We start from the raw sequence: 72089 nt of genomic DNA, 5'->3' as shown, positions 1-72089 counted from the left end.
TTCCCTTTAACCGCACTCCAAAGAAAATGTTGTAGCTTGGGAGGGCCACGAACACTCCAAATAGAGCGCCACATTGCTGCATTTGCAGCTTGTTCCTGCTGATCCTCGCCCCCTAACTTCGCAAGCCAATAACCCGTAAAACTTGAATATACTAAAAATCAAAAAAAAAATTACAATAAATATAGCATGAAAATAAAACATAACAAGAGGTACAAATTAAACAAAAATATTTACAATCAATCGTTCTTATTTCTTCTCTTCTCGGCATTCCCCCTTTCTTTGATTGTTGTAAATTTACAAAACAAACATAAGATATAAGTGAACATTTATTTGAATAAAAATAATTCCAACATAAAATAAAGTTCTACTACAAAATTCTATGTTCTGTAATTTAAAAGCAAAAGCACAGTTATATGAAAGACAGTGTGGTAAAAATGCAAAAACCCAAGGGAGAAATCAATTAGAGAATGAATTACACATTCATACAGAATTAAAGAGCATGATACTAAAATTCGCATTAACATAACAAAAAGACAATACCTGAAATCATATCTGGTAAAATGAATTATGAAACACAACCATTAAAAAGGCAAAATTAGCTACCTTTGATTCACTTTGCCTCATTCATGCTCGTAGCAAGCTCAACACAGTAGGAATGCACACTCATTGCAACTTTACAAGCAACAAATGGCTCACTATGTCCATCAGATTTTATTTCATCTCCACAAATCTGACATAGTTGTCCACTCAATCAATTCTTTCACATATTTCACCTATTTTTACACCAAAATTACATGGGACAAAATATTAACTCGTAGTTCTAGATACCCACCAAAATCAAGTAAAAACCAAGTTAGATATAATATAATTCTCTTCGATTAATAATATCGCCACTTTCGTTCTCAAAAAGAAAAAAAAATGATTTATCTAGCCAATATGCAGATTGCAGAAATCATAGAAACTAATGAACACAGCACACACATCAAAGTCACCACAAACATGAAAAGCATTTTAACCTCCAGTAGAAATTATTGTGCATAACAACATATGGAATCAGCAAGTAAAAACATATATACCCTTAGGTACAACGTGATTTCTGTTCCACGCTTCAAGATCTTTTCCGGGTCAGTTTCTTCCCTGATTACATATGAGCTACTATCAGCTGCTGCTTCCTAGATATACTGCTTGTCAGACCTTGGGCTCTTTGTAGACACAACAACCTGATGAGAGGAGCAAATTCTAGTTTAAAAATATGTCTCGTTCATTAACTCCATAATCAAAGTAACAACAAAATAAAGTTTGCACAATCTCAGTACCCTGTCTGCAACCAGAAAGGCAGAATAAAATCCAACACCAAACTGTCCAATTAAACCATTGTCAGCACCAAGGTCTTGGTTTTCCTGCACATAAATAGAAAACTTTAGGAGATAAAGCTTATGAAAAGTACAGTAAATTATTAATAATTTCATGCACAGATTACTTTAATCAAAACATTCAACTATATCACAAAAAAAGGTTTCGAGTACCTTCAATGCTTTAAAAAACTTGGAAGTGCCACTCTGTGCAATAGTAACCAAACAATCAACAAGCTCCTCTTTTGTCATTCCAATACCAGTATCAATTAACCTAACCTACAAAATTACCGATCGAAAATTACAATCAAGAACTTAAATTAACTGCAAATGCAGTCAAATTAGATTTAATTATATTCCGAATTCTAGCAACTCCAATTACTCTATAATCAAATCAAGTTCGTGTATGGTTTAAGAAACTGCTAATATCATCATTACACCAACATTGATAAGGATCGGACAAACTCATTTCAATTGTGACAAACAACAACCAGCCGTCCATTAATAGCCATTTTTGTTTGGCCTTAGAAAATTCGAGAAATAAATCAAACAAGGGCTCTAAATTTGACCTAGGTTAGATCAATTTTGTACGAAATAAATTAGAGTTTTTGAAATTTTAAGTGTAATTTGATTGTAATTACTGCAATTTTGCATTCACAAAAGCCGATTGAATTATTTTCCTAAAATTAGAACTTTAATCCACCTAAAAACATAATAAAATTAATGTAACTTGATGAATGTTGTGATTGATTTATCATTAATTCATTATTGCAATTCAATTCAATAAATACTTCAAATAGATCTGCATGCAATTTTCTAATCAAATTGGTACAGTAGAAGGAGAAGAAAATTCAAAAGCCTACCTCGATATTGCAATGGTGGCGCGGTGACGTGCGCGGAGGTGTAGTCATGGTGGTGGGAGCGGAGGTGTAGTGTTGGCGAGGCGGTGCACTGTTGGGCGCGTCAACGCGGAGGTAGCAGGCTTGATGGATTTGAGAAGACGATAATTGCAGTTCATTTTCGGAGTGAAAAAAAAAGTAAAATGAAAACTTGATTGGAAATAAAAGATGTAAAATTGATATAAGCGTATATGAAGAATTTCAGTGGTCGTTGATTAAATTTTAGGTTAAAGTTCTAATTCTCTAAAAAATGATCATAAAATAATATATATATATATATATATATATATATATATATATATATATATATATATATATATATATATATATATATATATATTTCAGAGAAACATCAATATATATTTAACAACTTAAAATGATAAAATATGAATTTGTTATATTTATAATATAAAGTAAATAAATAAATAAACTACAATCAATGTTAATATTATAGATAGTGGGAAAAAAGTCTAATGTGTCAGTTATAATAGGAAGAATGGAGTAAAAATTAGGGTCGAACTCCGTATTTAAAAATGAGAATTATAGTTTATAGGGAATTATATATCAATTAACTTTTTTACATTTTGTAGGTGTTATGCATGAGTGTGTTATGACTTTAGTTGTCAGATAAATGGTTTGTTTATAGGTTTAGCAAAGTTTTAAAACTTGTTATAATAAGAAAATATTGCATCTAATAATACAACCTTTAACCGGTTCTTTTTTAATAATACAACCTTTCGATTATACATTAAAATTATAACCTTTGACCACCATTTATTTTTAACAGGCAAAAAGACTTGTAACCTACTAAATAGGTTAACATGACATGAAAAAAAAAATCAGAATTTAAAATTTTTATTAAAACTGATTTAACATTTAGTTTCCAAAAAAAAAAAATTGTTATAAATAATATTATTGTAATTAAAAAAACCACCCAACCTCCTCCCCACACCACCCAGCCACCACTCTCTCTCCCCCACCCCCATCCACCATCTATGTGCCAAAGCCCTCGTCGGCGAAACCCCATCGGCCAACGCGCGAACCCTAAGCCAGCGATCCCCACCCAAAACCTCCACTGGGCCACAAACTCCCTTCTCTTGCACGAACCCAGCCCCCCATCCCCTGCTCCGGCATCGGCACCACCACCATCCCCACCCCCTCAAGCAAGCGCCACGCCTTCCCTTCCCAATTCCGTCACCTCATTTCCCCTTTAAGCACCATACACGAAACCCCAAATCCGACTCACACCCCCTGAAACCCTATAAATCCGACCCAAACTCCTTGAAACCCCCAAATATACCTTCCACCACCCTCGAAACCCACAGCTGCTAGGGTTTTGGGAGTGGGGGAGGGGCGGTTTGGAGGTTTTAGCGCGATAGGTCAGGTTTTTGGTGGAGAAAGGGAGGAGGGGATTGTTCATGGTGGGTAAAAGGGTTATGGGTTTCTGTTTGGGTGAATGGTGCGATGGGGTAAGGGGGCGGTGGATAGTGCGACGATGGGTGAGATGGGCGCCGATCGGCCGCTCTGGGATGGGGAAGGGGCAGCGTGCAGGGGAGGAGATGAAGGAGTGGTGGTGGAAGGGTGGTGGGGGAGAGAGTGGCAGTGTATTGGGTTTTATTTATTTTTTTACAATAATAATAAAAGAAATTTTATTATTTAAAGTCTTTTAATAATAAAAAACATTAAATAAAATTCAAAAATCAAATTAAATTGACAAAGCTAATAAAAAAAATGATATGTGTCACGGTAACCTGTGAAAACAGGTTACCAACCGGTTATGTCTTGTTTAATATAGAGACCCCCTAAAGGTTGTAATTAATATTCTTGTATAATCCAAAGGTTGTATTATTAAAAAAAAAAAACCGGCCAAAGGTTGTATTCTTAATTGCAATTTTTCCTTAAAATAATTCAGAGATTTCGCGTTTAGGAGTTATGTAAAAAAATATTATAGCAAATGAATTATATATAGCATGTATAATTTTTTTTAAAATTAAGTATGATATACCTAAAATATGAAGGATTTATTTTTTCCTCGTGTGCAATTACTAGATATATAAATGGATCAAATTATGGAGATAATTAAGTTCAGACATTTGGGTCATCGTTTTATCATATCTAGAGGTACTACTGATCTTTGGACTAGTAAAAAAGGCCAAAGCCCAATTGGACGGATCCTATAAGGTCACACAAAGGGCCTAGATCGAGCATGAGAGGTCGAAGCCCATAATGGGCCTTATCCCCTAGTATGGCCGACCATATGGAGAAGGTTGGAGATTATTGGGCTTCCTAACCTAGTCTAATTATAATATGATTATAAATAGACTTGGTGCTTAGGGTTTGTTAGTAAACAATGATGTGATCACTTTGATCAAACCCTAAAAAGCAAACACGAGACCAAACCCTCTCAAATTTCCCTCTCTCTCACGACACTCTCTCCTCCCTTGGCTCCAGTGTGGTGGTTCGTGTTGGTCGGCTTAGTCCATTAAAGGTGGTGATTGCGGTTTTCCTCAATTACTCGACCAATCTAGTATTGGTGGACGGCTCATTCGAATCTCGTAGACTAAGTAGAAGAGCAACGTTTGGGGCTCTATTCTCTCCTTGATTTGCTTGTCAAATTGCTACTTGGAATTCACGCTTCAAATGTATGATTATGTGTCTTGTGTGTTATGCATGCGATCTTGGGATTAGGTGCTTGATTGAATATAATTCATGATTTTCCACATTATAGTACCTATAAACTCCTACAAAATCATGTTGTAGAAAATTCGTAAAGTCATTATAATTGTATCACTATTTACATTTATTTGTTTAGAGAAAACACACAATCTAAATATTATGCTATTTAATTACGATTCCCAACATGTCTAATTATTTATATATAAGCTAGAAAGCACATTATTATCAAGTTTGATCTTATTGGTCAAAGTTCTCCAAATTTATATATATATATATATATATATATATATATATATATATATACACATCATTTACTAATCCTTAATATAAACTTGAACTAAATATATTAGATATGGATGGAGAAGGCCAGGGTGAGATCCATGAATAAACTTGAAAAGGCCATATCCCACAAGTATAGTTTAAATTTGAATTTATCAGGATAAATAATTGGTTGAATTGAGTTTGATAATATTAGTGAGGTTGACAACAGAGCACAATTAGCTTCAACATCATAAGGACTGGTGTTAGTAGCCATATGACTAAAATTAGGTTGAAAGAATAACTTGCTCTAGTGTGCTAATAAGGAAACCTAAAATATAATGTACGGAGTACAAAATAACAAAACATACTCTCCTTGAATTAAGCAATCTAAAGTGGTTAACAATAATATGAGTATCTAGACAACATCCCTGCCCAACATTGGTCTAGGCATGCCTTTTCCACTAACTGCAAATCCAACATGCTTCTTAACAATATGTGTGAAACCTTCACTACCTGTATTAGAGAAGCTAGGGATAAACCAATCCTAACCCAAATGGAGTGTTTAAGGAGATATGCAATGAAAAGGCATAATGACAAGTGGGAGGGTGTGAAAAAGGTACAAGGAAGGGTGATGCCTTATGTGAGTAAGTTGTTTGAGAGGATGGAGAGGGTGGCTAGGCACTGCATAGTGCAGGTATCAAGGGATGATACCTATAAGGTTAACCTAAATGCAGACCAAGTGACAGTTTACCTTCAAAATAAAACTTGCACATGCTACCACTGGCAATTAATTGGCCTCCCTTGTGTGCATGGGTTTGCTTGCATACTAGATAAGAGAAGTGACCCAGAACAGTATGTGGACAACTGTTACACAAGGGAGAGATATATTAAGTCATATGATTTTCCTGTATAACATATGCCATGTCCCAATCACTAAGATAAGGTTCAGCTAAGGGAGCCACTACCTCCACCAGTGAGAGTGATGCGTGGTAGACCAAAGTCCAAAAAGAGGAAGAAGGAAAGGGGTGAAGATGTACCTAAGGCAGCAGAGGGTAGTACACAAAAAAGGCAAAAGAGGTGCCAAAAGTGTGCTCAGTTTGGTCACTATGCCAAAAACATGCTCCAATGTGCCTGCAAAAATGACACAGTCTTCTTCCCATCCTAATACAAAAGGCAAGGCTGTTGTAAACACAACATGGAAAGTAGAACAAAGGAGAATAAAAGCAGCAAGGGCTTTAAACAAGGTCAGTTCTGAACATATTCCATGTTCATATGTAGCAGACACATGCTTTGGTTCTTTTTGTAATTGTTGTGTATTTATTTATGTGTGCTGACTACTCCTAGTGAATCAGCAGGTCCTAATAGCATTGAAAATAAAAAATTTCCACAAGAGGAGGCTAAGAAGAAAGTTGTAGCTGCAGCATCAAAAGCATCATCATCACAAGGAGCAGCAACAGCATCTCATGGGCCAGCAGGACCATCTCAAGGAGCATCAAGGCCTTCGCAGGAAGTCGTAGCATCATTGCAAGGACTAAATACAAGGTCAAGGAAGTCTGCAGGAGCAGAACCGTACTTGTGCAGCCAGGCATCAACACACTACAGCAAAAAAAAAACATAGGAACCATGACAAGCAAGAAAAAATTAGTGTTCACTTTGAAATTTGATGGGTGTGTTCATTTGACAGCAAATAATATGTATTTAGTGTGTTGAACATATATATTCAATAGTTAGTTTTTGTGCTCAGTCACCTTTTGTTGAACATATATGTATGTGTATATATTACATATCAATGTAATTCAGTAGACAAATCAACCATATATTTCAAATGGAAGAATGTTTGAAATTCATGATCTCATTGATTGTGAGCAAGTTCACTTGAAAGAAACAGCAATTAAAAACATTACATTACCATACTTGAGCAGGATGTCCTGGATTCCCTCAAACTCCCCTAAACCAGTTTAATTATTACACTAATTCCTAAAATCATAACAAATACACTAAATGTAACTAATACAACCAAGTGAACTCTGTCAGGAGTGCCATTGTTGCATGTCATCTTCTTCCTGTCACCAGACAAGGCCTTGCATTTAGTCTTCAATGTGTCAAATTCATTAAGAAAACACCTCCTTTGCCCAACTAGATCATCAACCTCCCTTTGCCAAGAATTCATCTCAGCTTTCATCAACTTCTTGTTAAGCAGCAACTGGTTGATAACATCCCTTTGCCAATCAGTTTGTTCAAAGTCAACCCATTCAAAACATTTTCATCCCCTTAGCTCAGTGTTTGGATCCCAAAATTTGCAAGCCTTGAACTTGCGCCCTGGATTGTCCCTTGTCCAAGAGTTCAGTCTTGCAAAAGGCAATCCACAGTTACACTTCTTCAGTTTAGAGGGAGATTAAGTATTCCAGGAGATTTTAACTCCTGCAGATAGCAAACAAAAAAAAAGGGGCATTAGGCACAACAACTATAACAGAAACACCTGGTACGCACATCAATCTCACACACACCTTGTCAAGCTGGTGGTTGAGCACCATTATAAGGATAACTAGGGGGTGGCCAATTCCCATTTTGTTTATGCCTATACTCCCACATACAGTCTGCCAAGAACCCAGGTCATCAATGGTGCCAACATGAATGGTGTAGATGTCCTTATTAAGTAGCCTTCTAATCATTTTGAACACATCACCATCATCTTCTAAATCCATATATTTCCCTTTATAAATATACTGAAATTTGGGAAATAAGATATCTATAGATCCTTCTACGTACTGATCATCCATTTCACGCAGACGGTCTTCAAACTCTAGACATTTATCCATCAAGTTGTCTTTACCTATTTCTACTTCAATGTCAATAACTACCCTCAAGTACTTAAATATAAAAACCACCCTATTCTCAGCCATTCTGCAAATAAAATTGAAACAAACATGCAACAAAAAAGCCCAATTTCAGATAAAATACTAACATGCAACATTAATTTGAAAAAACAACATTTCCCTAAACTATTCAAATCAAGAACCCTAATTTTTCCAAATCATAAAATTATAACAACACAATTCAATTAAACCCAAAATTGGCAATAAAAATCACAATTTAATAACATATGAACCACAACTATAACATAATTCAACTTCAAATTTAGCATTCATATACAAAATTAGTGAAAGCTGACCTCTTTTTTTCGCCTCCGACAGTGCTTCAGAAACGCGTCTACAATCTTCGCACGACCTTCGCAATTCAACAATGAACTAAAACCCTAATTTTAATTCAAATCCTTTCCAAGAATTTCACTTTTTTATTTCAAATTTTAAACACAATCAAATGGGAAAAAAGAGGAACAAAATCCTTATTTAAAAGGGGGGAATTAACAAACTAGTCGTTTATGTGGGACCCACTAACGGAAAATTGGACTGAATGTTGACAGAGGTACTGAAAGCTACAGTTATGAGTTTTGGGAGGTACCAATTTAAAAATAAAATTTAAATGGGTACAAAATTTCAATTAGCCCCATATTTGAGGTACCAAAATCCAAATTTTCCTAGTTTTTATGTAATTAAATATCAATAAAAATTATAATCTTTTTAATAATAAAACCTTAGCTTACATCAAAAAATATATATATATTTCAGAGAAACATCAATATATATTTAACAACTTAAAATGATAAAATATGAATTTGTTACATTTATAATATAAAGTAAATAAATAAAAAAACTACAATCAATGTTAATATTATAGATAGTGGAAAAAAAGTCTAATGTGTCAGTTATAATAGGAAGAATGAAGTAAAAATTAGTGTCGAACTCCGTATTTAAAAATGAGAATTATAGTTTATAGGGAATTATATATCAATTAACTTTTTTACATTTTGTAGATGTTATGCATGAGTGTGTTATGACTTTAGTTGTCAGATAAATGGTTTGTTTATAGGTTTAGAAAATTTTTTAAAACTTGTTATAATAAGGAAATATTGCATCTAATAATACAACCTTTAACCGGTTCTTTTTTAATAATGCAACCTTTCGATTATACATTAAAATTATAACCTTTGACCACCATTTATTTTTAACAGGCAAAAAGACTTGTAACCTACTAAATAGGTTAACATGACATGAAAAAACATCAGAATTTAAAATTTTTATTAAAACTGATTTAACATTTAGTTTCCAAAAAAAGAAATTGTTATAACATTTAATTTTTGATAAAATAATTTTATTGTAATTAAAAAAACCACCCACCCTCCTCCCCACACCACCTAACCACCACTCTCTCTCCCCCACCCTCATCCACCAGCCACCATCTATGTGCAAAAACCCTCGTCGGCGAAACCCCATCGGCCAACGCGCGAACCCTAAGCCGGCGACCCCCCACCCGAAACCTCCACTGGCCCACAAACTCCCTTCTCTTGCACGAACCCAGCCCCCATCCCCTACTCCGGCATCGGCACCACCACCATCCCCACCCCCTCAGGCGGGTGCCATGCCTTCCCTTCCCAATTTCGTCACCTTATTTCCCCTTTAAGCACCATACACGAAACCCCAAATCCGACCACACCCCCTGAAACCCTAAAAATCCGACCCAAACCCCTTGAAACCCCCAAATCTCCCTTCCACCACCCTCGAAACCCACAGCTGCTAGGGTTTTGGGGGTGGGGGAGGGGCGGTTTGGGGGTTTTAGCGCGATAGGTTAGGTTTTGGTGGAGAAAGGGAGGAGGGGAATGTTCATGGTGGGGAAAAGGGTTATGGGTTTCTGTTTGGGTAGATGGTGCGACGGGGTAAGGGGGACGGTGGATAGTCCGATGATGGGTGAGCTAGGCGCCGATCGGCCGCTCTGGGATGGGGAGGGGGCAGCGTGCAAGGGAGGAGATGAAGGAGTGGTGGTGGCAGGGTGGTGGGGGAGAGAGTGTCAGTGTATTGGGTTTTATTTATTTTTTTACAATCATAATAAAAGCAATTTTATTATTTAAAGTCTTTTAATAATTAAAAACATTGAATAAAATTCAAAAATCAAATTAAATTGACAAAACTAATAAAAAAAAATTATATGTGTCACGGTAACCTGTATAAACAGGTTACCAACCGGTTATATCTTGTTTAAAATAGAGACCCCCTAAGGTTGTAATTAATATTCTGGTATAATCCAAAGGTTGTATTATTAAAAAAAAAAAAAAAAAAAAAAAAAAAAAAAAAAAAAAAAAAAAACGGCCAAAGGTTGTATTCTTTATTGCAATTTTTCCTTAAAATAATTCAGAGATTTCGCGTTTAGGAGTTATGTAACAAAATATTATAGCAAATGAATTATATATAGCATGTATAATTTTTTTAAAAAATTAAGTATGATATACCTAAAATATGACGGATTTATTTCTTCGTCGTGTGCAATTACTAGATATATAAATGGATCAAATTATGGAGATAATTAAGTTCAGACATTTGGGTCATCGTTTTATCATATCTAGAGGTATTAACAATCTTTGGACTAGTAAAATAGGCCAAAGTCCAATTGGACGGATCCTATAAGGTCACACAAAGGGCCTAGATCAAGCACGAGAGGTCGAAGCCCATAATGGGCCTCATCCCCTAGTATGGCTGACCATATGGAGAAGGTTGGAGGTTTTTGGGCTTCCTAACCTAGTCTAATTATAATATGATTATAAATAGACTTGGTTCTTAGGGTTTGTTAGTAAACAATTCTGTGATCAGTTTGATCAAACCCTAAAAAGCAAACACGAGACCAAACCTTCTCAAATTTCCCTCTCTCTCACGACACTCTCTCCTCCCTTGGCTCCAGTGTGGTGGGTCGTGGTGGTCAGCTTAGTCCATTAAAGGTGGTGATTGCGGTTTTCCTCAATTACTCGACCAATCTAGTATTGGTGGACGGCTCATTCAAATCTCGTGGACTAAGTAGAGGAGCAACGTTTGGGGCTCTATTCTCTCCTTGATTTGCCTGTCAAATTGCTACTTGGAATTCACGCTTCAAATGTATGATTATGTGTCTTGTGTGGTATGCATGCGATCTTGAGATTAGGTGCTTGATTGAATATGATTCATGATTTTCTGCATTATAGTACCTATAAACTCCTACAAAATCATGTTGTAGAAAATTAGTAAAGTCATTATAATTGTATCACTATTTACATTTATTTGTTTAGAGAAAACACACAATCTAAATATTATGCTATTTAATTACGTTTCACAACATGTCTAATTGTTTATATATAAGTTAGAAAGCACATTATTATCAAGTTTGATCTTATTGGTCAAAGTAGTAAATTGGAGATCGTTTAAATGTAACACTTAACAAAGTGGAGTTAGTACTCCATATTATATTTTTTAAATAAAATATATAATTTATACACATTAGTGTGTGTGTATATATATATATATATATATATATACATCATTTACTAATCCTTAATATAAACTCGACTTAAATATATTAGATATGGATGGAGGAGGCCAGGGTGAGATCCATGAATAAACTTGAAATGGCCATATCCCACAAGTATAGTTTGAATTTGAATTTATCAGGATAAATAATTGGTTGAATTGAGTTTGATAATATTAAAGAGGTTGACAACAGAGCACAATTAGCTTCAACATCATTAGGACTGGTGTTAGTAGCCATAGGAATAAAATTAGGTTGAAAGAATAACTTGCTCTAGTGTGCTAATAAGGAAACCTAAAATATAATGTACGGAGTACAAAATAACAAAACATACTCTCCTTGAATTAAGCAATCTAAAGTCAAATGATATGAACAAAATATATGTTGAAAACCCATGAATAATATTAATTGAGAAACAATATTAATAAAGTCAAGATATTATCTCAGAGTATCTTAATAATAGGATATTTGACAATTATACATTTTACCAAAAAAAAATAATTAAAAAACCTAAAACAGTGACAGCTAGTGTACCCTGTTTTAGGGTCTGTTCACATTTACTTAATTTCAGTTCAGTTCAGCTCCAATTAGTTCAGTTAAGTTCAGCTCCAATCAGTTAAGTTCAGCTCTTAATTTCCCTCTCTCATAAAATATTCATTTCAACTTAGTTCAGTTCAGTTCAGTTCAATTTAGCCCCAATCAGTTCATTTTAGCTCAGTTCAGTAAATGTAATAAAGTATATATAGATACCCCGTAAAATTTAATTTGTATATATAGATACCCCGTAAAATTTAATTTGTTATATGGGACTTAATCTAGTTCATTTATAGAATTAGGATTGAACTTTTGGTGGTATATATATATATATATATATATATATATATATATATATATATATATATATATATATATATATATATATATATATATATCTAATTTATGAAATAAAGCACCATACTTGTTGTTGTTGTTAGTTTAAAAATTAGATATACTCCAATTAAAATATATATATATAAAAATATTCTCCTTTATTGAAATCTTACCATTTCTACAATAAAAATAATAGTTAATCAAATATATATCTAGCACTTTAGAAATTATTCCATATCAAATTAATAATGATGTAGCTAGTTTATTCAATAACACATGTTATTTATGATTAAAATATAGATATACTCTAATTATAAGAAAATATATATAGATATATTCCTTTTTTAAAATCTTATGGCATTTACAATAATAGAAATAATTATTAATCAAATATATATCTAGCACATTAGAAATTAATAATTATGTAACGAGTTTGTTCAAATCGAACGAGAACATACAAGAAGAGTGGCTAGAGGGCCTTGCAAATGTAACACAAACACCCTGTACTATTAGAATAAGCTCTTAACAATTGATGGAAGGTGGATATTGAAGAAATAATCTTTCCAATTAACGCTCCAGGGATCAAAGTTGAAAGCATCTTCATCTAAACCATTTTCACGGGCAGAAATTCGCAACTTTTCTGTATTTATATCTGCAAAACTGCAAACCATAAAACTCTCATTTAGTTGTTTAGGACATTTATAATCATTTTTCTTAAAAAAAAAACAAGAAAGGATATCTAATAGAACAAAGGAAAACATTTTCCTCTAGTTTTTAAAATCTTGGTCTATTTTTTTCCCTTACTCTTTATGTGGTTAAAAATTACTCCATACGTTGATACGTAACAGATAATATATCCAGAGGAATTGTTGAACTTACATGCCCTTGAAGAATACGTAAGGTTTGTATAATTCCACGAGCCTTGTGATAATTTTCAGTTTTTTCTCGAAGTTAAGCAAATTACATTGGAAGGTACTACCACCCATTTGACGCCAAGGAAAAACTAAAGCCTATAAAAACATATCAAACACTTTGTTAAACGTAAAATAAGAGCAGCATATACAAAGCAAGAGAAGTTAAATAAAGGCAAAATTGGTATAAACCACCTTTTTTGTCCAACTTAAAAAAAAAAAAAAAAAAAAAAAAAAAAAAAAAAAAACTTTTTATGTTTTTTTTTTAATTTTTTTATTTACTAAACCACCTTTTTAAGTATCTAAATTCTTGATTGCACCACCCCTATTTCAAATTTTGATGAAAAATTTAACTGATATGTCAAAGGGGTCCACAACTTGTGCCTTTCACACCTAAATCATGTACTTTTTCACCCCAAAAACATTTGACTCTTCCCTCTATATAAATGCATGACTAAATTGAGTAAAGTTCTAAAAAACCAAACCTAATTTTGCTACAAAAATTAAGGGTCTGTTCATATTTACTTATTTGCATTTCAGTTCAATTCTGTTCAGCTCCAATCAGTTCATTTCAGTTCAGTTCAGTTTACTTCAGCTCTTAATTTCCCTCTCTCATAAAATATTCATTTCATCTTAGTTCAGTTCAGTTCAGCTCCAATCAGTTCAGTTCAGTTCAGTTCAGTTAAGCTCCAATCAGTTCAGTTCAGTTTAGTTCAGCTCAGTTTATTAAATATGAACAGGCCCTAAATTGTAGTATTTGCTTATTCTCAAACCCTAAATTGAGGTAATAGAAGTGATGGTTGAGATGCAAGGGAAGGTTTGCTATGGTTGATGATTTGGAAGTGGATGGTTGAGATGCAATCTGTTAGATTTGAAATAGGGGTGGTGCAATAAAAAATTTAGGCTAAAAAAAAAAAACCAAAAAAAAAAAAGGTACTTAAAAGATGGTTTACTAAATAAAAAAACATAAAAGGTGGTTTTTTCAAAAAAGTTGGACAAATTTAGGAAATACTATATCAATGCTTATCTACAACTTTTAGCATTATCAACTATGGAGTATATTGTGTTATACCACCTCCGCTAATTAATAGTTACAACAAAGAAATTTTTTATAACTCACAAATAATACCTTTTATTGCAATTACGTACAAATTAACGGAGGTAGTATAATACAGAGTATGTAATTAACCTTCGAATAAATCAGAAATAAATAACTAACCATTTGTACAAAAAGGTGCAATATCCAGAAAATGATTTCAAATATCATCACGTTGCTCAGTACCAAACTTCTTCTAATGTTGACAAGGTTACCTTCGAGGTTAGTCCATGGATTTTTAGTGAAGTAATGAAAATGAATATCATGTACTTCATTAAAAGATATTGGATTCCTGCATGAGCTTCCGACTTGATATACAATCAATTTTGATTGATTTATGTGAGTCTTCATTGCCACAATAATCGAGTTTACAGAGAGAGTGAAGGATAGCTCAAGTGGTTAGAGCTCCCTTCCCGATTTCAGGAGATCTGGGATCGATTCTCACCCCTGCCCTTGTGGCTCTCTAAACAACAAAAAAAAAAAAAAAAAAAAAAAAAAAATCGAGTTTACAAACATATCCGCCGGTATCTGCATATATAATCAGGCCAGAGTAAATTATGCTATGTGAAACATAGCAATTGAAGTGACCTTTTGTAGACCACATATTGCAGGATGACTTGGTAAATTTGGTTCAAAAGTATTACTGATTTACTTACTTTATCCAAAATAATTGACATGTTTGATATGATCCTAGATTTTATTTATTTTATTTTATGGGATTTTGTTTTATATATTAAAAACAAATTTTACCATAAAATATTAGATATGTATTAATAAAACTTTTCATAATATCATATTTTTTTTGTTTAAATTTTTACTCATATATTCAAAATGTTAAATATGATGTTCTAAACTTTTCCTCATGTGTTCCAAATTAAATCAAATGCTCTACAGAAAACATTAGGAAACCTTCCTCACGAGGAGAATTTCTAATGCATAAGTTTTTTAGTTATATCTTCTAGATTTGAAAGCATATGTTCCAATCTTTACTTGTATGTTTTTTATTTTTTACTCACGTATTTTGTGAAAAACTACCTTAAAAAGTTTGTTTGTTTTTTTTTTTTTTCAAAAAACTACCTAATAAAAAAATGTTGTAAGAAACTACCTTATAAAAAGAGTAAATGTTCTAATAAGATACTACCCTTGGTCAAAAAGTCATCGTTGACTTTTATATTCCGCCGTTGACCATGTCATGTGCCAATTAAGAAAGAAGGGAAAGGGTGAATAATAAGTCACGTGATGTGGTCAACGCCGGAAAATGAAAATCCGGTGACTTTCCGACTAATGGTAATCTCTTACAACATTTACCCTTTTATAAGGTAGTTTCTTACAATATTTTTTGATTTGGTAGTTTCTCAACTACCTAGTTTCTTACAATATTTTTTTGATTTGGTAGTTTTTTACAAAATGTCTTTTTCTATATTATGTACTAGGTGTTCTAAATTTTTTATTCACATGTTAAAAATTTTAAATCAGATATTCTAAATTTTACTCATATGTTTTATTTTTAATAAAAAAATTTATACTCACATGTTCTAATTTTTAAATCTGATGTTCTAAATTATTATTATTACTCACACAATTATTCTAAATTATTACTCAAATGTTCTAAATTTTAATTTGAATCACATATTTGGAGAATATTAGAAGACTAACCAAGTCCATGATTGAGCTTCCATTTCCGGAGAACAAACCAAAATATCCTTTTCCATACATTACGGCAATACTATCAATAGTCCTGTCAGGCCATTATATGAATTAATTAGCTGGAATGGTAAGTTCATCTATCTCCAACATCAATCGATCAAAATTAAAATTTAATACTTTCTCCGTTTCTTAATTATTGAACGTGCATGTATTGCTTTTAATATTATATATTCGCACATGCTAATAAAATGTTAGTAAGAAGAAAATTAATACAGGTTGATAAGCACTTGTACCAAAAATCTAATACATACCTACAACCTTCAACCCAGCCGGGAAACGGTTCTTTCAATGTACTACACACAATGGTAGGCCTCATGATTAGCACAGGTAAATTGCCTCTATGCTTTCCGACAAGCATCTCTCCCATTGCTTTAGTAAATACGTAAGCATTTGGCCACCCATACATCTTTGCCCTATTAATTATGTACTAGTGCTTCAACATTAGGCTAAAGTAAATATAATAATCAATAAAAAAATTCAGTAAAAATAAAATTCAGTAAATATTATTTCATTTCAATAAAAAAAATTAATATCAATTAAGTAAAAATAACTTCTGTTCATTTAAAATCAGTAATTTTAAAAAATAATATAATAGAAAATCAGTAAATAATTTTATTTCAGAAAAATATAATTTCAGTTCTGTAAAATCAATTTCATATTAGTCAAAATAATTTAATTTCAATAAAAGTAAATTCTATTTAGTAAAAATAAATTTCAGTTTAACATAAATAGGGAGAAATGAATATGGCCTAAAGTTTCATTTTTGAGTTCTTAATCAACCAAATGTATGGATTACGTATCTCAATTAGTAAACCAAATACTATATATGGAAACTTGGGTAGGTATTAGTAAATTAAAGTACATAAACAAAAAAAGGGTAATTTGGTTTTTTATACGAAAATCCAAAGGAAATAATTAATAATAAACGAATATTTAAAATAAAAAATTATTTATTTAGCTATATTTGATGTTGTTTTCTTCACGTAAAATAATAATTAGTAAAAATAAATTTTGTTTAGTAAAAATAAGTCCATTTTAACAAAATTAATTTCAGTTCAGTAAAACTATTTTTTAATCAGTAAAAATCAATAATTTTAAAAAACAAATTTGATGAATATCATTGAATAATTTATGTTTAATATTTCAATTCTTCAAAATAAAGCAAAGAGAATATGATCATACATCTAAATTTTAAATACAAGTAAAAAATTTGACATATACTTTGTATGTTTTAACAAATTAAATTTATAAATTTAAATAGTTCATACCTTTGACTACCCAAATCTTTCATAGTTTGTCTGATAACCTTTTCAGGAACATTATTGGCTTTAAGATTGCTTAAAGTTTTCGCAACAATCTTCTTCTCATTATCAATGTCCAAACCAACCACACCATTCAAAGCTTCACCCATGACATGTGCTTTTTCCAATATTATACCTGTTTTCTCTCCACATACATATGCTGAGATATAAAATTATTTAGTTTATTTTCATAATCATTACTTGTTGAACATTATTTATTATATACTTCCTCGGAATCTTTTTAGTTGACTCATTTCTTTAGTCACGTTTGTCAATACACTTATTCAATCATTAATATCATTAATTATCGATAAGCAAAAATTATGAAAAGTTGATATTTTGAAAGTATATAACACGACGAATCTAACAAGATCCTACATGACTATATTTTTTATTACGTATAAAGCACAAAATACGGTCAAAGAGAGGTGCATGAATAGTGTTAAAGTCAAAACGTGTCAACTAAAAAAAACGGAGAAAGTATATAATAAACGAACCCCAAAACTCCAACCATCAAGCCATACTTTTAAATTGGTTATATTTAACATGGTATCAAAGCAAGAGTAGTATAGATTTCACAAGTTTAAATCTCATTCACCTTCCAAGCATGAAAAAATACTTACTACATGCATACATTAAACTCAAAGGGATTCTCGTATGAAGAGCATGGTCAAATTACTCCAATATAAATAAATTCAAGAGTATTAGATTGGACTTTTGATTGAGTTAGCTGGTCTTTTACATATATTTTAAAAATAGAAGTTTAATTTCTTACCTGTTGATACATGGATAAACAGCTTTATTTTAGCACATGCTTTTGCAAAGTTGAGAACATGCTTAGGACCAAGTGTATTCACGCCCAATGCAACGTCGTACCTACACTCATCAATCAATAGTATTATTAAAAGAGGAAGTATAAATGGAGGGCTGTGAAATGTCTGAGTTAAGCATAAAGGAAGGACTTAACATTTGACATTTTTCACCTTTAAGGACCTGACACTTATTTTTTCACCTTTAAGGACCTGTGGTTAGTTTTCCGGCAAGTTAACCCACCTGGGCTCCGGCCAAAAAGTTAAGTCCTTCTAATACAAAAGTTAAGTCCTCAAAGCATTTAATACATTTCAAACATTCCAACTGCCAAAATATCAAAATATTCGAACTTTTAAAAAAAAAAAAAAAATTCGAAGTATTTACTAAATATTCCAACTGTCAAAATAAAAGGTTTGCTGAGAATTCCAAAAATAGTCGTTACACAAACTTAACAGTATAAAAGATAGCTCCTTCTTCCATCATGTGTAGTAACCTGAAAAAAAAAAAAAAAAAAAAAAAAAAAAACAAAAATCACAATGAGTTAGATGTTGTTTATAACGACAATTGAAGTGAATGAATTGAATGAAACATACCTCATTAATCTATTGTTAAATCTATCAGATTTGACTGAGGAGTTGATAGTGCTTGATTTTGGTTGATGTACTATAATTTTGAAATAATATATAATGTTAGTATGTATAAACAAGTGCACATGAGCAATTTTGTTAAATAAAAATATGAGTAAGTGTATACTTACCACTGCCTGCCTGGTGTAACCATTAGGATACGTGTAAACTCCCACACCTCTGTTGTGTATAGGGAGATTTACTTGACTATTGCTGCCTGATACAATGTTTCCCTTCCCTTTCCCCTTTCCTTTAGTTGCTGGTGTCTGCTTCAACTTCTTTGGGGCCTGATGTTGCCCTGATTCAGTAGAGTCACCCACCTGTGATGATTTAGCTGGCTTTGATGACTGAGGCACAGGATTATCTATCAATGGCAATGGACATTTTCTTTTGTTATGCCCAGCTTCTCCACAGTTAGTGCATTTGTGTAACTCTCCCTTCTCTGACCGCTTACAGCCTTCTACCTCACCCAAAGATGGATTTCTCTTTATAGTTGGCCTGTTTTGGAGTTTCTTGACCATCGGGGCTTGTATTGGAGCATAAGGGGACTCAGGCCACTCTTGGGGTCCATTTAAAGGCTCAAGTGGGAACTCATAAGCCTTTAAGTATTTCTCCTTAGTGAACCAAGTTGATACATAATGTTCCGGGTGCTCAACGCCTTTCCAAATTGCTGCAACAGCATGATTACATGGCACTCCACTAAGCTTCCATGCATTGCAACTACAAGTTTTGTCTAGTAGGCTCACAACATATCTAGTTTGTGTTGCCCCTTCCCTAACCCCATATGTGAAATGGCCATCCCAAAATGCAACCCAACCTCGTGTATCTATCTTTGACTTATCTAATTTCTTTTTTATTCTAGGACAGATTTGAATGTCCTTGTTACCAATGAAGTCCCTTTTCTTGTGAAGCCTCTCCATTAGGCTTTCTCTAATATCTTCCAGCATGGTTATGATGGGCTTGTGTCTGCTAGAAAGTATGTAAGCATTGAAAACTTCATTCATGTTATTATCAATGCTCTCACACTGTGATGTTGACACTAGTAGAAAAAAAGCATTAGGCACCCCCCATATGGCACCGGTTCAGGCTAAACCGGTGCCCAAAACCGGTTTGGAAATGGGCGGGATTTTACCAAAAGAGAAAAGGCACCGGTTTGGCCTGAACCGGTGCCAAAAATTAAAAAGGCACCGGTTTGAACCGGTGTTATTTGAACCGGTGCCAAATTCAAAATAAAAAAAACCCGCGGCTTTCGTCCTTTCTTCTTCCTCTCTTTCTCTTTCATTCCCGTCATTCGTTCTATCCCTTAGCTTCACCAGAGCGAACTGAAGTGCGTGCCTCCCCCTTTTCCCTCCACCACAGCCGCCACCTTCACCGGCCACCAGAGGTGTCGAAAACCACCGCCCCTCTCTGTCATTCCTCCCCTGCCCTTCTGTTTTCCCTTTCTTTCTCTTTCAATCCCTTAATTGCATTGTTCGAAACTCAACACCCATTGCTGCTTGTTCCACCACCGCGCACCGCCTCCACCACTCCACCGCAGCGCTGCCTCCACCATTGCGCACCACCGTTGCTTCCTCCACTACTAGGGTCGTCCTCCTAGCTGCTGCGTGCCCTCCTTGTCTCCTCCTAGCTGCTGCCCTCCTTCTCTCCTTTTATTCAAGGTTTCTTTTTAATTTTTTTTTTTTACATTATTTTCCAATTATATAATTATATATATATTAATTTGTTTTGCATTTTGAACCATTGTTAGTAAATTAAAATTTAGGTTTGAATATAATTTTTCTCAATTTTAGGTTTGAATATAATTGGGAAATTGTGAAAATATTAGAGATTAGTTACTTTGTTACTCAATTAGTTGGATTTTATTATGTTTTAATGGTTAATTTAATGTGTTTTGGTGGATAATTTTGAAATAATTATAGAATATATATTAACCTTGGTACTTAAATAGGTGAAATTTGGTATTTTACTTTTAATGGTTAATTTGAAGTTGTTTTGATGGATTATTTTGAATAAGTTAGTTAGAGATTATTTAACTTTGTTATTAAATTAGTTGAATTTTGGAATGTTTAAACGGTTAACATTAAGTTATTTTGATGGGTATATTTGAATTAATTTGAGATTAGTAACCTTGCTTGTTACTAAAGTAGATGAATTTTGGAATGGGTGAATGGTTACTTTTAAGTTGTTTTGATGGGTAATTTTGAAAAAATTAGAGATTAGTAACCTTGTTAGTTTAGCAATTGTTAGTTCAATGAATGATGTGTTTTAGCTTATAAATAAATGAGTGAATTGACATGTTAGTTTAGCAATTGTTAGTTCAATGAATGATGTGTTTTTTTTAACAGATTTGTGAATTGAAGCAAGAGTTTAATTAGCTTGAGGACTACATATTGAGCTCAAGTGGGTAGTTGCTATATTGGTATGACTACTAAACTTTACTTAGATATATTTCTTTCTATTCATCCATTTAATAAAAGTTTATTCATGAAATTGCAACTTGTGTATTGTTTAATTGCAAATAAATACAACAATATATAGAATACTTGAATTGCATCATCATATGCCTAGATACCCGTTCAAGGCTTTCTCATTAGGAGAAAGTCTTGAATAGTCCCCGGTTGGGACTGTTCTTGAATGTGTACTCTCACTTAGGTGGTGAATGTATGTTTTCTTTTCGATTTTAAGGAACATCTCGGCTTACCATTTCCTCACTATGTTCTCCGGGTACATATGTGGGTAATTAATTATCTACATCGTGTACTTGGAGAACTAGGGGGAAATGCTGCCGGATTTTCCTTAAAATTGGAAAGTTGACATACATTCACTAGTGAGAGTAGACATTCAAGGATGGGTTAGGTTGGAGTGATAAGGACCCTTTGGAAACATGCATTTTTTCACTATATGAATGGTATATTCACGTTTTGTACTTGAATTTGATTTACATAAAATATGTAGCACTTACACATTATAATTATATGGTGCTATATATATATGTTTAGAGACAATTTACTAAATGGAGAAGGATTGTGGTTGGATGTATGGTAGACGCGATACATTGGAATTTTGGAATGGGGTTCAAGAGTTTTGCGAGAGGGCTTTAGCTTATCAACGCACACTGGGAGGCAAAGGCCTTTATTGTCCTTGTGTTGATTGTAATTGTGTGAATGTGGTCGATAGTGTTGAAATCATTACAGATCATGTATTATGTCGTGGGTTTAGGCAATTTTACCATGTGTGGATTTGGCACGGAGAAAGTGGAGAGTACAATGGGGATCTTGATCGGAATGATGTGCGTGTTAGAAGCACTGAGATTCATGTGGACGAGGAATACGAGAATGATGAGTATATTGTTGATAATGGTGAGGATGGAGCCGATGAAGATCAGGCGGATGAGGTCGAGGATGAACAAGTGGATGAGATGTTGCAAGGTGTTGAAGGTGAAGTGTTTGAATTATTATCGGAGGCTTCCAAAAAGCCTTTGTATCCCGGGTGCAAAAAATACTCCAAACTATCGGCCGTGCTAACACTTTTCAACATTAAGTCGAAGCATGGGTGGACGGACATCAGTTTTACTTCTTTGTTGACCGCATTAAGTGATATGTTGCCTGATGGGAATGAAATTCCTAAGTCTTATTATTACGCAAAGAAGCTCATGTGTCCCTTTGGTTTGGAGTAGAAGAAGATACATGCATGTCCTAATGACTGTATTTTGTATCGAAATGAGTATGAAAAACTGCAGGAGTGTCCACGATGCAAGCGGTCGCGGTACAAGCGCATGAGTTGCAATCCTGGCACGGAGGGACCTCCTGCTAAGGTGTTGTGGTATCTTCCCATTATTCCAAGGTTTAAGCGTCTGTTCTCAATACCAAAAGACGCTAAAAACTTGAGGTGGCATGCAGAGGGAAGAAAGAAAAACAGAATGCTGAAGCATCCAGCTGACTCTCCACAGTGGAAGAACATTGATTTGAAGTTTGAGGAATTTGGTTATGAAGTCAGAAATTTAAGGCTTGGGTTGTGCACGGACGGGATGAATCCATTTGGCACTCTTAGTACCCAACACAGCACATGGCCGGTACTTTTAGTGATTTATAATTTGCCTCCTTGGCTGTGCATGAAACGTAAGTATGTAATGCTTTCACTGCTAATAACTGGTCCTAAGCAACCTGGAAACGACATAGATGTTTACCTTGCGCCGCTTATTGACGACTTGAGAAAGATGTGGGACGAAGGGGTTTCCGTTTTTGATGCTCATCAGAACGAGATGTTCACATTGCGTGCAACCCTTATGTGGACCATGAATGACTTCCCTGCATATGGCAACTTGTGTGGGTACAAGGTCAAAGGGAAAAAAGCATGCCCCATATGTATTGATGACACATCAAGCGTATACCTGACTCATTCTCACAAAGATGTGTACCTACGGACTCGAAGGTTCCTTAGGCGTGATCACCCGTACCGTAGGCAGAAAAAGGTTTTCGATGGAACCGTGGAAGAGGATACTGCGCCTAGACCATTGACTGGTGCTGAGATTAGTGCTCGGGTGAAAGGGATACAAACGGTGTTTGGAAAATCAGAAAAAACTATGGTCTCAGCTGCTCTGTTTAAGAAAGAATCAATCTTTTGGAAGCTGTCGTACTGGAGAGAACATGACGTTAGGCATTGTCTTGATGTGATGCATATAGAGAAGAATGTGTGTGATGCTCTTTTTGGGACGCTTATGAATATCCCAGGCAAAACAAAGGACGGAAAGGGTGCACGGTTAGATTTGCAAGAGATGGGGATTCGTCCAGAATTGTGGCCTCAAGAAAAGGTCAGAAAGGGAAAGGAGCCGAGAATAGAAGATGAAAGTGTTTCGAAAAAAGGGAAGGAGAAGAGAAAGGGAAAGGGAAAGGCCAAAGATGCGTCAAAGAAGAAAGTTAAGGGTAAAGGGAAGGATGAAAAGAATTATTTACCCCCGGCTTGCTATACATTGTCAAGGGTAGAGAAACGTATGTTTTGTGCATGTTTGTACGGCATTAAGGTTCCATCAGGGTACTCATCTAACATGAAAAGATTTGTAACCTTAAATGGAGAATTGAAGCTGACAAGTATGAAATCCCATGATTGTCACATTATGATGCAAGTATTCCTACCGATTGCAATCCGTGGTATTCTACCAAAACACGTGAGGGAAGCGATTACAAGCCTTTGTTCGTTTTTCAATACAATTTGTAGCAAAGTTCTTGATCCTTGTACACTAGATGCTTTGCAAGCTGATGTGGTTGTGACTTTGTGCAAATTTGAGATGTATTTCCCACCCTCATTTTTTGACATAATGGTTCATCTGGTTCTTCATTTGGTGCGTGAGATTAAGTTGTGCGGTCCAGTGTTCATGAGGTGGTGCTACCCTTTTGAAAGACACATGGGTACATTACAAGATAAAGTACGGAATCGAGCTCAACCTGAAGGAAGTATAATGCAAGGGACAGTGGGTGAGGAAATAGGTAACTTTGTGGCGGACTACATAGCCCTTGCTCAACCTATTGGTCTTTCTACTTCTCGACATGAAGGTAGACTTGATGGTCATGGCACAATTGGGTCGAAACGAATGTCACCAGACCGAGATCAGTTCTTACAAGCACACCTTTATGTGTTGCACCATGTTTCAGATGTGCACCCATATTTAGACGAGCACATGGCTTGTTTGCGTGCCGAATTTCCATCCAAAGGTGAAAGGGCACTTATGCAGTTGCATAATAAGAAATTTGTTGATTGGTTTCGTGAACGAGTAATGAGTGGATTGAATGATACTAATGTGACCGATACAATACGGTGGCTTGCGTACGGTCCTAGGGATGATGTCCGTTCATTTGAGGGATATGACATCAATGGGTACACTTTTTGGACCGAGGCTCGTGATTTGAAATCTTCCTCCACCCAAAACAGTGGTGTAACTCTTGTGGCATCGTCAAGGGAGTTTGCAAGTTCTAAGGATAAATCACCTGTCGATGCAGAGTTATCATACTATGGTCGAATTCAAGAAATATGGGAGCTTGATTATTGTGACTTCACGGTTGCTCTTTTCAAGTGTAAGTGGGTTGATAATATCAGGCGAAACGTCAAACATGAGGACTTTACTCTTGTAGATCTTGGCCACTTGAATGATAGTGCGGAACCATTTATCCTTGCATCTCAAGCTAAGCAAGTGTTCTACGTAACTGACCCAATGGATTCAAAATGGTCTATAGTGCTAGCTGGCAAAAGAAGAATCCTAGGCATTGGAGATGTTGAGGATGAGGAAGAATATGATGCGTTTGATGATTCAGCACCTTTCACTGTTCCTAGACCTGGAGTACTAAATGACATAGACAACGAAGCAGGTTATATGCGATCAGACCACAACGAAGGAATTTCAGAATGAGGTAGTTTGATTAAAAGTTAGTAATGGTTTCATTGCAAATATAGTTTAGTTATCATGTATATAGGAGCATAAGTAGGCGAAAATGATATATTTGTAGTTTGAAATTGCCTAAGTGTACTCATTATCATGCATATACAAGGTTATAGGACCATAAGTAGGTGAAACTGGCATAAATAGCTTCTACTTAACCCAACTCCTTTGTTTTGTGTATGAACAAACATTTATTCATTCTAAAAACCTATTTTCCATATGTAGATTGAAATTGGCATTTTGTACTCATTATCATGCATATACAAGGTTATAGGACCATAATAAGTAGGTGAAAATGGCTAAAATAGCTTCTACATAACCATAATAACAATCATGCATATACTTTACTATACACTAATATTGTTTTATGATTGCTTTGACAGGTGCTTATATCTCATGGTGGACGATCATGATCCTCGTTTGGTAGAGGACATTGACGATGATGAGTATGAGGACGAGTACGAGGATGACGACTCCGATGATAGTGATGCTCCTTATGATGTGAATAAGGAGGATGACTTGGGTGAGCCAGAGGATCAGGCTCAAGATGAGTTCGAGCGTAGGCTTGACGATTTTGAAATGTCAGCTGAACGTGCACCGGCCATTGAAAATACAGCACGTGAGATTGTTGGTGAGAACCCGACTCCTGAAAGTCAAGGCCAAGGACAAGATGAAAACAACACAGGTGGTGGAGGGGGGGAAAAGGCACCGACTGAAAGAAAAACAAGGGGTCCGACGAGAAGCTTTAAGAAACCGGACGGTCCCATGGTCTTAGAGTATGACAACAAAGGCCAACCCGGGCCCAAATGGCGTCGACAATATGCTAATCAAGTTGGCTTATGTTCGCGGAAAATCCCCATTACACTTGTAATGCGGCAAGTACCTCCGGGTTTGATTCAAGCATTTTGGGATGATACAAGGGTAAGTGTGTTTTTGGCACATTTAGACAATTTAAGATACCTTAACCTTATGATTGTTTTTAAATAGAAACTAATAATCGGTTTTAATTTGTGCTTGCAGAGGCAGTTTTCTATTCCTAATGATCCCGAGAAGAAAAGGGTGTTTGTCTCTTTATTAGGGGAAAGATTCAGAGGCTTTAAGACCAAGTTGACTAATCGGTGGATCCATAAGAAGAAGAAGGTGCAAACAAAGAAGAAGAATGCCAAAGAGGATAACCGTCTCCCGTGGCAAATATGGCCGACCATGTCAAAAGATGATTGGGAAGAGTTCGTTAGAATGAAGAGTCAAAAGAGAGCCATTGTAAGTTTGTGTAAATCTGATGTCAATTGAATAATAGCTTGACACTTTTTGTATTAATGAGACTAACATTTTTTGTTTTGTAGAAACTTCGAGAGCAAAATCAAGCGAATGCAGAAAAGAAGGAATACGTCCATCGTATGGGTCCTAAGACTTTTGCTGAAAAGAGACCTGAGTGGGCCGCTTCGTGTTTATACCCTAAAGCGCTTCTAATGGCATCGAAGGAACCCTCTAGTTCCACGATCACTACCTTGGTGAGTCGTGCCGGTGATTTCTTTTGTTCTCTCCATTCGTTTGATAAGAAAACCGGAAAATGGTTCATCAAGGGTCCGGAAGCCAAAAAACTGGCGGATAAGCTAGTAAGTTACCTATGAATTGTTGAAATTAAGTCACTTTTGCATCTAATCACTGTACAAACCATTAACTGTTTTACTGACCTCATTTTTCCTTATGCTATAGCTTGAGCACACTCAAGAGATGGTGGAGGGCAAATTTGAACCAAGTGTGGAGAATGACCCTTTCACCATGGCTTTGGGAAGGCCATACCATCCAGGACGAGTAGTAGGTTCGGGAGGGTCATTGCTTGGATGGAATAAGGTGATGGGTCCCGAATACACAAAATCGGGTACATCTCGAGCCAGTGTTAACTCACCGGGGGAGTTGGATGCCAAGGTGGCATCAATTAAGGAACAAGTACGCAACGAGTTAGTTGGTGAATTGAATGCTTGGGCGAAGCTGATGAACTTACCGACTTTGCCGTTTCTCACTCGTACCCCGGTCGACTCATGTTCTGAACCAAAAGGACAAGGAGAAGGTGATAGACATGGAGGAGATGAGATACGTGGTGAAGATGTGCCACCTCAGGTAAAATAAATTGGGTTATTAAAAGTTTTAAAATACCGAGTTAATTGAGATTTTAGGTGCAATGATTGATGTACTGTTGCAGGTTCCTACTCCTACACATGCGGACTCGAGGGAGCTTGAAAATCCAACACCGCATGAATTTCCAGAGTTACAGGTGATTTATAACCCTCTACCTTAATGAATTTTGTTATATCTATGCAGTTGTAAAAGTCCTATTTAACTATCTTCTTTTTATATATATACTTGTGTAGGAAGACACCCGGTGTGCACTTCTAGCCCCGGGGCATGCAAATAGTACCGTGTTGAGTTTGGTGGCGTATGGTAGTGCCCAACCGACGACGGGTGCTACGGCGGGGCCACATCATTACTCGGTTGGGATCGATTCAGTGGTTGCGGGGTTCGAAGACATCCCACTACCCGTACTGATAGAGGAGGTTGAGATAACAACGCTTTGGCAAGCTGTAGGTAGCTTCGTTGATTGGCCACGTGCATGGGTGAAGTTGATTAATAAGAAGGTAAATTAGCTACTCACTTGACTATTTTCTTCATTTCTCAACTTTTAAACTCCTTGCCTGTCGAGGCTGCAGCAGCCCAGGCAGGCTGCTGCCGAGGCTGCAGCAGTCTAGCAGCCACCTGCCGTGGCTGCTACAGCCTTGGCAGCCACCTATCGGGGATGCTGTGGCCTCGGCACGGGCTGCCTTCGCTGTTCTGGAAGCGGGGGCGCCTCCCTCGGGTGTCCCAGTGCGGCTGCCGTTGCATTTTTAAAAAAAAAAAATTTAAGCAATTTTCATCAATTCATCAAAAAGTAGCCATTTTGAGCCGAAATGGCTAGTTACTTGCCTATTTTCTTCATTTCTCAACTTATAAACTCCTTGCATCTCAAAACAACTCATAATCACATATTTATAAGTGTTTGTCATTTGAAATTACATAAAAATCGCCAAGTTCTAAGTTTTTGGGTCCAATTCATCAAAAAAAGCCATTTTGACCCGAAATGGCTACTCACTTGGCTATTTTCTTCATTTCTCAACTTATAAACTCCTTGCATCTCAAAACAACTCATAATCACATATTTATAAGTGTTTGTCATTTGAAATTACATAAAAATCGCCAAGTTCTAAGTTTTTGGGTCCAATTCATCAAAAAAAGCCATTTTGACCCGAAATGGCTACTCACTTGCCTATTTTCTTCATTTCTCAACTTATAAACTCCTTGCATCTCAAAACAACTCATAATCACATATTTATAAGTGTTTGTCATTTGAAATTACATAAAAATTGCCAAGTTCTAAGTTTTTGGGTCCAATTCGTCAAAAATAGCCATTTTGACCCGAAATGGCTACTCACTTGGCTATTTTCTTCATTTCTCAACTTATAAACTCCTTGAATCTCAAAAAACCTCATAATCACATATTTATAAGTGTTTGTCATTTGAAATTACATAAAAATCGCCAAGTTCTAAGTTTTTGGGTCCAATTCATCAAAAAAAGCCATTTTGACCCGAAATGGCTACTCACTTGGCTATTTTCTTTATTTCTCAACTTATAAACTCCTTGCATCTCAAAAAAACTCATAATAACATATTTATAAGTGTTTGTCATTTGCAATTACATAAAAATCGCCAAGTTCTAAGTTTTTGGGTCCAATTCATCAAAAAAAGCCATTTTGACCCGAAATGGCTACTCACTTGGCTATTTTCTTTATTTCTCAACTTATAAACTCCTTGCATATCAAAACAACTCATAATCACATATTTATAAGTGTTTTTCATTTGAAATTACATAAAAATTGCCAAGTTCTAAGTTTTTGGGTCTAATTCATCAAAAAAAGCCATTTTGACCCGAAATGGCTACTCACTTGGCTATTTTCTTTATTTCTCAACTTATAAACTCCTTGCATCTCAAAACACCTCATAATCACATATTTATAAGTGTTTGTCATTTGAAATTACATAAAAATCGCCAAGTTCTAAGTTTTTGGGTCCAATTCATCAAAAAAAGCCATTTTGACCCGAAATGGCTACTCACTTGGCTATTTTCTTTATTTCTCAACTTATAAACTCCTTGCATCTCAAAAAAACTCATAATCACATATTTATAAGTGTTTGTCATTTGAAATTACATAAAAATCGCCAAGTTCTAAGTTTTTGGGTCCAATTCATCAAAAAAAGCCATTTTGACCCGAAATGGCTACTCACTTGGCTATTTTCTTTATTTCTCAACTTATAAAATCCTTGCATATCAAAACAACTCATAATCACATATTTATAAGTGTTTGTCATTTGAAATTACATAAAAATCGCCAAGTTCTAAGTTTTTGTGTCCAATTCATCAAAAAAAGCCATTTTGACCCGAAATGGCTACTCACTTGGCTATTTTCTTTATTTCTCAACTTATAAACTCCTTGCATCTCAAAACACCTCATAATCACATATTTATAAGTGTTTGTCATTTGAAATTACATAAAAATCGCCAAGTTCTAAGTTTTTGGGTCCAATTCATCAAAAAAAGCCATTTTGACCCGAAATGGCTACTCACTTGGCTATTTTCTTTATTTCTCAACTTATAAACTCCTTGCATCTCAAAAAAACTCATAATCACATATTTATAAGTGTTTGTCATTTGAAATTACATAAAAATCGCCAAGTTCTAAGTTTTTGGGTCCAATTCATCAAAAAAAGCCATTTCGACCCGAAATGGCTACTCACTTGGCTATTTTCTTTATTTCTCAACTTATAAACTCCTTGCATCTCAAAACAACTCATAATCACATATTTATAAGTGTTTTTCATTTGAAATTACATAAAAATCTCCAAGTTCTAAGTTTTTGGGTCTAATTCATCAAAAAAAGCCATTTTGACCCGAAATGGCTACTCACTTGGCTATTTTCTTCATTTCTCAACTTATAAACTCCTTGCATCTCAAAACAACTCATAATCACATATTTATAAGTGTTTGTCATTTGAAATTACATAAAAATCGCCAAGTTCTAAGTTTTTGGGTCCAATTCATCAAAAAAAGCCATTTTGACCCGAAATGGCTACTCACTTGGCTATTTTCTTCATTTCTCAACTTATAAACTCCTTGCATCTCAAAACAACTCATAATCACATATTTATAAGTGTTTGTCATTTGAAATTACATAAAAAATCGCCAAGTTCTAAGTTTTTGGGTCCAATTCATCAAAAAAAGCCATTTCGACCCGAAATGGCTACTCACTTGGCTATTATAAGTGATTGTGAGTTGAAACTTATTATTTCTCAAACTATTTCAAATTTACAATGGAAGCAAAACTTCAAAGAGAAAGAGGGTGGAGAAGCCTAAAAGAATTGATCAACCTAAGAAGAAGCTTAGTGAACAACAGTCCAAGAGTGAACAAGCGTCGAAGTTGCACTCTTCGAAAGGTTCACCCATGCCACCTACTCCAATTGTTGAAGACATTGTTCTTCAATCGCTCTCTACTGACATGACCTTTCTTCACAACCGTGCTTGTCATTTGGTCGATCCCATGGAAGTTGCACTTCCTAAGGCAATGTTCCACTATGATGAGGATGCAATTGCATGGATCAGCAAAGAAGATGTGAAGGAATTTCTACGTGGTGCAAAGCTTAACATTTCCCTCATTCAAACATTCATGAGGTACTTCAATGCCCACATAAAGTTCATACTTTTTTCAAGTTATTCAAATTGATGGTGATTATCCTACATCTGATAAATTAATCAATGTTCATGCACGCAGAGCACTACAAGAGCACTTAACTGACACTGATTCTCCTTGTAAAGTTGGGTGGTTATGCCCCGAGCAGTTATCCACTACTAAAATCATAGGCAACCCCCATGACGTGTTGTACTATGTTGAACAGAGTATAGGGGAATCAACGCGTGCGGGAGACAAGTTCATATTCGCCCCATGTTATAGAGAGTATGACTAACCATGTCAAATTCAATCGATTTGGCCTCATTATATGTTGACTCCTAAATATTAATTACCTTGTCTATTGTGAACTTATGTAGGGAGCATTGGAGCCTCATGGTGATTTGTAATTCCACTAACACAATTTATCACCTTGATTCAGCTCGATCATCGGAGAAGTGGCTCGTGAAGTCTATATTGCAAAAGTAAATATATATAGCAACCTATAGTGATGATTATTGCTAATAATAACTAATTTAGTAATCATACGACTAATCAAATTTGATTGTATTTTTTTATACTACAGTGTTATGAAGAAGCTACATTGTCGTGCTCCAAAGGGTCCAACATGGAAGACACCGTTGGTAATTTACATGATATTATTGTGATTATCTTGAAAATCTATGGTAGTAAATATTTGCTCATTTCCTTTGCATGTTTCACTGATGTGATTTGTTTGTCATATGCTAGTGCGCACAACAAGAGAATGGACTTGATTGTGCTTTGTATGTGATGAGATTCATGCTTGACATTGTGACTCATTGTACGGACACTCAACAGCTTGATGAGGTAAGTCCTAAAACTTCTTGAAATGCTATATTGATGTGATTTCACGCCTTAGACACTTAATATTACCCAACAATGGCATGTTATGAGAAACAAAAAAGCTATTTCACAAGAAAGGTAGAAAATGGGCTGAATAGAAGTCATATGGGCCATGTTAGGGCCATTTTGTGTTAATATGCTCTTTTGATGTGATTTCTTTCCTTATACACATATAACTAGATAATATTGACATGTTATGAGATAAATAAAGTTCATTTAATAAGAAATGTAGGAAATGGGCAAAGTAAGGTCATATAGGCCATATTCGGGCCATTTTGAGTAAAAAGCGTCGTAAACCTTAATAAAATGCTCTCCTATACAATTTTAGGGCTTACACACATACAACTACCCAACATTGACATGTTATGAGAAAGAAATAGTTCATTTGATAAGTAATGTAGAAAATGGGCTACATAGAAGTCATATAAGCCCTATTTGGGCCATGTTGAGTAAAATGCGTTGTTAAACTTCTTGAAATGCTATATTGATGTGATTTATAGCCTTAGACACCTAATATTATCCAACAATGACATGTTATGAGAAACAAAAAGGCTATTTCATAAGAAAGGTAGAAAATGGGTTGAATAGAAGTCATATGGGCCATATTAGGGCCATTTTGTGTTAATATGCTCTTTTAATGTGATTTCTTTCCTTATACACCTATAACTAGATAATATTGACATGGTATGAGATAAATAAAGTTCATTTAATAAAAAATGTAGGAAATGGGCAAAGTAAGGTCATATAGGCCATATTCGGGCCATTTTGGGTAAAAACCGTCATAAACCTTAATAAAATGCTCTCCTATACAATTTTAGGGCTTACACACATACAACTATCCAATATTGAAATGTTATGAGAAAGAAATAGTTCATTTGATAAGTAATGTAGTAAATGGGCTATATAGAAGTCGTATAGGTAATATTTGATAAAATACATATTTTTTGCCTAATTAATTATTTTTAAAATAATGTTTTTGTATTTCAAGTTTTGCAAGGTCCAAAAGGATGGTCCGTTGACAATCAAGGAGCTTAATGAAGTTCGTGACATGTTGGCGTCTTTCATCACCTTCAACATGTAAATGGCATGCATTGTAGTTGTAAATTATTTATGTTAACTTTTGAACTATATATAACTTATTATTCATTATATATGTGTACTTACTATTATTTGTATATGTAAGCAACTTTTTTTTTTTTTGTATTGCGTTTGGGAATATTTATATCTATATATATATATATATATATATATATATATATATATATATATATATATATATATATATATATATATATATATATATATATATATATATATATATATATATATATATATAATTGAATTCTTGTATTTAATATTATTTTTGTATATAATAATTAATAATATTATTATTAGTTATTATAATAATAAAATTATTAATTATTATATTTAATATAATTGCTGGAATTACAGGGTATTATTATTGCAGGTTTTTTTTTTTTAAATATTATTGCACGATTGAAAAAAAAAAAGTTATACAAAAGGCACCGGTTAGGCAGGAACCGGTGCCTAAACTATCCACCACCCAAAAAAAAAATGGCGGGAGAGCAGTATTAGGCACCGGTTAACCGGTGCCTATTGTACCCTATGGCACCGGTTAACCGGTGCCTATTAAACCCTATGGCACCGGTTTTGAACCGGTGCCAAATAGGGGGTTTTTGGCACCCCTCAAATAGGCAGCGGTTCAAACCGGTGCCTTAGACCGGGTTTGAACCGCTGCCTAATGCGTTTTTTCTACTAGTGTGAAGTCAAAAAAGCCCTCACCCACTTCTTATAATTTCTCTTCATCAAGTCTTCACCTGCTTTAACTGGCATTAAGGAGAAGAGCTGCATGTTTCTAGTAAAATCATTCTCTATTGTGCTTTTAGCCACTTTCCAAAACCCTCTCTTGTATTGCAAACTACCTCCAAATTTCTGCCTAAAATTACAATAGACATGTCGAGCACAAACCCTTGTGTCTGCACTAGGCCATATGTCACCAACAGCCTTGAGCAACCCTTTTTGTTGGTCACTCATGATGGTATAACCAGCACCATCAGCTGTACCTAAGTCATCAGCAAGTAAACACAAAAACCATGTCCATGTCTTTGTGTTTTCAATTTCAACACAAGCCAAGGCAATTGGGAACATTTGGTTGTTCCCATCTCTGCCAACAGCAACAAGAAGCTGACCCCCATAAGGACCTTTTAAAAAACAGCCATCTAATCCAAAAAAGGGCCTACAACCAGCTAGGAACCCCTTTTTCAAAGCAGAAAAACATATGTAGACTCTTTCAAAAACATTGTTATTCAACTGGAACTTCACTGTGTTATCAGGATTAGACCTAAGAATTTCTTGAGCATATCTGTGAAGGAGTAAGTACTGTTCTTTATATTCACCTAATATCAACCTCTGAGCCATTCTTCTTGCTTTCAAAGCCATCCAAAGTGAAATCTTGATCCCCCACTCAGACCATATAGTGTCAACAATTTCTTGACAGTTCAAGTATGGATTAATTTTGAACTTACCATGGTATTTACTAGCAATCCATGTAGCCCTTATTCTTTTCACTCTTGCTACTCTCCCACAGTTGTGTTGCGGGATATGAGTCTTCACACTTAATGTCCCATTGCCACTCATTGATGCCCATAAGTACCAAGGACATCCCCTTTCCCTTGCCTTGCATTTTGCCCCTATCCTTGTTTTGTCATTTTTTATATACTCTATATCTCTACCTATGCTTACAGAGTAAGTGGTAATAGCTTCTCTCAATTCCACAATATCCTTGAACTTTTGTCCTAAATAGAAAGGGGACTCTATTTCTGAGTGTGTTGGAAAGGGTAAATGGCTAGTTTGTTTGCTGACTCTTTTCTTTTTCTTACCAGGTTGTGGCAATAGAAAACCACACTCATCATCATCATCATCATCAGAGTTTGACAAAGATTCATACTCCGATGAAGCATCACCATCATCAACATGATCAGCATCTTGACCCTTACGGTCTCCTAACCTACCAGCAATTCTATTCAAAGAATCTAGCTCATTCAGAAACTCAAGCTCAACCTTACTTGCTTCTTTAAGTCTCTCTCTAGCATCTATCACCTCTACATCCTCCTCATCACTACCCTTCTCATCATAATCAATATCATCCCCCAAATTGAATAAATTGGTTGTCTCAGTTTCATGTTCAATATAGTCAGCAGGTTGGTGTTCTATGTGCACTGGTTTTGTGGTAAAAAATGGTTGTACAAGTGTATGGGTTTGATTAATAGTCCCACCAGCTCTAAAACTAGGTGTAGCATTACCACAGACCCTATGCCTTTCATCATCATGCTCAGTAAACACATAAATTATCTTGAACTCACTTAGAAGACTCTTGAACTTAGCAAAAGTACAGTCTTCATATGCCAAGAATCTCACTCCTGTTTGAAGATTCTTCAAAGGGTCACAATTATGGAGCTTTATCACATTATCATAGCCTAGTGAATCAATCAATGATTTAAAGTAGGTGGCATTAAAATCAAGCGGAATATCATTGATTAATTTTACTTGACCACCAATGTAACAAAGATTAGGATTGTATTCCCACTTGCCCCCATGATGCAGCACAATACAAGGTTGGATATCCATATTTTCTACACAACAACACAAAATATTGACCAAATATCAAACAAAAATGAGCAAAAATAAAATAAAAAGATCATTCATTGCATTAATAATTTCAAGTTCAGATCATTACAAAAGCATTGTCATTGTTATGACATTGTCTAACAACATCCTAATCACAATGTCAACCATTGACAACTAATTATCCCTTAATCATTTTTGCTCTAACCCAATTGAGGGATACATTAAATACATACAAACTTCCCTTGCATAAAAATTTTCCAAAATGATTCAAATGCATGTATATCCTTGTAGATTGCTATCATAACAAGCCCTGAAAGTGATAGACAATAGTAGTAGACTAGTAGCATACATGCAACAGAAGATAACAAAGCATTACTACTCTAAACCAATCGAAGTTTGTGGCAAAAAAGCATTATTGGATTTTAGATAATATATTTTATTAAAGTTGTTTCTTTAAGTGTTTTTGCCCTGCTCAATTGCTGCTCTTTATTTTAATTATGTTTGAGCCAAAATACCAAATTCCAAACACCGTATATACTACCCTGTTTTTCAAAAGTTTACTGCTAACATAGATTAGGGTATGGGTTCGTCAATTCCTTCCAAGTCGTCATACACAGACAATTCAAATCACAACATCTAGACAACAACCAACAATTTCATAAACAACAATATCAAATTTAGCAAACATAATCACTTGATCAAAATCATTCTCGTCAAAACCCTAAACCCTAACAAACCCACGAATTTCTTTTGCATTATTCACAAAATAAATACACGAATATATGAAAAACGGGCGTACCTTGCAACTTTACCCAAAATCGGGTCGAAATTCCGTGAATTTACCCAAAATCGCCTTCGTCAATCCCCTAGCCAAACTGTAGCACCGCTTCAAGAACAGGGAAAAAGTTTGCGCCAAAATGCTTTTTATTGGAGATAATAAAATAATAAGTGAGAAAGTTCAATCAGGAAAAAAAAAACATTTAACCAAAGATTAACTCACCTTGGGTTAGTTGTTTTAAATTATCACCGGAAAGTTAATGTTAAGTCCTTAAAGGTGAAAAAAAAAAGTCACTAATATGCTTAACTCGAAATGTCTCATAAATATTAAAAAAATAAAAAGGTACAAGAGAGAATGAAGGAAAGAGATGGGAAGAGTGAAAAAGGGAATGTGGGCTCCACTAATACTTTTCAGACATATGTTCACGTGTAAAACAAACAAAAATTTATAGAGACCACTACCACTGAATCTATATTTTGTTCCACTTAAACTTCAATTGAATTTTTTTAGTACCACTGAAACTATATTTTATACCACTAAAAGTGTATTTTGTTTCACTGAAACTCCAGTGGTACTATTTAATAGCTCAATGAGACATTTCTAAAATGACGTCTGAAATGCCTACATTGCCTTTGCGAGATATAGTTTAATTGTCTCACAACTCTCCGTTTGGAAGCCCTCTTATTAAAACTCAAGGGAAGGATTATCATTCCGCCATATGTCACTCCTTTTGCCACGTGTCATCTTACTTTAATTGACAAAGCGCCATATAAGGGATTATATGTTAATGTGATAATCATAGTAATACTCCCATGAGCTATTACTTGATTCATTTATTATTCATATTCACACAGTGAATAAAAATTAACAACACTCAATAATTGTTTCAAGCAAAATAATATTGTTTTTTCCGTGATTTACGCTTAATAATTCAATGGTCTTAATAAATTGCCCAAAATTTATTTATAATTTACATTGTCCATAATAACATAATGGAAAAGCTAATTAATTTTCCTCATACTAATTAAGTTTGTAACTGAAAAAATAAAAGCTGACATTATATCATTATTTCACCTTCATATGTAGTATTATTATTCTTGGTTCTTTGTAGTTTTAACGTCAATGGCATCACCAATTCTAACTCATACTAATTAAGTTTGTAACTGAAAAATTATAATCTGACATTATATCATTATTTTACCTTCATAGGTAGTATTATTATTATATATTCTCGGTTCTTTGTAGTTTTAACGTCAATGGTATCACCAATTCTAACCTCATTAAATTATTTTATTTTCCCCTCAAATAAATGTTTAGAAAGTTATAACTCTTTCATATATCCTTACTAATCACCCCTCTATATTCCAATTTAGAATAGAATACGTTAGCTTCTATTATTAAAGCTCAGAGAGATCATCAAGAATGGTTGATCTACTTTATAGTATTTTGTGTGGGTGTTGTTATGGAGAGGAAGATTGGATATACATTACTTAAAGGATGGACGAAACAACCATGCAAAAGTGAAAAGGTAAACAACAATAATCATCAATATTATATCCAAATCTTAACTGATTTCTTTAATAGGTTGTTGATATCTTATGTACGTTCAACATAAATCAAGTACCTATAATGTCACTTCAACATGTACATGATTCATGTCCACAAAAAATAAGAAAAAAAAAAGGGACATGATGACAAGTAAGTATAGTTCGTTATGTTGTAGCATATGATGAAGTTATTAACCTGTTTGAAATAAAGAGAGAGGATATGTGGAAGAAGAAGAAGAAGTGAGCATTATTTACAAATTAAGTTAGTGGAATTGAAAAAAAATAGTATTAGCTGTAGTATGTACATCAAATTATATATTAAGACTTTAGGGAAGATTAATGATGAACGTTAGTGTTTTTAATTAAGTAGAAAATTATTAAAATTTATGGATCTAATACAAATACTATATCATCTTATTCCTATACATGTAGAAGACTCCACTATTTAACAATTTGCTTAACTCATTTTTTATTACTTCAAACATGTAATGACCCGGGGCAACGCCTGGGCCAACAACTAGTTTAATGAAAGAATACGTCATTAGCATTTACGATTGAGAAATTCTTTGCCTCTTATATCTCGAGTTAAAATGACTCTAACAATAGTATTCTTTGGTATTAGATTGTAGTCTCTGCATCCCTTAATACAAAGTCTCTTTCTAATAATCTAGCATTTATTACTCACATAATAAAGAGAAAGAGACTTTTGAATTAGGGACGGAGGAACTATTTAAATGATAATTTTACTAATGACAATGAATTATATTGTACTAACGACAAAACCTTTTTCTTTGTCGAAAAAAAAAAAACAAAACCTTTTGCGTATGTTTAGGCCTGTCCATGAGGGTAGGCCATAAGTGCAACGGGCTAGAGCCCATCATCGGTTGAAGAGGCCAAAAAACCTCACAACCAATTGCTAAAAGGAGCACGTAATTATTTAATGAAAAATGGTATACATAGCCCTTAGAGCTACGTATAAACATTAAATACAGACTAGGAAATAATATAAATTAAGAAAATTATAAAAAAAAAAAAAAAAAAAAACACTAATTACAATGATTTATGCGTATTTTTGTCATGAATTTTTAATTTTATACAACTTTCAAGAATGTAATTAATGATTATATATAACCCTTAGGGGTACATATAACATTACTCTTATCTAATTTTTGTTTGCTTTCTATTCTTTCTATTTAATAGGCTTTTCATTCCCAAAATTCAGCTAATAAAAGCATTAAGAATTAAAGCTAATAGCAAATTCCAATGCAAGATAGAATAAATTCCAATAAATGATAATAAATGAAATTCTCTATAAATGTCTATAAAATTTTTTAAACATAAAAAAAACTCTCTCCTTCTTCCTCTCACCAAAACCCTAACCTCTATTGTTGAATTTTAAAGGGGCTTTCATCGTTTTTAATCGATGAAAAGCCCCAATCCTTGTTTTTCTTAAGTTTTTTTTTTTTTTTTTTTTTTTTTTTTTTTTTTTTTTTAGGTTTTTTTTTAGGTTTACAATAATGTTTCCTCCTTTTGGGAAAAATTTTTGTCCCTCAAAAGTAAGGGTTTTGATCTCCTTCGAAAGACAAGGGTTTTTCGACCTCTTTCGAAAGATAAGGTTTATCTCCTCTTTTCGAGGGAGAAATTTCTTAGTTTTGAATCCATGATATTAGATCTAATGGATTGTCGTGAAATTATTTCGTTGGTGAAAAAATTATCAAGTTTTCGAATACAGACAAATGAATTAGAAGGAAAACATCCTCACGGCTACAAAAGATTGTTAGATTGTCTCTCCAACAATGTTGTATTTTCCAGTGTTATAAACGGGAGATGTTTCATAGTGCAAGATCTACTCGACGATCGTAGTTTTTATGAAGGAAAATTTTATTTGATTCAATATCCTATGTACTTCCTCTGTTTTCTTTTAAATGAAACACACCCTTTTGGCAAGCTTTTTTAGGAGATAATTAGACTAGGTAAACGAGCTACTTTATCATAACAATTTCAGGACCAAGATTATAGAAGGGTTAGGTACTACATGTATAAGTTTTCTAGATTAATTTATCCGTTTACATTAATTAAATGACATGGTGTTGGTTTTAATATTAAATTCTACATTAATTTTTAAAGTGATTAGACTAGGTAAACGAGCTACTTTATCAATATAATTTCAGGACAAAAATTATAGAAGGGTTAGATACTACAATATATTAATTTTCTAGATTAATTTATCTGTTTACATTAATTAAATGACATGATGTTGATTTTAATATTAAATTCTACACTAAAGATATGATAATTTAATTTTATCTAGATTAATATTAATTTATCCGTAAATTCTACATTAATTTTTAGAGATTAACTACCTAGTCAACTAAAGATATGGTGTTGGTTTTAATATCAAAAACGGACGATCCTAATTGAAACTTTGTAATTGCTACAATTTGTAATATTCATTGTAGTACAACCATCCATTAACTAAAATCTGTTGTAGACTTATAGCATAATATCTTTAAATTACATAAAATTAAATAGGAAAATTTGTCAAAAATAACACCACCTTTGGCCGGTCTTTCCGTAATAGCACCACCTTTTGATTATTCCAGAATAACACCACCTTTCACATGTATTTGCCAAAAATGAAACAAAACCGGTTGATAACCTATTTTACAGGTTACCTGTGACACGTGTCACAATGTCATTGGTCAATTTTTTTATATAATTTTTTTTTAAAAAAAACCTAATTAATTAAATAACAAAGTTAAAATAATAATAAAAAATAAAAAAAAAACAAAACAAAACAAAACCACCACCTAGCCCCCGCTGCCCAGCCCCCACCCCCTACCCACCCTCGTCGCCGCCCTTCCCCTTCCCCATCCTTGCCGCCGCCCTTCCCCCTCCCCATCCTCGCCGCCGATCGACCTCCCCGGCCTTCCCCCTCCCTCCACCCATTCCCCGTCCTTAAACAACCCACCACCGCTTTCCCGTCATCGTTTCTAGCCCCCTTCCCTTCCCAATTTTCGATGCCCCTACCCATCCCTTCTCCATTTTTGATACCCCCTCCCTTTCCCTTCCCAATTTCCGGCCCCTACCACCTATCTCCTTCCCCGAAACCATAAACAGTCGAAAATGTTGGTTTTGTAAAGGGGAAGGGCTTGAAATTGGGGACGATGAAGGGAGGGGGGATTGAATCTGCTACGGGGAGGAGAGGTGGGGGCTGAAATCGCGAACGAGGAAGGGAGGAGCTCGAAATCGGAAACGGGGAAGCTGGATGGGGCTGGTGGGGGTGGTGGATGTCGGTGGGCAGAGGGCTGGGAATGTGGGAAGGGGTTTAATTTTTTTTTTTTAATTTTTTTGTTTTTTTTAAGTTTTTTCAAAATTAAAAATAAAAATAAATAAGTTAACCAATCAAACTAGAACACGTGTCCCAGGGTTACCTGTAAAATAGGTTACCGGTTTTTTGTTTCATTTTTGGCAAATACATGTGAAAGGTGGTGTTATTCTGGAATAATCAAAAGGTGGTGCTATTACGGGAAGACCGGCCAAAGGTGGTGTTATTTTTGACAAATTTTCCAATTAAATAACTAGTAGATTATATTTTTTAAAATTGTACTTCCATAAATAGTTCCTTATTTAGTGGGCATATTTGAGATTTTTTTTCCACAAGAATTAAGAAAGTTGTAGATTCATTAACAATAACGACTAAGAGTACAAATATGCATGAAGAATTAGAAAGAGATAGAGAGAAAAGATAGTTGGTAATTATTGAAGAGGTGGTGAGAAAAAATGTTGGGAAATAATGTCAAAAGTGTATAAAAATAAAAGAAAAATGATGACAACTCATAAAAAAGAGTGCAATTTTATCTAAAAGTAGACTCTTTAAATAGAAATAGGCCTTTAATTATGACTACCCAAAAATTAAATACAGCTATACATCCCAATAAATGAGACGGAGGGAATACTGATTAATAACCACGCAAGACAAAATTAAATTATTATATCCATAATTATAACATTTATTAATTCTCTTAAATTTCATTTCATTTTGTTTTCATTACTATGATTCTTATCACATAAGAATGATAAGATTGTGTTTTTTTTAATAACATGCCAAATGTGATCTTTAACATCAACCCTTTGTAATTTGAATGTACGCATAAACTTAGGCCCTGTTCTATTCACTTTTTAAAAAAAAAAATATTAAGTAAAAATAATTTCAGTTCGGTAAAATTCAGTTTTCTTAAAGAAGAATTATAATAGAAAATCAGTAAAAATAATTTCAGTTCAGTAAAATTAATATAACTTCAATAAAAATAATTTAAGTTCAGCAAAAATAATTTCAGTTCAGTAAAAATAATTTCAGTTCAGTAAAAATAATTTCAGTTCAGCAAAATTAAGGTGAAGAGAACAGGGCCTTATAAGGATGTATATTTCTTACAGTATTTCTTAGGAAAATTTACAAATTGCAGTCATTTAAAAAAAAATTGCAAATCGCAGTTCAAAAGTTCTTATAAATTATAAATTGTAAACTAATTTAATTTTTTATCGGTTTACGTGTCGAAAAATATTTGGTTAAGGTTTTAGGGGGCCATTTTAAGCCTAAAGGTACCGAATTGAGCTCAAAATTAGCAAAAAAAAAAAAAAAAAAAAAAAAAAAAAAAAAAAACCCGTAAATACCTCATTTTTACAACAAAAAATAGTTGTCCACAAATCGATATATTTTTGTTCGCAAAACTAGGTTGCGGCTACATTAATAACTATATCTATGTCGTTATTAGTATTGCAGATTTCAAACCATGTTTTGATATGTACACATCTTAATTAAGTCATTTTTTGTGATAAACAAGTACATGTTGATGTTGGACTGACACAACCTTAAGCAACATTTGGCTCATTAATCATTATCTTTGATTTTACTAGATCCAATCTAACAGAAATTAAATTTCGGCCAATGTGCTCATAAATGGGTGTAGAATGGACACCGCCCTTAAAGATGACTATCGTAAATTTCAAATTTGTACTCGTAATATTTCCTAGTTCAATTTCACATTATTAGATATTTAACACATGTGGAGTATCGATTCCCAAAATGTTTCTTAATTATAATTGAAAAAATTAGTATTGCAGAAATAACCGTTACCTTTCGTCAAATCTTGTGGTTGCGGCTACGTTAATAACTATATCTATATCGTTGGACATTTCATTTAGCTGATCATCAGAAAGTCCCAAGTTCTCGTCAGAAGTATCACCGGCAACCGCACGTATTTTTTCCGACACGATTGAGTCAAAACTCGATCCCCATTTTTCTCTAAGTACGTTGAACAACTCCTTTCCTAGCACCTGGATCCACAATAAGTACATTATCAGCTATGTTACATAACCTTTGTACGTGATCGGTAAATGAATACCTGATAAGATAGAATATATCTTATAATAGGATAAGATAGTATATATTGTGATAAGAAAGAATATATTGTGAGTAATCTTGTGAATATTATCTTGTGAGGAGTATTGTTCCCCAAGGTATAATCTCTGTATAAATATATCATATGAATGAATGAGAAGATCAAGAATTTGAGCTCAATTTGACATGGTATCATGAGCCAAAGTTGAAACCTTATAATTTTTTTTCCGAGAGATTTATTCAGTAAAACATGGGTGAGAAAACTCCGATTGATTTAGTTTATTACCTAGGGTCGAGTGATAGTCCCGGTAATGTGATCACGCCTATTCAATTGCGTGGTGAAAATTATGATGAATGGTCACAGGCTATTCGAAGGGCTTTGATGGCCAAGAGAAAATTTGGTTTTGTAGATGGAACTATCGCCAAACCAAATAAACCCGATACTAAGGTTGATGATTGGATTGCTTTGCAATCTATGCTAGTGTCGTGGATCACGAATACCCTTGATACAAAGGTGCGTTCGACGATTGGTGACTATGATGATGCTAGTATTTTGTGGACAAATCTGAAGAATCGATTTTGCGTGGTGAGTGGTACCCGTGTGTGCCAATTAAAGACCACATTGGGTGAATGCAAGCAAGGTGTCAATGAGTCTGTGGCTGATTATTTCGGCCGTCTTTCGAAGGTGTGGAAGGAGCTTCTCACATTCATACGTGCGCCTAAGTGTGGGTGTGGGAAGTGTACTTGCAATATAGTTGCTCAAGTTGAGGAAATTCGGGAAGAAGACTACCTTCATTATTTTTTGATCGGGTTGGATGATCATTATGCATCCATTCGAACTCATCTTCTTGCTCAAACACCTTTGCCGTCGGTAGACATTGCCTATCAAAATATTGTGATGACTGAGCGGCTTCGTGATGGTGCTACGCTCAAGGACAATAAAGACACAGTGAGTGCTTTTCGATTGGATGCCCGATCGAAACATAAATCAGGGGATAAAAGTGACAAATTTTGTAATCATTGTAATCGGGAGGGCCATGATGAAGAGGGCTGTTTTCAATTACATGGTTATCCCGAATGGTGGGGAGATAGAGGTCGTGGCGGACGAGGTCGTGGCCGAGGTGGAGGGCGTAGCAGTGGAGGTCGTGGGTCACGCACAGCTAGCAGTGGCACGGTGGCTGCTCCTTCTTCCTCTTCTTCGCAGAACGTGCGTGCAAATAAGGTGGCTGGTGGTTCGAATAACACGCAACACTCAAAGATGTCCTCTGATGATGCAGCGAGCCTAGTTGGGGTAAATGCTACCCAAATTCAGCAAATATTGGATATTTTAAATCCAAAAACTAGGCAGTTACATGGTAAGGAAAATACTATCCCTTGGATTGTTGATACGGGAGCATCCAATCATGTGACGTGTGATTTGTCGATACTCAAAGATATGAAGCGAGTACAAACCTGTCCCGTTGGATTGCCTGATGGAAAATCGGCAAATGCAGACCAATTGGGAACGGTGATATTGCCCGGGGGCTTAAAGCTTGATAATGTTCTTTATGTTCCTCAATTAACTTGCAATTTAATTTCTGTAACTCAATTGAGTGATGAATCTAAGTGTGTGATGCAATTTACTAACAAAATATGTGTTATACAGAACCATCAGACGAGGAGGGTGATTGGTGTGGCTGAACGTGAAGATGGACTGTATCTTTTATGTGGTGTTCCTCAAGTGAAGGTTCTTGCGGTCGATGGAGAATCTTTGTTCGATTTATGGCATCAACGGATGGGTCACCCCTCAGAGACGGTATTGAAGATGCTTCCAATTGTGAGTAGTTCTTCTAGGAAACATAATAATAAAGCATGTGATGTTTGTCCTCGTGCTAAACAAACTGGATGTAGTTTTCCAATTAGTGATAATAATGCAAGTCGTATTTTTGAACTTATTCATATAGACTTGTGGGGGTCGTATAAAACTCCTTCCTCGTGTGGTGCACATTATTTTTTAACAATAGTTGATGATTTCTCTAGAGATGTTTTGATTTATTTATTGAAAAATAAAACCGATGTTGAACGGATGTTCTTGAATTTTATTGCTATGGTTAAACGACAATTTAATCAAGAAGTAAAAACTGTTAGGAGTGATAATGGTACGGAGTTTAACTCTTTGCGTGATTATTTTTGTACCCAAGGCATAATATTTGAGACATCGTGTGTGGGAACCCCACAACAAAATGGGAGAGTTGAGAGAAAACATCAACATATTTTAAATGTTGCGAGGGCTTTGAGATTTCAGGGAAATTTGCCATTAAAATTTTGGGGAGAGTGTGTTTTGTCGGCATGTCATTTGATTAATAGAACCCCGACACCATTGCTTGGTAATAAAACCCCGTTTGAAATTTTGTTCAATAAACCACCATCTTATGATTATCTCCGTATGTTTGGATGTTTGTGTTATGCACATAATCAAAAGAGCAAGGGTGATAAATTTTCGAGTCGGAGTAGAAAGTGTGTTTTTTTAGGGTATCCATTAGGGAAAAAAGGGTGGAGAGTGATTGATTTAGACACCGAAGAAATTTTTGTGTCGCGTGATGTGCGGTTTTTTGAGACTATATTCCCATTTAATACCCCTGTGAGTGAGAGTACTTCGAAGGCAGGTCCCTCACATATGGTGGAAGCTTATGGCAGTGATGATGATGAGTGGTTGTTTGGAGACATGGGTGTGCGTGGGAGAGAAGAGCCACGGACAGCAGACTCCACAGCCAGGTCGTGGCATGAAGGGCCAGACCGCAGCCCGCCTGTGGAGGGGACTACTCCTAGTCCAGCTGCTATTGTCCAGCTCAATGGTGAGCCAGCAGGTGCTGGACTGGACAGCACACAGTGCCGAGGAGAATTACAGTAGCCTAGTGTGTGTGATGGGGCTGTTTGTGTACAGGAGCAGCACCAAAATTGTGAAGAGGAGGTGGCTACTAACATGCGTGAGCAGGGCAGTGGGGTTGAGGAGTTGGGTAAAGGGAAGCGACCAAAAATACCATCGATAAAATTGCGTGATTATGTGACTCATACAATCCGGAAAAACAGTTCATCCAACACGGTCACATCTCCATCATCTTCCTCAGGTACTCCTTATCCCCTCACATATTTGTTGATTGCTCACGTTTTTCTGAAAAGCATAAAAAGTACATTGCAGCTATAAAAGCAGTTCATGAGCCTAAAACATTTAAACAGGCTATGAAGCATGCAGGGTGGAGAGATGCAATGGCTGCTGAGATTAGAGCTCTAGAAGAGCAGGGCACATGGGCTCTTGAGAAACTGCCGCCTGGGAAGAAAGCTCTAGGTAGCAAGTGGGTGTATACTGAGAAGCGAGATGAACATGGCAACCTACAGCGATTGAAGGCGAGATTAGTAATCTTGGGTAATCACCAAGTTGAAGGCATAGATTACAATGAGACGTTTGCACCAGTAGCGAAGATGGCAACGGTTAGAACAATTCTGGCAGTTGCAGCTGTGAAGAATTGGGAAATACATCAGATGGATGTGCACAATGCGTTTTTACATGGAGACTTAGAGGAGGAAATTTACATGAAAAATCCTTCTAGTTTCAATAAAAACAATTCTGACTATGTGTGCAGGATGAAGAAATCGCTGTATGGTCTGAAGCAGGCTCCGAGATGTTGGTTTGCTAAATTGACTGCAGCTTTGAAGAAGTATGGATTTAAACAGTCCTATGGAGATTATTCTTTGTTCACATTGAACAAAGATAAATTGCAGTTGAATGTGTTGATCTATGTTGATGATTTTATTGTTGCAGGAAATGATAAAAATGCTGTGTTGAAATTCAAGGAATATTTAGGAAATTGTTTTAAGATGAAAGATTTGGGAGTGTTGAAATACTTCCTAGGCCTTGAGGTGGCTCAAAGCAAACAGGGCTTCTATATTTTTCAGAGGAAATATTCCCTTGACATTATTTCTGAGACTGGATTATTGGGTGCTAAGCCTGCAGATTTTCCGATGGAACAGAATCACAAGTTAGCTCTCGCAGAAGGAAGATTGTTGGAAGATGTCGAGAAGTATAGGAGGCTTGTTGGCCGCCTAATCTATTTAACTGTGACTAGACCAGATCTTGTGTATTATGTTCATATATTATCTCAGTTTATGCAGAGTCCGAGAGAAGAACATTGGGAGGCTGCCCTTCGTGTGGTTAGATATTTGAAGAAGAATCCGGGCCAAGGAATACTTCTTAGGTCGGATAGTGCTTTGCGGCTTGAAGGATGGTGTGATTCTGATTGGGCGAGTTGCCCTTTAACTCGACGGTCGTTGACTGGTTGGTTTGTGTTGCTAGGTTTTTCCCCGGTGTCATGGAAAACTAAGAAGCAACCTACGGTGTCAAAATCCTCCTCGGAGGCGGAGTACAGGTCTATGGCAGCAGTGATGTGTGAATTAAAATGGTTAAAACAAATTTTACGAGATTTGGGTGTGCGACATTCGCAAGGTATGAATTTGTTCTGTGACAGTCAATCGACTTTGTACATTGCTCAAAATCCGGTGTTTCATGAGAGAACCAAACATATTGAGGTTGATATGCATTTTGTGCGGGATGCGATTAAAGATGGTCTGATATGTCCTTCGTATGATCCGACTAAGATGCAATTGGCGGACATATTTACGAAGGCGTTGGGGAAGGCTCAGTTTAAGTTTCTACTTGGCAAGTTGGGCATTCGGGATCTCCATGCTCCAACTTGAGGGGGGATGATAAGATAGAATATATCTTATAATAGGATAAGATAGTATATATTGTGATAAGAAAGAATATATTGTGAGTAATCTTGTGAATGTTATCTTGTGAGGAGTATTGTTCCCCAAGGTATAATCTCTGTATAAATATATCATATGAATGAATGAGAAGATCAAGAATTTGAGCTCAATTTGACAATACCTCATACACTACAAGAAAAAGGTGAATTAGCAACGGAATTTTGCGACTACCATAATAATTAGTTGCAAAAATAATTTTAGCGACTGAAAAAGACGAGTAGTCGCAAATTTTGCAACCGAATTTGCAGTAGTTGCTATGCGGTCGTTAATTAGCGACTGATTTTTGCGACTACTATAATAATCAGTTGCAAAAAATATTTTTGCGACAGAAAAAGATGAGTAGTCACAAAATTTGCAACCGAATTTATAATAGTTGCTATGCGGTCGCTAATCTGCGACGCTCTTGTAATAATTTGCAACTAACACGGTAGTCGCTACTATTATTTTTAATATTTATTAAAAAGAAATAAAAAAAAAACCCTTAGTATAATAAAAAAATAAAAAAAAACCCCTTATACCTAAAAAAAACGAAAAAAAGGTTATTGCCGCCAAAAAAACAAGAATTATCAATCAGTCTTATACTCTTATTCCCCGTCAAAAACAAGAATTATCATACTCTTCCTAAAAAAAAAATAAAAAAAAATAAAAAAAATCCTTAATCATTTAACTCATGAAACAAAACAAAAAAAAGAAAAAAAAAAAGAATTAATCACTCGATACTCGCAGAAGGGTTAATTTTAGAGAATCAACCCTCAGCCCCTCACCGTCGTTCTTCATCTTCCTTAGCTCCGCTGCGCCACCACGTCTCTTCCCAGGTAAGTTTAAATGCCTTCCACCCTTTCGCTTATTGTAATTTGTCGACTATGAATTTTAGGGTTATCATTGATTTTTTTTTGGTCCAATTATTGATTTTAATTTGGTTTCCATGGTCTAATTGAAGTCAATTAATTAAAAATCAATCAAAATTGATTGAGTATGCAAAAATCCCTAATGATTTTCAATGTAAAAATCCCATTTCTAGTTATTTCGACCCCTTTTTTTAACTATTATTTGTAAAATATATACAAGTATCACTAGTAGAAAAAATGTTATTTGTAATGCCCTATTAGTAACTGGCGTATGTTATGCTAGTTACGAAAGCATCAATAGTAACCGACTAAGATAATGTCAGTTACAAATTTCATGACATTAGTAACTAGCGTAGTAAATGTCAGTTACTAATATGTGGTTTATCATTGTTTGAAGTTTTATGAGTAACTAACTAAATAAATGTTGTTACAAATATTTAGTCAAATAAACTTTGACTAAAAAGTTTGTAACTAGCTTACAAACGCCAGTTACAAATATTAAGTCAAAGAAACTTTGACCAAAGCGTTTGCAACTAGCTTACAAACGTTAGTTACAAAAATCTCTTTGTTCAGAGACGCGTGAACATACCCAAAAAATCTCTATTGTTCAGAGACGAGTGAACATCACAACAGCAAGATGACGTTCCCTAGCTTGTGGAAAGTTGTCACAACCGCAAATGCAACACAAATCGGTTACCTCTAGAGTTTTTTTTAGATATTAGTATTACTTTAACCTCAAATTAATCTATTCATAAAGAGAAATATATACCACGCTTATATATATATATATATATATATATATATATATATATATATATATATATTTTCTTTCACTTTCACCTCATTTACTCTGAAAGAACCGTCAATCTTTGCACCGCCGAAACCACCACCGCACCCACTGACGTACGCCCGTATTCATCGGCACACCAGCACACCGCCGCACCAACCGGAGCACCACTGCACTACTGTACCGTTGCGCCACCACTGACTAACTAGGTGAGTTTCAAATTATTCCTTTTTTCTAGGAATTTGATATCGAGTTTGTTAATATAATTGCAGTATATATTTATTATTCGAATTAAACAAAAAATTGTAGTTATAATTCAATCATATATTCATCGAATTTCAGTATTTTGATTCGAAATTTAGGTAGATTAAAAGAAACTTCAAAGTTATAATTTTAGGGCAAATTATTCAATCGATTTTTTTAGGCTATTAATTCTATTGAATTTCAGCAATTCAATCAAATTACACTTGATTTATTTGAATTACATTTATTTCATTGTCAATCAAAATGATTTTCACCAAATTAATCTTATTGTGTTATTGGATGTTTTTGGTATAAGCCTAGAGGCTGCTACTGGAGGCTGCTAATGTATTGAGTATCATTCTGTTTTTGGTGTACGTCTCTAAGTATTGAAATATGACTGTATTTTAATTACATGTCTTCTTTCTCGTTTCGCAAAAATTTGCCATGTTCCTCATATGGACAATCTGGTAAACATATACAAATATATGGACCCTCGAGCAAAGATGCAGGTAGCGAAGCATCAGGGGTTGTATGAGGGTTCTTTTTTCATATTATTGTATCGTTGATGTGTAATTATTTTTTTGGTTGACGATATATGCTCATAAAATTGTTCTTAAAATGAAATAGTGTGGAGTTTATTTTATTTTGGACGCTTGCCATTTTGGCATATACAATGTAGGACAAAAAACTAAGACTGCCTGGTGAGGAGCATTGGAATTAAGGTTTACTAGATTTATTGTTTAGTCATATGTTTGGAATCTTTGGTTGAATACTTGGTGGCAACTTCCCATTTTTATAAGATTCTTGCCGAAAAGAAAAGAATTTACTGGGAATCTTTTTCCTACCTTCTTCTATTGTCTTTACTTTTATGTATCCTTTTGTATGTACTGAGTTTTACCTTATTTAAGTCACGTTTCTCTTGTTCAGAACTACTCTTATGTTTAATTAGTTCTTTTTTTTACTTGCATGGCTTAATTGAATTATTGATCCCTTAATTGAGCTGCTCATAAACTTTGTGCGAGTGGCATCATTATCCGATGGTTTTTGTGTCATATAAAGTTATATTTTTTTCTCGTAGTAGTGTTAAATTGATAATATGATGTAGAATTTAAGGCATGAATTGAATAAGTAGTCACTTGATTCTAAATTGACTCCCTAACTTAATTACTTGCCTTATTGAGTAACTTTGTGTTATGCTCTTGTTTTTTTTTTTATCACTTGTTTAACTGTTTTGCTAGTTAATAAGCCCATGATTTTATCATTAGTATAAATAAATGTCTAATTTCATTCAAGGGATAGAGAATTGATACAATAATAAAATAAAAAAATTGTTAGTGAATTATATTCAAGTGTTTGGAGTTGGCATTCAAACCTTTAATGTTTTATTCAAGATTGAATTAGGATAATTTCTTGATTGCTTAGATTAGAAGTAATGTGTGGAACTTAAAATCCAGATCCAATCACATCATCAAGTGTGAGAGTTTGATTAATTTTCTATCAGGAGTGATATCATAATGCTAGTCATCGTATGGTAGTCTTTTGGGAGTATTATATCTATCTTTTGAATGTCGTTCTTTCAATTATTTCATTACTATAATTTGTAAATTCTCATTTTCAGGATGTGAAATGTCAAATTGATCTCAAGAGGCTAATTGATCTTGATCGAGCTGGTGCATGACTTCTAGTAAGTTTCTGATCAGATTTTGCGTGTACTTGAAAATAAATTAATTTACTTTTGTGTATGTTATTTGGTCGGTTAGTGATTAAATAATTGTTGATATTTATCAAGTTTATGTTGATTTATTATTTTGTTTATATGCGTTATTTTCTATGTTTGTAACTTGCATTATTGTTGAATGATTTTTTATATTATTGGGATTGATATAGACCCACTTAAACTTGCAATTTGTGGCTACAATTTCTAGTTATTGTGTTGGTTGATTTCCTTATAGTTTATCATGGCCTGAGTATTAGATTCTTATAATCAAATTGTTTAGGTATTTGTATTCTTAGCTTTAGCTCATGATTTAACAGTCATTACATACAAAAGTTTACTAATGATATGGCAATCAAGAAGTTGGTCATAAAACTTTTATGTTCAGGGTATTCTTTTAATTGTTTTTAGTAAGTACTAATGAAATAAATAGGCAAATAATTTATAAGCCCTTTTGAAAAATTATCCATCTTGTAACATGAAATAAAATCTGCTTTGATACATATTATAGATAGAATCGTTGAGTAATATAAAGTTTATAAACCTTTGCCCCGTGAAGTCAAAGCTCTATGAGGGTTTAAAGCAGCGCATAAGGATTTAAATATTAAAGAGAAGGATTCATGAGATGATACAGTATAAACCTTCAAAAGTTTTAACCTTGTGAATTACCATGAAATTCAAATCTTATATCCTTGGAAATACTTTAAGAGTCGTAAAATCTGAGTTGACAGTAGTTGAAATCTCCCATAAAACTATAGAAGCACAAATACAAAACCTCACTATGCACTCAACCAAAGGAAGATGTAATTAAAACACAATGCAGTCAACAAAAAGATGAATATTGGTTCCTAATAGCTCAAAAGTATTTATTAATCTCAATGAAATTCCCCCTAAGGATTGCAAATCAAAAAAGGTGAGTGAATAACATGAAAGTGGAAATTTTTTTAGCCTAATAGCAAACTAGGTAGCAAATTGTGAGCACATACCCAATCTCATATTAATGAATAAGGTTACAAGGTTAGTACTGTAATTGGAGCCAAGAGGCAGAAGGTTTTGTCCTTGGGTTACTCAATTTGTTGGGACTTTTATTTGAATCTGACATCAACCATAAGAATAATAAAAGACAGTTAACAATTTGGTAATAATTCGGACATCAGATTAAAATTTGCAAAACGGAATGCAGGTGAAGAGCTTTACCAGCAAATTTAACCGACACATGACCAGAATCTCCAACTGCCTGAAAATAACAAAGATGATACAAAATCAACAACAATCTAAGAAGAAAATGTGACATTGAAGGAATTCGTAATATTATGTCAAAAGTAAAGGAATTGATCACTTGAAAGGGAAAAAAATTTAAGTGGAACAGATCCGGAGACGTTTTGATTGTCAATGGTAGTGTAATTGCCGGACATCATGCCTAGATAAAACAGTCTGAAGTTAGAGACAACAATCTGAAGTTGGGCTGCTTTATGTTAAATAAATTAGAAATAAAATTATTAATGTATAATATGCTATTTTGAGTTAAAATAATTTACTTGTTAATTATGTGCAGCGTACATATACTTGGAGACCTGAGTTCGATGCTAAGGCTAGGAGAGAATTTGACAAAAAAGCTGGGGACCGACTTAGGGGTACATTGAACCATGTTTTCAAAATGGCTCTCCATAAGCAAGTTAGTTTCATGACCGACACTGTTCGAGCTGAATTCATAAATAAGCGTAAGCATCCTGATTTTGTGAAACGTTCTAACCAAGCAAGAGATAATCGGTTATCTGGCCAAACATTAGAGGAGAAGTTTGACCCTGGCCATCGCCAAGGTAGCGTATCTACTCCTCAAGTGGTTAAAAAAATGGTAAGTGTATGATTTTAGCAGCAAACTTATGATTTTTAATAGAAGATTGAAGCAAGTAGAAACTTTTTAGCCACTAATATAGATGACTATAACTGGTCTTTATTACAATTGCTATGTAGTCTATGTCCCCCTATTTTTTGTTGTTTTATTTAAGTGCTAACAACTTCTTCTAATACAAGGCAAAGAAAAAGGATGAAATTTTACCAACTGCTGCTGAAGTCTATGAGAGCACTCATTCTGTTTGTGTGGGCAATGATGAAGTTGAATTGATGGGTGACAAGTCTCAAAAAGTCATGGTATGAGTATACTTCTATATTTTTCTAAGATTACAAAAAGATATATGGTAGTTAATGTTTGGAGATATAATGGATTGTTTATTTGTTTGTGTGATTGAGTTGGAGGATGAGAATGATTTGCCGGCATTAATCATATGATTAATGTGGTATGGCATAATGTGAATTGAAACAGGTTTATTTTGAAGCCATACCCTATAGGAAGGAATTCTTCAATTTACAAAGGAGACTCTGTCGAAATTTTTACTAATAACTACTTACATAAATTATTTTACTAATAACTGCTTGGACCCTCACTGCCATCAATACCATTTGCTTAGACCATCACCTAACTTTTCACTTTGTAACCAAACTCAGATGGTATCTAAATAAATCAGATGGTATCTAAAGGCAAGTTTTTACTGCTATGTACTGATCTGATGTCCAAAATGAAAGACTATAAGATAACAATTAAATTAAATTGTGTTTTAGAAGTCCAAACAAGTTTTTATCCCGGACGATGTCCCGAGTCATTGCTTGTATTTTTATTATAGTTGTTTTTTTTAAATGTATTTAGTTTATTTAAGTTTTAACATTTGAGATCATAGTTACTAATACATATCTTAATGCAGGGAGAATATATGGAAAAACTTAATATAAGAACAAAGGAATTGAGATAAACCCCGACAAAGTCTACTTGGAGGTTGTAGGTGGGCAAAAGAAAGGAAAAGTCTACGGTTTAGGGAGTGCTTCACATATGTATTACAAGAGTGATCCTATTTCTCAATCTACTGCATCATCTTCCACTCCTTCCATGATTTCTCAATTAAGTTCTCAAGTTGAAGAACTAAAGAAGATGGCGGAAGAAAACCATAACAAGGTAGAAGAAAGCCAAAAAATAGCGGCAGAGAGCTTAAAATGTGCTAAGGAATTCGTCGAAAATCATGAGATCGAAAAAGCTACATGGAAGAAGGAAAAATTAGCTATGCAAAAAACATTGCAGGAAATGGCATCACTTGTAAAACAAGTTTACCGTCCTTATAAGCTTCCTACGCCTGCAGTCACCCGCTCTCGTGATACAACTAAGTGATTTTTATTTTCTTGGTGGTAATTTTATGAACAACTGGTCTTTTACATTCTCATTAATTCTTGTTTGAAGTAGCTTTTTTTTATATGGGAAGTGACTTTTGGAACAATTAGTCATATGAGTTAAATATTGTTTTTTAATACATTGATACAAAATTGATTGATATTTTGGATATTTGAATAAAATTAACATTTTGGTTATTTGAATTTATGCGTGGGTACCTTTTTTGTTTTGTGATTAACATTGGTCGTCGCTTAATTATGGTCTCAAATATTGATAGTTAGTCGCAAATATTTAGCGACTGCAAATTTGGTTTAGAGACTAATTGGTTAGTTGCAAAATCATTAGTCTCAGTAGTCGCTAATCTGTCACAAATAATTAGTTTTGTAGTCGCAAAAATTTGGTCTCGTATGTAGTTGCTAATCCGTCGCAAAAAACATTAGTCTCAATAGTCGCAAATCCGTCACAATAAAACTAGTCTTCGTAGTCGCAAAAATTTGGTCTTGCAGTCGCTAATTCATCGCAAAAGTAGTCTTAAAACATTGATCTCTGTAGTTGCTAATCCGTCGCAAATATATTACGACGGACAATTGCTAAAATTTGAAAGTTATTCGCTAAATGGTAGTTGCAAAGGCGTTGCAAATCTGTCGCTAAATTTGTGACTGTTCAAAAATTAGTCACAAAAATGGATTTGCGACGAGGTCTTTGGCAACGAACCAAAGTAGTTACAAATCCGTCGCAAATCCATTTTTTGCAACGGATTCAGAAATAATAATTATCAAGTGTATTTTGCGCTCCAATTTGTAATCCGTAAACCAATTACGAAGAACATCAGGTGGCAGGTCCTGTTCCTAATTTTACGGAATATAAGTTACTTCTCGTCCAATGTTATTAGGATCGAGATTCTACTTTGGATCGGAAGATGGGAGTAGGATCGAGTCGTAAAATCGGATCGTAGGATCGACCGATCCTACAAAAATTGCAAAAACTAAAAATTTTACCAAACTTTATCAATTATTTATTCATATTTAAACTAAATTTAGTATATAATAAAAAATATATCAATTTTTTAAAAAAGTTATTTTCTTAAATACATTACATGACGATAGTGTATACATACGCAATCTAAATTTCTAATACTACTTTGTTACTTTTATATTCTAATTCTAATAAAAAAAGTTAACCTCTATATAAAAATCCAAATAAATTAGCTTCCACTCACTAAATATTAATAGTTTTATACACAATTTACATGCTTGCTCTGAAATTAGATAATTAAATTCATTGTAACATAATCAGCTACATCGATCAAGTGAAATTCGAGTGAAATCAAGCAGGGTTGGAACCACAATATCTACCAAACCAAGAACAATAGTAGGCCCGCAAATTTAACTTATTTTAAACAAAAATAATTAAATAAATAAAAATTAAAGGGAAAAAATAAATAAATTGGAAAGAAACTACTCCTTTCGTCCCTTTTTGATAGTCCCTTATGGGCATTTTTCACGGGAATTTATAAACACAAATGAGAATAGTAAAAATACATTGAAAAAGTAAATTGACATTGGATATGCAAAAAAGTAGAGAAAGAAAGTAATAAAAGTACATGAGAAAACCAAATTTACATGGGAAATATAAATTTGCACAAGTATTGTTGCAAAATGGAGGGAATTTTAGTAAAAAATTAATATTAATGGTTGTTGGAAAAAGCAAATGGGGTGAACATTTTGGGACTAAAATTTGTCCATAAGGGACTATCAAAAGGGGACGGAGGGAGTAGATGAGCAAGCCCATACTTAAGTCCACTAAGATAAAAATGTTCCTTTTAAGCTTATTTTGTAGAATCGGTAGAATCGGCCATAGGATCGTAGAATCGTTGTCGATCCTACCGCAGACCGATTCTATGGACGATCCAGATCGACCGGGTGTATTAGGATCGTAGAATCGCACAATTCTACGATTCGGATCGTGATTTTGATAACTATGTTCTCGTCTATTTACCAGAGGAGGTGATTCCCTGTAAGTTATTATACTGATCCAGGAGAAAGTTTGTAATTTAACCGTTAAAGTTTCATGTAACCCCGTTAAGTTTTCGTCACTAACGGCAACTTTTCTGCTATTAGTGAAATACGTACAATTCAATATAATTATAGTTAAAAGGACAACGTATGGGCCACATCAGCTACCGATTGACGAGTTTTTGTCAATCAGGTAGCCGTACTCTTAGCAATGAAGCCAGTAGTACCAGTAATTAAGATAGTTTTGTTTGCTAAAAACTCAGTTATGCTCTTAAAATCCATGATCAAACTAGCAAATACTTATTGGAGAAAATAAAAGTTTAGATTTACAATGGAATTCCTAAAATTTGCTCAAATGGCTCAACCTATTTATTAGACCAGCTAAATGGGTATGTCTACATCAAAGGTGTGGAAATTCCGAAATTATGACTTGGTTTATCAAGCATGGCCACACTCATAAATTAATTAAAGGCATTTATTTTTTGGTTACATTTTACAGTTACAATATAGATCAGATCAGTAACAGTGCAATCCCTCTTGTCTGTCTGTTTGTCCTCCCTCCTTTCAACATTAATAACTACAACAACAAAAAATTAAAAATAACTAGAAAAAAAATCTATAGTGTTGTTATTGTATAAAAGTTAAATCTATTTTCTGTTTACTTATACTAAATTAAATTTGTTTCCTCCTCAAACCCACCTATTTTTTTTTATTATTATTTAATAAGTATGAAGTTTATATATATTTTTTTAAAAGGTATGAAGTAGAATTAGCTCGGGAACTAAGGGCTGTTCTCATTGATTGGAATGAGCTAAACTGAATTGAACTGAACTGAAATGAATTGAACTAAACTGAACTTATTGATTAGTAATTTTTAACTACGGATTAATGAACAGAATCTTGCTCAGAAAGTTCAAGAATAAGAGGATTTTTTCTTCTAAAGTCATGTGTCGTGAAAGTTGTAGTCGTAGTACCGTGAATGTGTCGAGAATTAAAGCATGTCGGGTTAAAGTCGTGAATTTATTGTCGTTGTGTTGTGTATTGTTCGTAGGAGCATGATCAATTTACTGTTTTATTAAGATTGAAGTATGAGTTTATTTAGTCCATAAAATTAGATTAAGTTAAATGTAATTGTTTGCAAGTTTGAATCAAGGGGGTGTGTTGGATTAATTATTCAAACGTTTTTAGTTGCTATTTTTCAAGTTAGTTGGACAGTTAGTGGTATGCTTATCTTATTAGTTTGTCATTGAGTTTTGTAGTACGTGAGAGTAGTGCAGTAGTGGCTAAGATCATGGAATATCTCCCTAATTATTGATAGGATTAATTAGTTTATTTTATTTGCTATATATTATCCTTTGTATTCCATAATTTCTATCAAGTAATATTATCAGTTTTAATTTGTGTTTATTTGTTGAGAAACTTTATCTTTTATTATCTTTTTTCTTTACATAAAATATAAATTCAACATAATGATATTTGATTATTTATTTATTTATTTATTATTATTATTATTATTATTATTATTATTATTATTATTATTATTATTTTTATTATTATTATTATTATTATATGTATGTGTATACACAAATATACATATTAAAATAGTTATGAAAAATATATTAAAACATGGAACCCCAAGACATTTAAAAAAAGTATAATAATAATAATAATAATAATAATAATAATAATAATAATAATAATAATAATAATAATAATATAATAATAATATTATTATTATAATTGTTGTTGTTGTTGTTGTTGTTTTAATATAAGCTTAAAAGTATGAAATTTTGGCTTTAAATCATTAGCAATATCATTAGACATAAACTTATTAGAGTTGAATTGAACTGGAAATAATCTAATGAGAACATACCTTAACTAGTTAAGTATAAAATTAGAGTCGAAAGTTTTACTTTTTTCAATGTTATGAATGTAAACCATTTATTTTCATTGTTAAGGATCTAATCTACATATTTTCGGGTCAAAGTTAACTATAAATATACAATGGTGAAAATAATTTTAGTTAGTAAAGGTTAGGCCCTTCAATGAAATTATAAGAAATTGGTATTAATAGAACTAAAAAAAATAAAAGTAAAAAAAGAATACTACATTTTTTTTAGCCAAAAACCCAAATTATTTGCAACGATTTTATATAAAATATGAGTAAAAAATGTTTAATTGTTACACATAATTTAAAACGGAAATAACACACAGAAATCAGTTTTTTTTTTTATATATAAAAAAAAAATAACAGCTACGTAGCAAATAACTAAACATTGTGTAAATAAAAATCAGTTCACAACTACTCACTTCGTCCCTAATTGTTTGCCCCAAATTAAAAGATCACTTTATTAAGGCTTGGGCAAAAAATGGTGTACATGGGTTGACAATTTGACACAAATATCAAATTATCAATGAGAAGAGAGATAGAGAGACTGCAAGTGGAAAAATATGTCAAAAATAGTATGAAGCAATCTTTTAGGAACATCTAAATAAGGCAAGTGGAGCAAACAATTAGAGAAAGAGAATTTACATGTGTTAAAATATAGTCCACCTTCCAGATTTAGCTACTCCGTATAATTCGGATTGATATAAGAGTACATCCATTTGTCGGCAACTTCCTTCAAGGCACATTAACTCCTCTGCAACTGAATGATCAATGATCAAATCCCAAGACCAGAATCATAAACAAAGATCAGATCACATCTTGTCGTCTAAAAAGTACTGTACTCTGTACCGAGTAAATATTTTCTTAAAAAAAATACTCTTGAAGTTTGTTTTTATGAATAGTGCACGGATTATTATACCCATTAAAATATTTGTTTACCATCTTATTCCCATATACTTCCTCCGTTCTATTAATATTGCAACAATGATAAAATTACGCATTCTAAAGCGCATTTTATATGCTAAATATCTAAAATTATGTAAGAGTAAAAATTATAAAAATTTGATATTATGAAATTATTTTATGAGACAAATTCAATAAGATCCCACATGACTATATTTTATTTAACGTATAAATCAAATTATATGGTCAAACAAGAGTGATAAATAGTGCAAAAAGTCCATTGTTGCAATATTAATAGAACGGAGGAAGTATAATTTTGTAGTAATTTTTCTTACACTTTCTCATTGGGAAATTGTATTTACATTTCTTAATCATTTCCTCCCTCCGTCTCCTTTTTATAGTCCCTTATGAGGAAATTTTAGTCTCAAAATGTTCACCCCATTTGCTTTTTTCAACAACCATTAATATTAATTTTTTTACCAAAATTCCCTCCAATTTACAACAATACTTGTGCAAATTTAAATTTCCCATGTAAATTTTGTTTTCACATGTACTTTTATTACTTTCTCTCTCTACTTTTTTGCATACCCAATGTCAATTCACTTTTTCAATGTATTTTAATTATTCTTATTTTTGTTTATTAATTCCCGTGAAAAATGCCCATAAGGGACTATCAAAAGGGGACGGAGGGGGTATGAGTTTTGAGCTTTCTTCCTCCATTCCCCCATTCACCTAACGTCGGAATCATACCATAATCCTAATTCAACTCGGTTCATGGAGGAGAATCGGGCTGCAATTCCGCAAGGTGATCCGTATGCACCATTTACTCTGCCACGCCATCATGTTTCCTATGCTGGGGGATTTCGCATTTCATCTACATTGGAAGAAAGCTATTTGACTAATAGCTCTGATTCGGAGTTGGAGGATGTGGTCATGCCTGCTGTTGTTTGTGCAGCCGCCACTGAGGTTGATCCTTTGCTCGAAAATTTATCCTTAAATGATAACTCGGCACTTCATTCTCCCACAAATATGCAGCCCACGCTTCCTGAACAGCAATTAAGCTCGTCTCAATTTTCAAGGCCGAGAAAATGGAATAATTCCACCACCGTTCATCGATCTCGCTCCTATGGCCAGGCTCCCTTTTTTGGATACTTCGGTTCCTCTTAGTCTCAGAAACGGCGCAAGGTTAAGGCTCTAAATTTGCTAAGTGAGGGGGGGGGGGGGGTTCACCAGACCGGCTACTAGCTCCACATTTGCTACACCTAAGTGCATCTCCGATGTCTCTACTGCAGCACACTTGGGATTTATTGGTGTTTCAGGTTCTAAAAGGAAGATGGAAGAGGCTAGTACCGCTTCTTCCAGAAAGGTTCTTAAACTTTCTTATGATGGACTTGCTTCTATGGATTCTTGCAATGGCACAAGGGTTTCTTCTGCTCACTTGGCTTCTGATATCTCAAACAACCTTGGTAAGGCAGCTGGCCAGTCACAGCTCCCCAAGGTGTTATGAAGATCACATCATGGAATTGCCGAGGACTAAATGACCAAAGTTCTCCGAAGCTTCCTTATGTGTTTTGGTTACTACACACTTTTGTTCCTAATTTTTTGTTTCTTTGTGAAACTAAAGTTTCTGTCTCAGTTATGACTAGCTTTCTTAGTAGTTCTAATCCTACCTCGGTTTTTGGGGTTGACTCCGAAGGTAGTAGTGGGGGTTTAGCGGTTTTTGGGTTTGGCTCGGAGGAGGTGTCTTGCATTTTTTGTTGTTCAAACGTTGTACTTTGTAATGTAAAAATTCCTAATGATATAAGTAGATGTGTGATGTTTGTTTATGGTGCTCCGGTTGTAGAAGATAGACCTCAAGTCTGGGGTTTGATTTTAGATTTACTTGTTTTTGCTCCTAATTGTTTGATTATTGGTGATATTAATCAAATAGAGCATAGTTATGATAAGTTGGGGGGTTCTTCTGTAATTAAGGGGTGGGATTCTTTTTTAGACTTTAGATTGAAATCATCTTTGCTTTAAACTCCCTTCAAAGGCCCCCCTTACACTTGGACAAACAATCGGGAAGCGCATGAACTTATTCTACAATGGCTCGACCGCTCCTACATGACCTCTGAGGCTCTGATTGGTTCCAGAACTATCCAGATAGTCGTTTACTCAATCAACCGATCCTAGTTTCAGATCACGCTGCTGTAGTGTTTGACGACTCGTCTTTACAACACAGGTCAACTCGTCCTTATCAACTGGACAATTGGTGCCTTAACTATACGCAGGTACAAGACTTCGTTCTTCAAACATGGAAAAGGCATTCCATTGGCTCCCCAATGTTTACCCTCCCAAAAAATTTGGAACTTTTTAAGACCCTAATTCGAAAGTGGTGTACGTCTTAATAACAAAAAATTTTGGGGCATGGATTGGAAAAATTTCTCAGAGGACCTTTCCACTCAAGGGCAGTCAATTCACTCAATTCTTGATGCGGTTCAGTATATGTCTAAAATGGCTCTACTAAGGACAGTATTTTACTACAGCTTCAATTCTGGAGACAGCGCTGTAAGAAAAATTGGATACTACAAGGGGATTGCCCCTCTAAAATTTTGTTCTCCAAAGTTAAAAGCCGACAGAAGAAGAATGAAATTATGTCCTTACTTGATGATCAAGGGGTGCTTCAACATGGTCAGGCGGACGTCCAAGATATTGTAGTCGCCTCACTTAAGCAGACCTTTAAGAGTGATGCCATGCCTTCCAATGATCCGAAAATAGACATTATTCTGTAGGAACTGGATCTACCGCAGTTCACTTCATCTCAAATTAATAACTTGAACAAAGTTTTCTCGGCAAAGGAAATTAGGGATAGCATGTTTGCATTAGGTAACTGTAAATCTCCTGGCCCGGATGGGATCACGGCGGAGTTCTTCAAAATGCACTGGGATGTTGTTGGAGATTCGGTAATCACTGCCATCCAGAGTTTCTTTTAAACAGGGTTCCTTTTAAAGGAATGGAATCAATGTCTCCTGGTAATGATACCAAAAATTGGCACTCTAACGGAGATTACTCATTTGCGTCCTATCAGCCTTTGTAATACAGTTTACAAATGTGCTTCGAAGTGCCTGGTTGCTAGACTGCGGCAGTATCTTCCTCTTCTTATCTCAGATTATCAACATGCCTTTGTTCAAGGCAGAGTTATGACAGATAACATTATGTTGAGTCACGAGTTAATGGAGAAAATTAACATTTCTAAATCTGGTTCTAATTGGCTCGCCGCAATCAAAATCGATATGAGCAAAGCTTATGATCGAGTGCATTGGAGATTTCTTTTACAGGTCCTAAAGGCCTATGGTTTCCCAGCTCGTTGGTTGCAGATGATCCAACAATGTTTATCCACGGTCTCTTACAAGTCCCTAATCAATGGAACAACTTCGGAACCCTTCAAACCGCAGTGTGGTCTCCGCCAAGGTGACCCTCTCTCACCGTACCTCTTCCTTTTTTGCATGGAAATTTTTTCGCGGATGCTGCATCTAGGTCAGGATTTGAAGTTATTTCAGGGAATTAAGTTATCCAGGACGAGCCCTTCTATATCACATTTATTCTTTGCGAATGACGCAATTATCTTTTTCCGGGCATCTTCTGAGTCCTGCACTAATATAATGAAGATTATTCAGCGGTTTACTAAGGTTTCAGGTGAAGAGCTAAATTTTTCAAAGTCCTTAATCAAGTTTAGCCCCAATATTAGTACCGCTAATCAGGCTACACTAGTAGAAAAATTGAAAATGCCACCTCTTAAAGGCCACCGATTTTTGTAAACCGGTGGTTTAAAAAATGGGCGGGCATATGGGAACAATTATTGCCACCGGTTCAAACCGAACCCGTGGCAAAAATGCTTAAGGCCACCGGTTTTGAACCGGTGGCAATATTTGAATAAAAAAAAAACCCCGACTCTTCTACTACTTCTTCTCTCTCCCAGGCAAATTTCTGTATTTCACTCTAAAAAAAAAAACCCTCTGCAAATTCGAGCAAAAACACGACTCCTCTTCATCTCCCTTCCACCACGACGCCACAGCAGCCACCGCACCACCATCCACCACCTCCGCACTCCCTCCACCACATCCGCACCACCATCCACAAGAAGCGCAGCACGCACTACCATCCCACAACCATCGCACCACCGCATTCGTCACTAATGAAGATGTCAAAGCAAGTCCTTAAAAAACTTGGAGAACGATCCCTAGATCTCTAATGGTGACGCTGCTCCTCACAAGGTTCATCCCTCTTTATTTTTGTTAATTTTGTATAATTTGGGTTAGGGTTTCGAATTCGTTGAGTTTTTGGGTTTTGATTTTGGATTTTGTGATTTGGTTATTGTTTTTGAGTTTGAATTTGTATGTGATGGTTGATTTCGAGTTTGATTTTGTCCCTGTACTTCGATGATTATTGTAATTTTTGATCTGATTCCCAGAACCCCCTTTTTGATTTTTCTTGTAATTTTGATATTCAAGTGTTTTCACTTAGTTTAGATTATGGGTTTAATTGGGTTTTAGTAGCCTTAGCAGACTTGATAGTAAGTTTCGGAGTTTGAAATCAGATTACACAACTCAGTTTTATTGCGATTGATCTAAGGTTTTGTTAATTTGTTTCAATAATTTCGATTGATCTAGGATTTTGTTAATTTGAGCTTTTGGAACTGTGACATACAAAATGAATTATGGGTATACAGAGTATTTGAATTGTGAGTATTTTTGAGTATTTGATACTTCAATCTTTAAAATTTCAGTAGTTTGGTTTGTGGATGTATTGTGAATATTATATTGGTTGTCATTTAATTTGATTTTGTGGGTATATTTTGACTGATTTTTTCATTATGGACTTGATGGTATGGGTATATATTTTGATTCCTTTGAACTTACTATTTTATCAATATTCTGATTTCTTCGTAAGACCATAATGTGTTGAGTCTGAGTGCGAATATTGTCTCTTGGAAGGTTAACATGATACTTGATAAACTAATACTTGACCGACTACTCATGTCAATCACACAGGTGTCAATTCAATTATCAATTTGGATATTTACGAATTTGGCACTACACCTATATTGAGGGGCTGAGATTGGAAATTGAAGGGAAGATAATGAAGAGTCCAAGTATCAATGAGTTCATCTCTACATTACTTCAGTGCATTTGGAACAACATCAAACTGTATATGCTTCTTGTGTCTTATAAGTTTGTGCTCCCTGGCCCATGCACTTTGCATTTGTTAGTTTCAATTTGTGCTACATATTATAATTATTTGTGATGGTATAGTAATGTGATGATTTGTTGTGTTGTCTTTCTTATTTAAATTTAAATGCAATATTTTGACAGGGAATATTTGTATTTTCCTTCTATCTGGAAAGGGTTGTAGTATTTTTTGTTTGGATCTTGGTTTAGAAGGAAGTTAAAGAGAGATTTTGTAATGCTCTTGTGTGCATAAAAACTTTTAAAAGGTGTATCTTTTCCGATAGGGATCTTGATATGAAATGAACCATAAGATTTTGAGGTTTATTGCCAGAATGCAGAAGCTTAGTTGGATTTCAGTTCATCATTTGGTTTTTGTAGTTAGTTCATGCCTGATATAAGTATCTATAATTCAGATTATTTTATCAAGGTATAAGATTATTGGAAGCTCGTATGATTGTGTAGCCTGTGTCATGATATATTTTAGATTTCCCCAGATTAAAGCAACTCCTTGGCACATGGTATATTACTTGTAAATGTGTTTTTTTGTATTTTTTGTTGAGTTAATTTTGGTTTTTTTTTTTTTGCTGAATTTTTTTTTTTTTTTTGGATTCTTTTGCTGAATTTTGGTTGGTTTGATTTTGATTACAGCCAACAAAACGATGTTTGTGATTCAAAAGCTGGTGCTGATCTTCTTGACATGATTCTTTGCAAGGTAAATTCCTTTTTATTATTTTTAATTTTCATAATTAAATATTTTGTTTTGGGCATTAGAATCTAGGTTGATATTGCGCTCTCTTTAATGGGGAGGATAAAGAAATGTAATTTATTGTATTTATTGTATATGCTTTTGCTCACTTACAAGATGATGAAGTAAATAGGTAAGGAGTGGTAGTGTTTTATGTTGATTGTATCTAGCATTGTTATTCATTTGTTGCTTATGTGTAGTAGTTGCATCAGCTATAATGCGGGAAGCTGTAGTTCTTTGAGTTGAAATAGCATTAATTCTCCCATAATATCTGGTGATATTGAGGTTGTGCTATCTGTATGACTGGTCTAAAAAGGTGATTTCACATTATAGTCCATTACATATCTACCTGTCAAAATTTGCAAATTTGGCCTACTATTTTGTAATAGTCTCTTGATGTTCACTACTAGTTTGGTTGTTGACAGAAAACTTCTTATGTGAGCATAATGTTATTAATTTCATTAATTTCGAAATTTAATCAACATCTTTAGTAGTGCTCATTATTTAGCATGATAAATATAATTAGATGATTTGCAGATAATAAAATGGATAATTACAATTTAGTAGTGCTCCTCTTTCACAGTTGTGAGGACTTTCTATTTCCCTTTTCTTTTCTGACATTTCTATCTTATGCATTCGAGCTAGTAGGGAAGCCTGAACCAAAACCTTCACCAACTTCAGAAAGTGGTACATTTATTCTCCATACTTAATCTGGTAAAATTACAAGGGGCATAGCCTCGCAAGGCTGTTGGTGCAGCTGCTGCCTCGCAGGGCTGCTGCTGCTGCCTCGCACTATATGCTGACTTTGCTGCTGGTGTTCTGCTTCTGTGCTGCTCCTTATCTGGTGTTCTACTTCTGTGCTGCTCCTTATCTGGTGTTTAGCTTCTGTGCTGCTCCTTATGTGCTGCTGTTATGCTAGTGTAATATTACAACATTTATTTTATTTTAATTTTTTAGACAAAAATTGTAATATTACAACATTTATTTATGAAAATATGTAAGTTTATATATATGTTAGTGTTTATTTACCAATTTAAGTGGAAAAAATGCAAAATTTTTATTTATTTTTTTATTTTTTTTGCCCATTATTGGCACCGGTTTTGAACAGGAACCGGTGCCAATAGCCCCTTAAAAAAAAACGGGAAGTGCTATTGCCACCGGTTAACCGGTGGCAATACTTGTTTTTGCCACCGGTTTTGAACCGGTGGCTTTTTATACGAGTATTGCCACCCCCTAAATGCCCACCGGTTCAAAACCGGTGGCATAAGGGGGTTTTGAACCGGTGGCCAAATGCTTTTTTCGCCTAGTGCTAGTTTCAAATCATTGTTCCAAATGAAGCATGTTCAGGCGTTCGATCATCATCTGGGGGCCCCTATTGATTTCGTCGGAAAAAAGAAGGACCACTTCCAATTCATTGTCGACAAAATAATCGGAAGAATAAATTGTTTAAATATTATCCGGCTTTCTCAACCACAGAAGTTAATTTTTATTAACTCAATTCTTGTAGCTATGGCTTCCCATCTTCTTTCTTGCTATGAGTTGCCGATCTCAGTTACGGGGAAAATTGATTCGATACTAGCGCGCTTCTTTTGGGCGCATTCTGATACTAAAGGAATGCACTGGGTTAATAAGGATACCATGCACCTTCCCCGTAGCTTGGGAGGGTTGGGCATTCGCTGCTTGTCATCTTTAAATAAAGCGATGCTTATGAAACAGGTTTGGCGGCTCTTCACTAATCCCCAATTGCTAGTGTCTAAAGTTTTCGAGGCCCGCACAACCTTTCTTTCCAACAACTCTTTGAGTCGCCCGCGGTTCTCTGGCCATCATTCTTATGGCCTTCGAGGGTTACTTAAAGCAGACTCTCTTTTACGACAAGGTTGCCATTGGAAAATTGGTAACGGTCGATCGACTCTTACTGGTTCGGCTAGTTGGGTCAATGGTAGTATCCCGGAGTTTAAACCCGGGATTCCTTTACAAAATACTACAGATCTTACGGTCAGTTTTTTCATTCACCCTCATACCTTGGGCTGGGATAATGCTAAAGTTACTGATTGGTTTGCCCCCTCGGATGCTTCCACAATCTTAGCTATGGAGGGGCCTGATACGACTCAGGAAGATTTTTGTTATTGTCCAGAACCCCGTCGGGGAGGTACTCGGTAAAAACAGGTTACGCAATGATACAACAACTACACTCTCCGACTTCTACATCTGATGGTATTGGGTCCTTTTGGAAAGTTCTTTGGTCGCTCCGATTACAACCAAAATGGAAGTTGTTTTTATGGAAACTGCTTCATTGTGCGCTTGTAGTTAAGGCGGAACTTGATCGTAGAGGTGTTCCGATTCAAGATGTGTCTTGCGATCTTTGCACATCAGAACCGGAGGATTTACAACATCTCTTCAGAATGTGCTATAATGCACGAATAGCTTGGAGGGGTGGTTGCCTCGGCATCCGCTCAGAATTTAATGGAATCCTTTCTCTCTCAGATTGGATCCAAGAGTATATCCGACTTTTTACTAGTCAGGATGGTCCTTCGGGTACGCGCTTGGGTAGCTTTGTCGGTACTCTTTGGACGCTATGGTTATGTCGAAATTCCAGAATCTTTAAGGTTTCTACTACTTCCCAGACGTTTGATTCTCAGTTAACGCAGGTTATGGAGGCGCACATACTGTTTTTCAATACGGATGCTTCTATGAGCACCTCCTTCGTTGCAGGATATGCTGCGGATGCCTCTCCTCCGCCTGGGTTCTACACAGCTCAGCTTGGACTAGGCATCCAAGGACCGCCTCTACTTTCTCTCCAAATTGACGGATCCTGGTTCAAAGATTCTCAACAAGCTGGAATGGGATGGTGGGTGGATAATGCAGACCCGGTTGATGATCGGATCATTGGTGGCAGTAACTTTGGGATTTGCAACTCAGCTTTACACGCGGAGGCCTTAGCATGCATGTATGGGTTACAATGGGCTTTTGATTGCGGGTTTCGCTCGCTAACAGTTTTTACGGATTTCTATAATCTTGTCTCCCTTCTTAGGGGGGAGGGTCATGGTAACATTGCTTACCTTTGGCTCATTCGCAAGATTAAACTTATTGGCTCTACCTTTCAATTTTGCTGCATTCACAAGGCATATCGTCAGCGCGTGCATCGAGCTCATCAAATAGCTGGGGAAGCTTCGGTTAATTTTATTTGCTTTAATATTAATATGTAATCTATTTGTATCCTTTGTCAAAAAAAAAAAAAAAAAACCGATTACTTCTTGATATGTCTATTTTATATAGTGTTTTACCCCCGTCCCTTGGTCGTAATTAGTAGTGTTTTTGGCTCTTTAGAGCCACTTTTGTTACTAATTGGTGTTTTCCAGTGTTTTCGTAGATTTGGTTGACTTTTGCAGGGATTTATGCTTTTGGAGTATTATCCCGAGATATTTTGGAGCCATCACGAGCATTGGAGAAGCACGACCAGATTTTATAGCCCAAGGCCGGCTAGAGCCATTGAGCCGGTGATTAAGGGCTCGGTATTTGGAATACCGAGGTTTGGACCGAGTATTCAAGACCCGAAGAGGAGATCCGGATTAGGCCGAGGAGTCGAGCCCAATCGGAAGTCCAAAGCCTCGAGGAGCCACAAGGGCCCGATCGGGCAAGCTTAGCTCGATCGGGCAGGATGCGTGCTGGTGCGAGGCCCAAGGCGCGCCCGATCGGGTGAGCTGCTAGCTCGATCGGGCGCGACAGTGAGAAGAGCCGTGCGAGAAAAAGGCACGCCCGATCGGGCGCGTGTTTCTGGGGAAGCACTTTTGTCGAGCAATTAGTTTCTAATTAGGAGTAGTTTTTAGTTTTGTTTTAAGTACGTTTTTTGGACGCTTAATCTCTTCTTCTTCTCTTAATCTTTCACTCTTAGACTTTCTCTCTCTACTTAGTTTTCTCTCTCTTAATCTCTCTCTAAACTTTTGATCTTAATTCTTTCATTAATTCCAGATTATTTTGGTAACGATTTCTCTTCCTTTAATCTTATTTATTTTATTCCTTTCATCATGATTTATTTTATTACTTTGATTAGTTTAGTTTTTAATATGTGTGAGTAGTTTAATTTCTAGGGTTTATGAGGATCTAATAAATAATATGAAGGAGTAATTTATTGTTGTTGATTATCAATGCTAGATTAATTTCCTATTGATTGATTTAATGCTCTGTGACTAGATTAGGCCTATCTTTTATGAATGAGTTTGACAATATTGATTCAAGAATCGAGAGATGAGAATTAATGTTTAGGTCTAGTTTCAATAGGCAAGTTAATTTATAAATGGTTAGGTCAAGATTCGAGAGATGAGATTTAATACCGATAAATTAATTGTGTGATTGCAATAAGTAGCGAGAGCCCTTTACAATCTGGTTAATTGATGCATTGATGATTGACTATTATTGATTGTTGGTATTGCATGATAATTTCTTATTGGATTGTTTTAATGTTTTACAATTGCGGCTTGTAAAAGTATAGCAATATTAAATTGATGAATCGAGCAGATGTTAATTTGATATTAAAGGCTATTTTCAATAAGAACTTAGATCTAGTAAATTGCGAGATCCTGTTAATCATGTTATTTATGCAATGTCAATGATTGATTACCCTATTTTACCCCGGAGTATTATTTATTGGTGAACCTATGCCCTAGATCCTTTATATATATTATTTTCTCCCTATTCCTACTCTTTTTAGTTTAGTTTCTTATTCAATTATAAATATTGGTTACTTAAATAGTTTAGATTATAATAATAAATTAGGAGTAAAAAGACTAGTTTCCCTGTGGAGATCGACCCTACTTCCCTATCTACCTTAGTTAGTGATTTAGGTAATTATTTTTGATTAGGGGATACGACTTTACCCTGTCACTTCTGAATATTTTACTTTCTATTTCTTCTCTATCTTTGTTCACCATCTCTATTAAAGTACTTAATTCCACAATCACAAAATTACATAAGAACAATTAAAATCAAATGGGGAACTAAGAACAATTAAAATCAAATTGGGGCGAAAAAAAACTGACAATACCAAGAGATAATCCGAGAAATACCGGAAAAAAGAAGAAATGGCATGGAAGGACCTCTTTGCTGTCAATGTTTTCTCATTTTATCGGAGATGAAAGAGGTTTCACTGTCTTTGAATCTATGGTTTCGCCTTATAATTTTGTTATTTTTGCACATCTCATTTGTTTAGTTGATGAATTAGTTAAATAAGTTTCCAATTAGTCATATATTTAAAAAATTAATATGCTTCTCAAAGTTTCACCCTTGCTATATATTGTAGTACGAATTAATATAATTTTAAGAGCTTTCACATTTTCTATGTGAAGATTGAGTTGATTATCACGTACAAGTTTCCATTTGCTATTTATTTCAAATTATAATACGTATTACCAGATTTAAGAGGTATTGTTAGCTCATTTGCAATTGTATTGTAGTTTTTTAAGAGGAGGTAAATGAGGGACTTTAGCAAGGATGTGGAGTGTTAATCAAATGTAGGTACATCAAAAGGAGATTAATTGCCTAAAAGTTGAATAGTGAATTATAATAAGAAGAATGATGAATTTGGTTATTTGCCTTTTCTTGTTCTATCTCACAATCTCCCTAGCAATTCTATCTTAGCTTGGTGACTCCATTGGATGGATGAATTTGAAAGACACATGAATTATTTAAAATTAAATGAAGAATTGAATAATAAAGTTAAAATTTTTTATTTTTGATGGCAGTTATGGTTTTACATGATAACATTATTCACTGGACAACGAAAGACTGTTGGTTTTTGTGGGCATTTTTTTTTCTTTATTTTGTGAAGGTTAAGATTAAAGACTTACCCATAATTGTGTTTCAAGGACGTTGAGACTAATGAAATTAATCTACGATAGTGCCGAAGTAGATGTACTAGGAAGAAAAGAAACCAAAATGACTATGGTGAAAAAGGGAAGAAAGCAATAAGGGATTCAAGGAAATTATCAAGGGTGGACAAAGAGGCTACAAGTGGAGCTAGCGAAGCTAAAATCTTAGAAGCATTTAGTCAGATTTCATTTCTACTTATTTGCATTGTTAACTTTTGAGCATTGTTAAATCAAGTGTTATTAACTCCATGTGAAGTTCAAACACAAGCCAAGAAAAACTAAGCCGAAAGGGCTAGCCACCTCGTGTACAACGAGCGCGTTGGCTGCCCTAGTTTATATAAATGAAACAATTTTCATTTTACGATCGTGTTCCATTTTTATTTTTGGCTGATTTTTAAATCATATAGAACGAGTGAAAGTATGAAAGAACAAATGATACTCTTGGTTTCATTGCATTGGCGGATCTACATTGGAACCCGTGGGGGCACGTGCTGCCCCCGGAAAAAAGAAAAAAAAA

General features: G+C 34.7%; 3 protein-coding genes and 1 long non-coding RNA gene across 7 annotated transcripts in view; 2 read left to right on the top strand and 2 right to left on the bottom strand.

Annotated features, from left to right (window-relative positions):
• Positions 1–2433, bottom strand: part of LOC145634707 (heat shock protein 90-5, chloroplastic-like) — a 3353-nt gene extending 920 nt beyond the window's left edge. The window contains exons 1-5 of one of the 3 annotated variants that reach the window (XR_014113500.1): positions 2216–2433; positions 1527–1631; positions 1317–1400; positions 1077–1220; positions 1–773 (exon numbers count right to left, since the gene is read on the bottom strand). The exon at positions 1–773 is cut by the window's left edge and continues 920 nt beyond it. Coding sequence is in view for 1 of the 3 variants with exons in the window: in XM_081686104.1 (XP_081542230.1) it covers positions 1173–1220; positions 1317–1400; positions 1527–1631; positions 2216–2263 (285 nt within the window). In the remaining 2 variants the exon portion in view is untranslated. Of the gene's footprint in view, positions 1221–1316; positions 1401–1526; positions 1632–2215 lie in introns of all 3 variants that reach the window. The other 2 variants (XR_014113501.1, XM_081686104.1) reach the window with 2 other exon arrangements.
• Positions 2434–12954: 10521 nt separating this feature from the next.
• Positions 12955–57247, bottom strand: LOC145636760 (alcohol-forming fatty acyl-CoA reductase-like). Its single transcript, XM_081688314.1, has 12 exons — positions 57169–57247; positions 53101–53153; positions 52908–52970; positions 43075–43301; positions 18236–18336; positions 17428–17620; positions 16411–16572; positions 16109–16190; positions 14963–14980; positions 14576–14842; positions 13325–13455; positions 12955–13105 (listed from the first exon to the last, which is right to left on the bottom strand). Exons 1-12 carry the CDS (start codon positions 57245–57247, stop codon positions 12955–12957), a joined length of 1527 nt encoding a protein of 508 aa, XP_081544440.1.
• A 6403-nt stretch (positions 57248–63650) lies between these two features.
• LOC145634706 (uncharacterized) lies at positions 63651–66718 on the top strand. Of its 2 annotated transcripts, none has more exons than XR_014113498.1 (4): positions 63651–64009; positions 64787–64942; positions 65612–65675; positions 66354–66718. It is a non-coding gene; the product is annotated as an uncharacterized LOC145634706 (long non-coding RNA). The 2 variants fall into 2 exon arrangements; XR_014113499.1 differs by having other exon boundaries at positions 64787–64966.
• Positions 66719–67882: 1164 nt separating this feature from the next.
• LOC145636759 (uncharacterized) lies at positions 67883–71577 on the top strand. The gene is made up of 2 exons (XM_081688313.1): positions 67883–68881; positions 71533–71577. The coding sequence occupies exons 1-2, from the start codon at positions 67883–67885 to the stop codon at positions 71575–71577; spliced, it is 1044 nt and encodes a 347-aa protein (XP_081544439.1).
• The last annotated feature ends 512 nt before the right edge of the window (positions 71578–72089 follow it).

The sequence above is a fragment of the Chenopodium album genome, chromosome 6 (assembly GCF_948465745.1).
Source record: "Chenopodium album chromosome 6, dcCheAlbu1.1, whole genome shotgun sequence".
Classification (NCBI taxonomy): domain Eukaryota; kingdom Viridiplantae; phylum Streptophyta; class Magnoliopsida; order Caryophyllales; family Amaranthaceae; genus Chenopodium; species Chenopodium album.
Note: the sequence above shows the minus strand (reverse complement) of the source record. Positions and strands in the feature narration are given on the sequence as shown.

What these genes read in the sequence shown, in the direction of transcription:
- LOC145636759 (XM_081688313.1), top strand. Translation starts at nt 67,883, where the DNA reads ATGATACAACAACTACACTCTCCGACTTCTACATCTGATGGTATTGGG. An exon ending in AAATAGCTGGGGAAGCTTCG is followed by an intron (nt 68,882 to 71,532) that starts GTTAATTTTATT and finishes TATTTTGTGAAG; the next exon opens with GTTAAGATTAAAGACTTACC.
- LOC145636760 (XM_081688314.1), bottom strand. Translation starts at nt 57,247, where the DNA reads ATGGATTTTAAGAGCATAACTGAGTTTTTAGCAAACAAAACTATCTTA. An exon ending in AAGCTCTTCACCTGCATTCC is followed by an intron (nt 43,302 to 52,907) that starts GTTTTGCAAATT and finishes TATGTAACATAG; the next exon opens with CTGATAATGTACTTATTGTG. An exon ending in GTTTATCCATGTATCAACAG is followed by an intron (nt 17,621 to 18,235) that starts GTAAGAAATTAA and finishes TTTATATCTCAG; the next exon opens with CATATGTATGTGGAGAGAAA.